The sequence below is a fragment of the Monodon monoceros genome, unplaced genomic scaffold (assembly GCF_005190385.1).
Source record: "Monodon monoceros isolate NGI ecotype Baffin Bay Population unplaced genomic scaffold, NGI_Narwhal_1 Super_Scaffold_10, whole genome shotgun sequence".
Classification (NCBI taxonomy): Eukaryota; Metazoa; Chordata; class Mammalia; order Artiodactyla; family Monodontidae; genus Monodon; species Monodon monoceros.
In genome coordinates, this window is record NW_021703766.1 from 57,789,605 (window position 1) to 57,857,008 (window position 67,404).

Genomic DNA, 67,404 nt, shown 5'->3' on the forward strand with positions numbered 1-67,404 from the left:
TTCAGGGGCCACTGAGCTTTTCTAGTGTGGCCTTCCCGGAGTGTTCATTTTGTGAGGTTCAGTTCTCCCAGATGCATAAGTAATCCTCATCCACCTTGGTCTGTCATGGAATGAATCACCCCTGACCTGGGGCTGGCTGACCTCTCACAAACGCCTTGATCTCCCTTAAGAATTACTGTCTCCACCCACCCCAGTGCGGTCACCCAACTTGAACATTGAAAGGGGACCTAGCTGGTGGACAGGGTGGCTCGAATCAGTTCATGACCAGAGAGACCCATGGAAGACCAGTCCTGGTGAGTGCAAGACAGGTGTGGAAGGGCCTGTGGCAGTGGGCTGATCTCTTACCTGGTACCTGACCTGTGTCTTCTGTTGCCCTGGCATCAATGTGAGTACCCATGCCTCTTTTCTATCTTTCTGACACCCCATCCTAATTTACCCTGACTTCCTGTCCCCTGGCTAAACCCTCTTGCTCCTTTGCCTCTCAGCCTCTCTCTTTCTCCCCTTTTATGGCCAGGTCCTCCATCATTGGCCTCCCCTTCACATATCCTTAAATAGTTCTTGAAAACCTGTTCTTCCATGAGTCTGACTTGTCCCTCTGAGGAAGGTGGGCACAGTGTCAGGGGTCCCAGGCCTGGACTCCCCTCACTGCACAGCACCTGTCTGTCACCAGACACTGAGGCCCTGCCAGCTCCACATTCTGCAGAATCCACAGAGAACTGACACTGAAAGAGACACCTGATCAATGCACAGCAAATGGAGAGGTGTTCAAGGAGAGGTGTTCCCTTTTCTACCACCAAAAAAAACTTAAGAATGGGGAAAAAAATCCCAAGTGCATTTTGAAGGCCTTCACCTTTGTCTCCATCCTGAGAAAGCAGGAGTACGTTCACACCTTTGAATGTTACATGAGAAAGCCTCCAGCCAGACCTCTATTTCCATTGAGCACCAAAATATTTGCCCCATAGAAAGCCCTTATGAGGGCAGGGAGTGTGGCCCAAAATTTTGAGCAAAATTTTGCACTTCCCCCTGTACCAAATCATTCACACTGATAATCAGGACTCACAAGTGTGGAGAACGGGCATCTCCATTCAGAGCTCCACTCTTGTTAGCACCAGAAAATTCACACCAGGCAACAGTTGTGCAAGTGCAGTAACTATGTGAAAACTTCCAGGAAAATATGAAACCTGTTTCATGCAGTCCCCATCAGAGAAAGGCATGAGTACAGCTAGTGTTGGAAAGCCTCCTCTCAGAGTTAATCCTGTTTTGCAGCAGCAAGTTACCACGTTGTGAGTGAGGTAAGTAGGAGGGCAAAAAGCTGCAGCTCCTGCCTGTTCCGCGTAGAACGCTTCACACTGGAGAAGGATCCTGTGTGTACAACTGACCTGGGAGAGGTGTCAGCCACACTTCCTTCTTCCCAATGCCAGAAACCTCACTCTGGAGAGAAGCCTTCTGAGGGCAGGGAATACAGTAAAGTCTTCAGCTCTCCACCCCCCTTTTTTAACGTTTTATTTAAAAAATCAGCCTCTTTTTTTTAACCTTATCAATATAAGAGAATTAACACTCAAGAAACAGCCTACATGAGTAGCCTTCAGGCAGAAGCTGGACCTTGTATAGAAGGACCACCACCAGAGGAGACACTCCAGGACTGCCCTGCGCATGGGGAAGCCTGAAGGGGCAGTGTTGTACTTTGTGACTTGTTGGGGGACTTTGGGAGAGTTGTCGCACCACTGGCTCTTAGGGAAGAAGCCGTGCTGTGTTTGATGGTCACCTCACAATTGCTCAGCATAAAGCAGCCTCTGTTCCCTGTTTGCAGTGTCCTGGAGGGTGATGGCCCTGCACCCATTGGCATGACATCATGCTGCTCTCCCATTACTGAGTAGGGCATGGACTTCACTCCTGCTCTGAGCAAGGGGCCTGATGGGATGGCTTCTGGGGCCTTCTGGGTAAGGTTCCCATTATTCATGGACATTGTGAAGTCTGCATTTGATATCAGTGATGCCTTCATAGAGCTGCTTCAAGTACTCGTAACATGATGGTTTTGTGCATTCCTGTCATTCAGCCCTGGTACTGACAGTGACTACATCATTAATTTACCTTTGATATTGGAGTCCTATTTGGTGGGTGGAGTGAATTGAGAACATTGAATTGAGAGGTGCTCCCAAATTAGCCATTGGGCTGGAAAAAGGCACAGCAGCAAGGCATGGAGCATGTGTCCAGCTGTGACTCAATTTGCATTTCTTCCCCATGTCCCTGTGAAATGAAAGGATGGAAGCCTCTGTTCTGAAACTTCTGACCTGGAGTTCTCCTGGGGAAGACAGTGTTTGGTCTGGAAGAAGCAAGATGATGGTCTCTGTTCCAGGGAATACCTCCCTCCAACAATACACCCAGTATAAGTATACAATTTAATGATTTTTAATTAATGTAAAGAGTTCTGCAGCCATTATCTTACCCCATTCCCATTGCCCCAAAAAGCTCCTTATATCATGTATCAGTATTTTATTCCATTTTATTGCTGAATGATATTCTCTTGTGCAGATATACCAAAATGTGTCCATCACCAATTGATGGACTTTTGAATTTTTTTCAGTTCTTGGCAATTATAAATAATGCTTCTAGGAATATTTGCTTACAAATCCTTGTGTAGACATATGTTTTTGTTTCTGTTGGGTAAATGCCTAGGAGTGGAATTGCTGAGTCATATGATACTTTTATGTTTAACTCTTTAGAAACTCCAAAGCCATTTTCCAAAGTGACTGTACCATTAACTGTACAGTACAGTGGCATTAAATAAATTCACACAGTTGTGCAACTGTCACTCCTACACATCTTCAGAAATTTTTCATTATCCTAAACTGAAACTCTCTACCCATTAAGCAGTCATCTTACTGGTGTTTTAATCTACATTTTTTTTTGTGAGTAATGATGTTGGGCATCTTTTCATGTACTTATTAACCATCTCTTTATCTTTTGTGATGATAATTGGGTTGTCTTCTTATCATTGAATTGTAAAGTTCTTAATAGATTTTATATTCAGAATCCGTATATATATACACAAGCACTTTCTCTCAGTCTGTGGCTCATCTTTTAATTTTCTTTTATTTTTATTTTTATTTATTTATTTACTTGGTTGCACCAGGTCTTAGTTGCAGAAGGTGGGCTCCTTAGTCGCGGCTCACGAGCTCCTCAGTTACAGCACGTGGGCTCCTTAGTTGCGGCATGCGAACTCATAGTTGTGGCATGCATGTGGGATCTAGTTCCCAGACCAGGGATCGAACCCGAGCCCCCTGCATTGGGAGCACAGAGTCTTTAACCACTGTGCCACCAGGGAAGTCCTTTAGTTTTCTGAATGGTGTCTTTTGAAGAGCAAAATTTTACATTTGAAGTATAATTTATTAGTTTTTCCTTTTATGTATTGTCATAATGTCATACCTAAAAAATTCTTTGCCTAACCAAAAGTCAAAACTTTTCTCTGTTTTCTTCTGTAAATTATATAGTTTTAGCTCATATATTTATGGTCTTTTTCGTGGTAATGTTTACATATGGTGTGAGATAAGGATCTAAATTCATCTTTTTGCATGTGAATATCTAATTTTCCTAGAACCACTTGCTGAAAAGGCATCTTTCCACATTGTACCTTTGTTGGAAATCAATTAAGGGCATTTTGGTACTCTCAAATCTATTCTGTTGATCTGTATGTTTGGCCTTATGCCAGTACCACATTGTCTTGATTACCTTAGCTTTATAGAAACTTTTTTTTTTTTAATTGGCCTTGCTTTGGCTTGTGAGATCTTAGTTCCCTGACCAGGGATCGAATCTGTGCCCCCTGCAGTGGAAGTGGGGAGTCCTAACCACTGAACCACCAGGGAATTCCCAGCTTTATAGAAACTTTTGAAATTAGGTAAGGTAAATCCAACTTTGATCCTTGTCAGAATTCTTTTGGCTGTTGTCTTTTGCGTATCTATGAGTTTAGGATGAGCATGTTAGTTTCTACCAAAAATGTCAGCTGTGGTTTTGATAAGGATTGCATGGGATCTATGCATCAATTTGGGAGTATTGTCATTTTAACACATTGAGTCTTTTTTTTGTTTTGTTTTTTGGCTGCGTTGGGTCTTATTTGCCCCATGTGGGCTTTTTTTCCCTCTAGTTGTGGTGAGTGGGGGCTATTCTTCGTTGTGGTGCACGGGCTTCTCATTGCAGTGGCTTCTCTTCTTGCGGATCATGGGCTTCAGTACTTGTGGTGTGTGGGCTGAGTAGTTGTGGCTCACAGGCTTAGTTGCTCTGCGGCATGTGAGATCTTCCTGGACCAGGGCTCAAACCTGTGTCCCCTGCATTGGCAGGCGGATTCTTAACCACTGTACCACCAGCGAAGTCCCACACATTGAGTCTTCTAATCCATGAACATGGAATGTCTCTCAGCAGTTTCTCTTAGCACTGTTTTATAGTTTTCAGAGTACAAGTATTGCACTTCTTTTGTTAAATTTATTACCATCTTAATCTTTTTTAAGGTACTGTGAATGGAGTTGTTTCATGAATTTCATTTTCAGATTGTTGCTAATATATTTTGGGTTTTATCCTGCCCCTTGCCAAACTTATTTACTATAGAGGTTTTCTTTTTTAAATGGATTCCTTGGGATTTTTTTACATACAGGATCACGTCATCTGCAAATAAAGACACTTTTACTTCTTCCTTTCCAGTGTGTATCCTACTTTGCATATCTGCTCTCCTGGGAAAGGCTGAAAGAGTCTATGTTCCAAATCTTTTGATTTGGCTGCTAAGAGCTCACCCAGGGAAGGGAGAGGGCGCTCTGAAAACATACCAGTGATCCAGGAGGCGAGGCTGCTGCTTTCTTGTTCTAGAGGATATTTCACATCGCACCCCCAGCCGCAATGACAGGAAGCTCTTCTCCTGGGCTAGAAGTCATGTCCTCCGGACACCAGACCCTGAAAGGCAGGGTCACCTTGTATTCCTGTAAGAGCCAGGTGGGTATATTAAGTGGTAAAGGAACACTGGGTATGAGGAAATAGAGAGTGGGGGAGACTGGCAGCCTGGAGTGACTCTGCCCTTTCTGTGAAGCAGTCATGAGTCTGTTTTTTTTTTTTTTTTTTTTTTTGCGGTACGCGGGCCTCTCACTGTTGTGGCCTCTCCAGTTGTGGAGCACAGGCTCCGGACGCGCAGGCTCAGCAGCCATGGCTTATGGGCCCAGCCGCTCTGCGGCATGTGGGATCTTCCTGGACCAGGGCACGAACCCACATCCCCCGCATCGGCAGGCGGACTCCCAACCACTGCGCCACCAGGGAAGCCCATGAGTCTGCTTTGATGACTGAGTCCATGTGGGGTGAGAGTATGCAGACTTTCTGAGGATCTGCAGACCTGCACCTCTGCCAAAGCCATCAGTTCAATATAGGGGAATCGGGACTTCCCGAGAAAGCCCGTGCACAGCAACAAAGACACAACACAGCCAATAAATAAATAAATAAATAATCTATTACATAGAGGGGGAACTGAGACTTTGTAATATGTCCAGTGGCACACAGCTAATTATCAGCTGTGACGTGTAGCTCCAGATTTTGTGTCCTTTACCGGCTCAGTATTTCTAGAACGCCTATGGGGGTGCCATGAGCTTTAAATAAGTAACACGTTTTACAGGGAAGCCATGTGCTTATTTGCCATCCAGATATCTTCTTTAGTGAAGTGAGTGTTCAAGTCACTTTTGCCCATTTTTAAAAATTAGGCTGTGGGAGGTCCCTGGTGGTCTAGTGGTTAGGGTTTGTCGCTTTCACTGCCGTGTCCTGGGTTCAGTCCTGGTTGGGGAACTGAGATCCCACAAGTCCTGTGGTGTGGCCAAAAAAACCAAAAGTTGTAAGAGTTCTTTATATAGTCGAGATTCAAGTCCTTTGTTAGTGTTTTTTTAACAGATAGTTTTCCCAGTATGGCTTACATTTTCATTTTCTTGAGAGTGACTGTTGAAATACAAAAGTTTAAAATTTTGATGAAGTCCAATTGATTTGTATTTTTCTTGTTATGCTTTTTATGATATATTTAAGAAATTCAGCAAATCCAAGGTCACTATGCTTCCTTCTAGAACTTTTATGGTTATAAGTTTTATAGGTATGTCTATGATCAAGTTTGAGTTAACTTTTGCACATGACTTGATGTATGGGTGGAAGTTTGTTGTTGTAATATATGGCTGTCCAGTTGTTGATTTGGTTGGTTGAAAAAATTACGTTTTCCTCTGTGAATTGCTTTGGTCAGTTTTGGTACATGGAACCCAAAAGTCCACTTGGCATCTGGCTTCAGGCACTAAGTGGATCTGGGGCTCAAGTAACGCTGCCTTCCTCCGTGGCTCATTCACAGATCAGCCTTCCTGTAGAGTCAAGACAGATGTCAGTAGCCCCAGTTCATAGATGCTCAGAGCCATAAGGGCTTTATTTTGGATGTTCTGGCACATGCACATGATCATGTACCCACAGACGCATGTGTGTGCACACACAAACACACCCCCCACACACACACACACACCCGCAGGCCGGCTGCCCTGCACAGAGCCCTGTTGGGGAGACCACAAGGCAGGTTCAGGTCAAGGACACTTCACCAAATCAAGGACTCTTCACCAAAAGTCTTCATTTTACAGGATCTACACATCGCAGACCATTTGGGGTACAAATGATTCAGCTCTGATGACAGGTGTCTGCCCTACCTTGCTTGGAGGCCTGAGTTCCACATGTCTCAGCTGGTCTTTAATTCTGATCCCAAGCCACTCTCCCATGTTGGTGGGAGGCAACTGATACACCCAGGAGAGTGGGCCTGAGCAGGCCAAGGGTCCCTGGATATCTTGTGATGCTAGGGATGAATTGGTACTCTGGGGAAATCAAATGCTTAGAACCAGCACACCTTTGTTCAGTATGTTGTGGCATCACCAGGGAAATATTAAGGTTCCAGTAAGTTGGCTGGTGTGATAGAGCTCTGGTGGGGAGAGTAGAAGGTAGGTGAAGGGCTTCATCCATGCACTGGGGGCAGTGTTATGAGGCCTGTCTAACTACAGCTGACAACACGGGTTCAAGGACTTGAGCCATTGATGATGTGTCCACCCTTTGCCAGGAAGCCTGAGGCCCCAAGGTTCAACTGAATGTAACTCTGATCCCAAGCCTCCCAAGTTGGTGGAAGACAATCATTACACCCAGAAGGGATGGTCTGAGTTCAGGGGATTCCCTGACACCTTGGGTTGCTGGGGAGAGCTCAGGCACATCTGCCACGTGCTCGGCTGACCACAAGTCTGCCAGGAATGCCATCCCTCATATGGTCAGTTTCAGGGAACTGGCAGAGGATTGGGGGGGGTAGGGTACAGAGAGTCATCCTGAGTGGAGTAGCAGCAGTGCCACTGTCCCTGCTACGTGCTGTGCAGTAAACACTGGGCCAAAAGCCTTCGTGTCTGGGGACCCCCAGGGACCCTTGGGCTCCCTGAAGCCTGGTTTGCTTATTTTCTAAGAGTCACAAGTGTTGGTCCAGGAACACATATGGAACCCATATACATAGTTTGCATTTGTACCTATAAACTTTGAAGTTTGGGGGAAATAGTTTTCAACCTTTATAAAATCTAAAGCCTCCACATAAAAACATGGATCTCTCACTCCTCTTGGAAAACCAGAAAATGGGGCAACCATATGTTGATTCCACTGTCTCTGACCCCTATACCTGGGGACAGCTGTGCCTCAGTGGCAGCAGAAAACAGGAGATGATAAGGCCAATGGCCACCACACTCGCCTGGAATACTGACTGGGCCACTAAAATCCTGGACTGCAGGACCTCCCTTCTCAGTCCCAGGGTTCCTGCCTTTGCAGTGTTGGCCTTGAAGTGAGCAGCTCTGGGAGGCTGTAGGAATCCAAACCACCTCAAGATTATTGTCTGGCAGTGAGCACCTCACCCCTGGTTACACCCCTCAAGTGGCATTGCACTTGTTCTGGAGGACAAGGCAAGAGCATGCAGGACTCCCCTGTACAGCTGAGTCTCTCTTGTGGCCAAGGTCACTGTCAGCAAGTTTGGCAAACACTACAAATCAGGTTTTCTCAGTTGTGTTTTTTCCCCGAGAGCTATTGTTTGCTAATTTCTGTGGTATAAATTCCACCGTGGCTATTTCAAGCTGCCCACTTGATGTTGAACACACTCAGCTCTTGTGAGTGGGTATGATGTGCGTGGCCCAGGCACAGCGTTGGCCACATCTCCGTTTGTCACAGTCTTCCTGAGCTCAAACCCAGTGTGTCCACACCCACTTATGCTTCTACCTGGCCCCTGTAGATCTTAAATCCAGAGATACCTACCTACAGATTCTGGACATCAGAGGCCTTACTGGACCCATGGGCAGGTCCCAGGAGACATCCTCCCCTCAACACTTTTGAGGGATGTGGGACATTCCCAGGAATGCTGTGCAGGAATTGCTGGAGATACCCACACCAGTACTTAAACCCCAAAGCTCTGGGCCCAACAAATAGTCCTGGCACCCAGGATATAAGATTTGGCCCAGAGACCTTCAGTCTGTCCCAGGAGGCCTTGGGCTACAAGGCAAATTAGATTAAACTAGACTGCACGCTATTCCTTGCCATCCTACTATCAAAGTCTGGGCCCCCACAAAAGCCCTTCCCTCTCTTGGCACCATTAGAGCCCAATTCTGTTCTCCATCTCTCCCCATACACAATGGACGGAGTCTCAGGATTAAAGATGGCTTCAGCAATAAGGTCTTTATTATCACACTCTGCAGGCAGGCAGTTCCAAGGCTAGGTGATATGGAGGCTGGACCAGTTCACTGCAGGCATCATCTGTAGACTCAACAATGCCCATGAAGAAGGAAACTTCCTCTGGACATCGTCAGACTCCAGATCCTCCTGGAGAGAACTACGTCAGGGCAACACCTGAGCCACTGGGGACAGGGGAGAGGTGGAAAATGAGGCCACCCCAATGGGCTCCCAAAGTTTATGGCTCCCTCCAGGGAATGAGAACACAAGCCTGCATTCCCTGAGTATGTTGAGATGACAGGCACATGGTGTGGGGATCTGCCAAATGGTAGAGGTGAGAGGGCACTTGGCAGTGACATAATCTGGCAAAGCACCTGGACAGGTTAGAAAGTGCTGCATAGCTCCTGCAAGCTTCCCACTTACCACTGGCACTACAGCCAATCTCCCAGTAGGGGTGTGGGATGCGCAAGCTTCAAATTTTGGCTGATGGCTTCCTCACAAAGGTTCCTTTCATAGGAGTTTCTCAGGAGTGAGTCCTTTTATGGAACAAGGAGAAGGTCCCCACTAGTGCTTATCCACTCTTGCCACATTCCTAAGGCCTTTCTTTGGTGTGACCGTTCTGGGCTGAGGGAGGCTGGAGCTCTGGCTGAAGGTGATCCTATGTCCACTGCACTCAGACGGCTCTTTTCCAGTGTGACCCTTCTGGTGCTTAGAGAGGTTTGAGCTGTAGCGGAAAGCTTTTCCGCATTTGTTACACGCATAAGGCTTTTCTCCAGTGTGAACTCTCTGGTGCTGACTGAGAATGGAGCTTTCGCTGAAGGCCTTCCCACACTGGCTGCACTTATAAGGCCGTTTTCCAGTGTGAACTTTCTGGTGCTTAACAAGGTTAGAGCTGTAGCTGAAGGCTTTCCCGCATTCAGTGCACTCATAAGGCCTTTCTCTGGTGTGAACTTTCTGATGCTGAATGAGGGCAGAGCTTTGACTGAAGGCTTTCCCACATTCGGAGCACTTGTAAGGCTTTTCTCCAGTGTGAATTCGCTGGTGTGGAACGAGGTTGGAGGGGCAACTGAAGGCTTTCCCACATTGGTTGCACTTATAAGGTCTTTCTCCAGTATGACTCCTTTGATGCAGAATAAGTTTGGAGGTTTGCTGGAAGGCTTTTCCACATTCACTGCACTCAAAAGGCCTTTCTGTGTTGTGAACTTTCTGATGCCGGACAAGATGGGAGGTGTTAACGAAGGCTTTTCCGCATTCGCTGCACTCATAAGGCCTTTCTCCGGTATGTATTTTCTGGTGCTCGACAAAGTTGGAGATACAGCTAAAGACTCGCCGACACTGTCTGCACTCATAAGGCCTCTCTGTGTTGTGAACTTTCTGGTGCCGAACAACGTGGAAGCTACGAGTGAAGGCTTTCCCACACTGGTCACACTCATAAGGCCTTTCTCCAGTGTGAACTCTCTGGTGCTGAGTGAGTGAGTGTTTGCGGGTGAAGACTTTACCACATTCACTGCAACTGAGATGCGCTTTTCCAGCATGAACTTTCTGATGTGTCCTCAGGTTAAACAGGTGGCTGAACACCTTCCCACATTCCTTACACACATGGGATGTTTCTCCAGTGTGAGTTTCTCGGTGATTAAACAGGGTTGAGCTCTCCTTGGGGGCATTTCCACCTGCTGGGCACCTGAAGGGTCTCTCTTTGGCGTGAGTGATCAGGTGGTTGAGGAGTGCAAAGGCCTTCAGGAAGGCTTGTCCACAGTCGCTGCACTTGAAGGGCTTCTGTGAGGCATGGCCTCCCTGCTGTTGCTGCCAAATGGAGCTGGGTGAGAAGGCCTCCTTACACTCGGTGCTTCTGTGTGATGTCCCCTCTCCGTAGGTGGCCTGGGGCTGGAGGCCATGGCTGTCCAGGACAGCCTTAGCACACTCCCTGCATGTGAAGGGTTTCTCTTCACTGTGCTCCTTCTGGTGCTTGTGAGAGTTTGCACTGAGCCAGAAACCTCTCCCACATGTCTCACAAGTGTACGGTTTCTGCCTGGGTTGTATTCCCTGGTGCTCAGCCAGGTGTAATATGTCTTTTAACACTGGGTCATGCACATCACAGGTGTTGGCCTTCTGGATGGATGGATCTGCCTTGGGGGTCCTGGACTGAAGCACTGCTACATAAACACTCTGCTCATAAGATGCCTCCTCAGCCTCTGCTCCACACCCATAATCTGAAAGCAGAGAAATGCCAGTGAAATGTATGTAGGCTTTGTTGGGAGAGGGCAGCCCCTTCACAGATGTGTGTCTGACACATTCAGGAATGAGTCTGTAGATCAAGTTGGGGTGAGGTAGAGCCAGTGGTGCAGGACTGGGCCCAGGAAGGCCACAGAAAGCGAGGGCCCATCACCTGTGAGAACATGGGTGAGGTTCAGGCTGGGAGGAGAAGCAGAGATTCCAACTCATTCCTCAGCTTTCATCAGGAGAGGCGAGAGCTCTGCCAGGAAAAGAGGACACAGAGCCATGTGCACGAGCTCAGGAAAACCCAGGGAACCTGGTGCTCTGAGTCTACATGAGATACACATACATGTCATGACACATGGACTGTAGGCTAACCTGGGACAGCCCTGCAAAAGGAGGAAAGGCGGGGAATGGGGGAGAAATGGAGATCAGAGCAGTGAGGCTGTCCGTCATCAGGGCCTAGGTACAAAAGACAAATGGCAAGTAGGTGGTCTGTCCTTAATGAAGAAGGAAGGTGGGGGTCGGGTGGGGCTACTGGCTCCAGCAACAAGCTCCAGTGGACACAGGGGAAGTACCCAGTATAATGTGAGCCCACCACAATGTCGCCTCTGCCCCCAGCTCCCATTCACCAGAGCCAGGCCCCTTCCCAGCCTCTCTTGCTGTGGCTGCAGACATGGGCACCCAGGGTCCTTTGCCCTGTTCCTGTGGTTGGGCAACCACACAGGACGTGGAATATGCAAGTCCTGGCAGAAAGAGCGGATGAGGGGGTGGCCTAGCTCAGGGCAACCTATCCGGTGACAGACCAAAGGGAGTTCGTGTCATCTTTGCAACTGGGAAGAAAACCCAGTGTTACAAAATCAGCTCCTGAGGAGCGGCTCCCAGGAACAGCCCAGTCGTCTCCACAAGCAGTGACCACGTCGGTGTCTGCAGTCCACAGCACAGCCAGGCACAGAGGTGCCACCGATCCGGACCAATTTAGGCAGCCGGATTGAGACTCCAAAGCCTGAGCCCTTCCCCAGAAGGCTTCGGAATCAGGTGTTGGGGCTCCTCAGAGAAAGGAGCAGGCAAACACGAGGCAGGTGGTCCAGGGGAGCAAGCAGCACCCATGCTCAGCTGCGGGAAGACAGAGCTGCTTCTGGGAGAAAAGGAAAGGCAGAGCCTAGGAGGCTGGGAGGGCCTTACCCAGTGAGGCCACAAGTGCCAAGTTCTCCAGCATCACATCACAGTACAGGTGCCTCTGAGCCTCGTCAAGGAGCCCCCACTCCTCCTGAGAGAAGTACACGGCAATGTCCTCAAAGGTCCCGCAGCCCTGCCATGATGAAGACAATTAAGTCAGCTAGACCAAAGGGTGGTAGAAAAACAAAAAACAGTGCACAGATGAGCCCATACATACCTAGGTCTTTCACCCTGCATCATACCACCTCTCTGGTGGGCAGTCTCTGACCCCTAAACCATCCTCCCCAAATACTCCAGGTCACCCACTTCCCCCAGATGCAATGTCATGGGTGCTGCTGTCTCCTCATGTCCCATCGGTCACTGTCCTTCAAAGAGCAGGCAGGTGGACAGATAGATGCTATCTAAACCCTTAGCCTGGCATGTAGGGCCCCACTTCCTCCTGCTAGGTAATTCCCCTGGGTCCCCAGATCCTGCCACCCAGAAACACCAAACTGGAGGCCCCCTTTCTCCCACAGGACCCCCAGTACCAGATTCCAGTCCACTGACTCATCTCCTCTGCATGCACACATCAGGCTTTGTACTGCACATCTCCAGACCCCACACCATTCCCTGGCCCACACAATGGGCATCTCCCAGCCATCCCACATGCCACCGTGCAAATGGTGTCCAGAGCCTGGCTACTTGGTGAGGTCAACCAGTACCCCTTCCTGACCCAGACTTCAAAGAATTCCAACTGCCAGGGGTGGCATCCAGAGTTTCCTTCATTGTTTCTGCAACTGGGCCTATTCCTACCTTTGACTCTCAGCCACCAAGGCCAGACATGGATCTCTGGCATGTCCTGGCCTCTGACTTTCTGCATGCTGTCACCTCCCCAGCCACTGTATTCTTCTCTCCTAATGTATACTCAAAGTCCAGGCCCACCACCTCCCACCCCAGGCCTGCGACACTCCCAGTTGCCTGCCTGCCACTGAGCTAACCTGCTATCCTAACTGAAACTCACAGGCCCCACAGAGTGGGCCAAGAAAGGCTGGTGAGCCATAGAGAGGTGAATGGCCACCAGCCCTGGTCCTGCTGTCACCTACCTCCACCTACAATATGCCTCAGCCTCCACCCCAGTGACCGGGGGCCCCTTCTGGACCCTCCTCTCCCACACACCCCTTCCTTTGTGGCTGCTCCTCCCTTCACCTGAATTTGTGACACCCACCATCCCTGTCCAGGTACCCGAAGAGCCACCCCGTCCTCAGCTGCCCCCATGGGGCATCCATCACCATGCCCTAAAGAAAATCAGGCTGGCTTAACTTAAAAGACAGATCCAAGCTCCAACCACTTCTCCCAACTCCAGTCACCGCTCTGGCCAAGCCACTGCTAAATTAAGGTAGCATCCTTGTGTGCCTCCTTTTCTCTTCCCTCACTCTCACTCTCCTGTTTTCCACTCTGCAGCCCGAGGAAGCCTGTGAACGCCTGAGTCAGATCACCTCCCTCTTCTGCTCCAAAACTTGCGTGGCTCCCGCCACCCTCAGGTGACAGGCCAAGCTCTTGTCCACCAGGCAGCAGGGAGACCTTCAGTTCCCTGAACACTCCCAACTGAGCTTCACCGCCAAGCATGTGCACATCCTGGTCACTGTGCCTGAAACTGCTTTGCACGCCTTGTCCCGCTGGATTCCAGAATGAGAACGTTTCCACAAAAAAACCTGGCCAGGACGCGGCACCTTGGGCTTTCAGTGACCCCAGGGTCCCAGTAGCGAAGATGGAGGGGCACAGTCCGGGAGCAACCCCTCCCCTCTGTCGGGAGTCCCGGGCCACATGGGTAGGGGTCCGAGTGAGTGGGGGCTGCGGGGACCCTCCACTCACCCGCAGCGGGTCCCTCAGCGCCACCGCCATCAGACCCAGGCGGGCTCTGCCGCTCCCTACACCCCCAGCCCCAGGCCGGGGGCCTCCCACCGCCCGTTGCACGCGGGGCCTCTGTCCCCACGGTGTAAACGCCGCCTCCAGGGACCGTGGGGACGCAGGACACCACGTTACAGGACACTGCGGCTCGTACGGAGCCTGGAGGCCGGTCCCATCCTCCTCACTGTCCACCTCGGCCGGGTCCCGAGGAGGAGCCTGGAAAACGGCCACGACCCAACACTCGGGTCCCCAAGGGCAGTGGAAAACGACCTGTCAAGAGCAGAAGGAATGCCAACAATGGCGACGCCGGAAGTTCCGCCCCCGCCGACCGAGCAGCAGGAAACAGCCCTTGTTCTGGGCTGTGATTGGTCCAGAACCCGCCACCCCCGATGCCTTGTGGTCAATGTAGTTTCAGTCCTGTATTTCCACCCCACCCCCCGGCGCGGCGCCCACACATTCTCCATTCTCCATAGCAACGCCAAGCTACCTCTAGAGGGGCGCTGGGAAATGGAGAGCTGAGAAAAAAGACTGGCAGGAGCGTGTCTTTGCTTCCTTTTAAAGGGGCCGCTCCCAGGTTTCCTCCCGCAGAGATTGTTGTCCAGCAAGTGATCCGTGTCCTGGGCCTCGGACAACAAGCCGTGAGGAGGCCCCTGGGGAACCACTTGTTGCCTTTGAGGGTGTCAAGTGAAAATACTATCTTCCTCATGGAGACTTTGTTTAGTAAACTTAAATGTCTCTCTAATTCAGTGGTTCCCAAACTGTGGTCCCTGAATCAGCATCACTGGGGAACTGGCTAGAAATGCAAATTCTTGTCCCCACCCCCCACAGGGATGAGCCTGACAAACCCTTCTGGAGATTCTGATGCTCTAAATTCAAAGAATCAGGTCTAATTCAAAGTCCTGTGACAAAATTTGGAAAATACCACAACTTTCCTCATGAGAGGTGACATGAAAAGTGCTTAGCTGGGCTTCCCTGGTGGCGCAGTGGTTGAGAGTCCGCCTGCCGATGCAGGGGACACGGGTTCGTGCCCCTGTCCGAGAAGATCCCACATGCCGCGGAGCGGCTGGGCCCGTGAGCCATGGCCGCTGAGCCTGCGCGTCTGGAGCCTGTGCTCCGCAACGGGAGAGGCCACAACAGTGAGAGGCCCACGTACCGTACCGCAAAAAAAAAAAAAAAAAAAAAGTGCTTAGCACAGGGCCAGGCACGTGGTGCTACATATATGAGAGAGCTAGTACTGTTATTGTCCTTATCGTCACCAGCAGCATCATCCCAAGGCTCTTACATACACTGCCAGGGAGAGCAAGTAAGAGATGCCTGTCTACAGAATGCTTGTTGACACTGTCGCTGGAAGTAATCAATAAACAATCTCTACTAGGGATAGAAGACAGTTTTATCTGAGCCAAACTGAGGACTATAGCCCAGAAGACAGCCTCTCAGATAACTCTGAGGAACTGCTCCACTGAATCATGGCACATTTTTATATCTTGTCAGAACAAAGAACATCAGACAGGTCAAGGATGCATTCCTTCAAGGTTTAAAAAAAAAACAAAAACAGGTCAGCATGCACACAGTCAATATGGCCTTGAGAAGAAGCTAGTCTTATCATTGAAGGAGTACCAGCATTGGCATCCCAGGAAGGGAGGCATTTAAACTTTATTTTATTTTATTTTATTTATTTATTTATTTATTTTTGCGGTACGCGGGCCTCTCACGGCTGTGGCCTCTCCCGTTGCGGAGCACAGGCTCCTGACGCGCAGGCTCAGCGGCCATGGCTCACGGGCCCAGCCGCTCCGCGGCATGTGGGATCTTCCCGGACCAGGGCACGAACCCGTGTCCCCTGCATCGGCAGGCGTACTCCCAACCACTGCGCCACCAGGGAAGCCCTAAACTTTATTTTTAACATGGACATTCTTTACCTCTGGTCAATGCACCCTTTTCTTTAATGATTACAGCAGATGTACCATGTGTTTTTGGTAGGCCACAAACAGGCTGTTTTAGCATAAAAAAGTCAAATCATGTATAAGCAAGAATGACTTCCCCATCCCTCAATATGTGAATATAAAATGCACTCATTCTTTTTTTTTGCCAGTTCTTATTATTTTTACTCATTCTCGACTTAACGAGTAGCCAGGTAGGCAATGTTTAATGTTTTTTGTTTTTTTTTTTTAAGTATGCTCATGGTAGGCAGACTAATGCCTTCCCCTCCCCTCAAGATGTCCAGGACCTAATCTCCGGAGTATGTAAATATGTTATGTTACAGGGCAAGGGGGAATTAAAATGATAGATGGAATTACGGTTGATAATCAGCTGACCTTGAAATGTGGAGATCATTCTGGATTATCTGAGGTTGGGAGGGTGAGATGAAACAATGTAATCACAAGGGTCCTTAAAAGTGGAAGAGGGAGGCGGTAGAGATGGAGAGAGATTGAGTCAGGGTGATGCAATGTGAGAAAGAAGTTGCCGTTGCTGGCTTTGAAGACAGAAAGACCCACAAACCAAGGAATGCTGGCAGACTGTGGAGTCTGGAAAGGCAAGGGAACCCATTCTTCCCCAGAGTCCCCAGAAGCGACACAGTCCTGCTGATGCCTTGATTTTTTTTTAATATTTAAATATTTATTTGGCTGCACCGGGTCTTAGTTACGGCACACAGTATTTTCGTTGCTACATGCGGGATCTTTAGTTGTGGCGTGTGAACTCTTAGTTGTGGCATGTGGGATTTAGTTCCCTGACCAGGGGTCGAACCCGGGCCCCCTGCATTGTGAGCGCAGGGTCTTAGCCACTGGACCACCAGGGAAGTCCCGATTCCTTGATTTTAGAGTAGCTGACACAAGTGTCAGACTTATGACATCCAGAAATTTTTAATAATTTGTGTTATGTTTCTTTTGCTTTCAAGGGCTCATGTGATTATACTGGACTCACCCAGACAATCCTGGATATTCTTCCCGTCTCAAGATCCTTAACTTAATCCATAAAGCGGGCCATGTCAGGTAACATAGTAACAGGTTCTGAGGATTAGGATGTGGGAATCTTTGGAGGACCATGATTCTGCCTACCACATTGAACTCACATGGCTATTAGATATTTTAAAACAGGTGCTGGGACTTGCCTGGGGGTCCAGTGGTTAAGACTCTGCGCTTCCACTGCAGGGCACACGGGTTTGATCTCTGGTCAGGGAAGTAAGATCCTGCATGCCATACAGCGCGGCCAAAACAATAAAATAAAACAGGTGCCAAAATTATAAAAGCAGAAGTTTCCACAAAGAAATCTGAAGCCCTAGCTCCTCCACACACAATTCAGGTTTCCTGAATGCCCACCTGCAAGCTTGCCTCCAAGCCTTTGCACATGCTGGTCCCTCTGAAACAGGAGGGAAGGGGGCAGGGCACAACCTTTAAAAAAATGACACACATAGGACATGACAAAAACTGCGTAGAACCAACTAGGTCCATGATGGCAGAAGATTCAACTTCCAGTGGACCTTGAGACTCATTTTATGCTCGCTGTAATACGTTAGCTAAATGACACACCCACTAGTGCCATGACAGTTCTGAGGCCAACCATAAAATGTCAAAAAGTGGGTGGCGGCCCAATTCCTAGAAATCTCCACCCCTTCCCCCGAAATACTTGGAATAATCCTCCCACTCATTAGTCTATGAAATTACCCGGCCCATAAAAACTAACCACCCCATATTTCGGGGCCTCTCACCTTCTGAGATGGCCCACACTCTGTGGAGTGTGTTTCTCCCAAGGCTGTTCTCGCCTTTTGAGACAGACCGCATTCTATCTATGGAATATGTATCTGTCTAAATAAATCCATTTCTTACCTATCACTTTGCATCTCACTGAATTCTTTCGCGATGAGACATAAAGAACCTGAGCTTCATTAAGTCCTGAGACCAGGTGTGTCATCTCAGTTAAAATACGGTGGGTTGGGGCTTCCCTGGTGGCGCAGTGGTTAAGAATCTGCCTGCCAATGCAGGAAACACGAGTTCGAGCCCTGGTCCGGAAAGATCCTACATGCCGCGGAGCAACTAAGCCCGTGCGCCACAACTACTGAGCCTCCGCTCTAGAGCCCGTGAGCCACAACTACTGAGCCCACGCGCGTAGAGCCCATGCTCCCCAACAAAAGAAGCCACCGCAATGAGAAGCCCACGCACCACAACGAAGAGTAGCCCCACTCACCGCAACTAGAGAAAGCCCGCGCCCAGCAACAAAGACCCAACACAGCCAAAAATAAATAAATACAAGAAATAAATTTAAAAAAATTATACTGGGGGTTGGGACTTCCCTGGCGGTCCACTGGTTAAGATTCCACGCTTTCACTACAGGGGGTGTGGCTTTGATCCCATGTTGGGGAACTAGGATCCCCATGCCGGGCGGCACAGCCGAAAAAAGAGACCGTGGGTTCAAGTCCCAATCTGGGTTTAGGCTGGCTTCTAGTCTCGGCACGTGGGTTCAAGGTGAACCTCACGTGGGATTTGAACTTTTTTTTTTTTTAATATTTTTAATTATTTAATTATTTGTCTGTGCCGGCCCTTAGTTATTGCTGCATGCAGGATCTTCGTTGTGGCATGCAGGATCTTTAGTTATGGCATGTGGGCTCTTAGCTGCAGCATGTGGGACCTAGTTCCCTGACCAGGGATGAACCCAGGCCCCCTGAATCGGGAGGATGGAGTCTTAACCACTAGACCACCAGGGAGGGACTCAAACATTCTTTGTTTACTGGAATGGCAAGAAACATTCCCTAACCACAAATACATTAGATTTTCTTCATTTATTTCAAAGTGAGCAAAATTTACACACAAATACTCCAAAATTGATGTTATCTCTTGCATTACAAGGATTTACAAAGAGTAGTGATACTGCAGACAGAGCTGATATAGATGTTATAACAATCACTTATAACTTACCTAGGGAGGTAAGCAGGGAGGGAGACAGAGTGAATGAACTCGACACAGATTGGTTCCATATTAACTTACAATAGCCCTATGCGGCGGGTACCATTACTGTCCCATTTTGTGTATGAGGGCTAAGAACCCTGAAAAAAAGACCCTCAGAGTGAAACAACAAAGAGAAAACCTTTTACTCTCTGCCAGCAGCAGTCAGTCTGCATTGAGACTACCCTTCCGTTTGATTTTATGTGTCGTACCCATGTAGGTTGCCCCCTCCCCCCCAAATAAAGGAACAGGGAATCAACACCATGACGTGCGGGGCAAGGCAAGACCTAGACGACCTAGGGATAAGTGAGTCGGGGAAAGTACTTTTTGCGCGGCCCAGTTGAGCCAAGAAAACAGATGGTGGAGGAAATCTCAGAATGATTTCAGACGCTAGAAAAACTTAGGTTAGGGCTTTGCGACTCGGCGTGGGGGCTGTTCCCAACCATAACAGGACGTTGACCCGGGGGGGTCACACCCAGCCCTGGTGCGAGGCCCCAGGAGGCGGGGATGGGATGGGACCCCGGTCGTGCTCCGTCCCCGGTGCTGCGCTGGGCGGGGGTGGGAGGTGGGGGAGGCCCTCCCGGGCCCTCAGCAATTCAGCGTTCAACCGCAGCGCTGACGACCCCGCCAGCACCCCACCCCACGCTCAGCCCGGAAGCCTGGAGCTGCTGCAGACTCCACTTCCCAGCGGCTCCGGCGGCGGCGCTTGGCCGTTGCCGTGGAGACCAGGCGCGCTCCGCCTACCGCGCCGGCAGCCAGAAGGCTCTGCGCGTGCGTCCGCAGCGCGCCACGGGCCAATGAGGGCTCGCGAGATTGGACTTCTGGCGTCCGGGACTGTCACTTGGCTGCCGGCGTCGGGCCACGCCGGTGACGGCCGGAGAGCGCCGGGTCGGGGCCGGTTTTGCGGAAGGGTCTGGAGACCCGAGGTGCGGGCAGCGAGGACGTGCAGGCGGAGATCCGAGGCACGGGCAGCCGAGCCCGGAGGCCCACGGCCAGTCCCCGGCCTCAGTTTCCCGGGGTGCGGCGTGTGCGCCCCCCAAGCCACGTGCTCCGGCCTCCACGCCGTCCCGACGCGGCGCCCTTGACGGATTGGGAGAGAGGCCCGGAGCCTGAGCGCCCGCACCTTTCTGCAGGTTCCGATGGCGGCGGCGCAGACAGACCCGGCGCAGGTGAGTAGCGGGAACCCCAGGCCCCCACCCACCCGGATGCCTCCTTCATGGACCCGAGCCCCGATCGAGGGAGGCACTTTACCTGGACGTCTTGTCTTCCCCTCGCGCTTCGTCCTAGGCCCTGCTGTCCCGGCCGGTTGGGAGTGCACGCGTGGGATCCCCACTTCTGGCAGCTAAGGGGGTGAGGTGTAGAAGGAAGTTCCAAGGGGAGGGTCCCCCGTCTGCAAAACCTGGGAGGGAAGCCTGTGTGTAGGCGCTTCCGGAACTGAGCTGCTCGGCGGGGAGAAGATATGTATGTCTGAAAGGGCAGGCCGAGGAGTTAAGACTATCCCGAGGGCACCGGGAGACTGGACATGCTTTAAGTTAACGATTTTTTAGGGTATTCCACCTATTGTTGAGTGGAGAACAGAAGCAGAGGGGCGCGGCGGTGTGCAGGGAGGAGGCTACTGTCACAGTCCGGGCAGTGCAGGTGCGAAAAGCCGTTGGATTCTGGATAGATCTGCTGGTGCATCAAGTGCGGGGTGTGCGGGAGTGTCCTGCGTGAAGAGCCAGTCTAAGGTTTTCCGCCGGAGCACCCAAAAGAATGGAGCTGCCTAGCACTTTCACAGGTCCTCCCCCAGGCAGTGGGGCCAGGATTTGGTAGCTGGTGCTGAAATTGAAAACCCTTGATTGTATCCTTGCCCTGGGGCTGTGCCAGTGGCAACTGTCACTCAATGGGACAGAGAAAAAAAGAACGGAGCTGCTGTAGACAAAATTAGGAATTTGAAGGGAAAGTAGATTTCAGGGGAAAATTGGGAAGAGTCTGTGCTGTCTCAGAGTGGAGGTGTCACATGGACCTGGAATTGTAGATGTCCAAGGACAGAGTCCTGATGTTCTGAGTGAGGTAGAGCCTAGGAATCAAACTTAGGAAGAGGACATCTCACAGACTCAGCCAGGGATAGGCATGGGCAGTTAGGGCTCTAGGGAGATGAGGAATGGCTGGCAGCCCCTGGGGCTCTCAGGGGAAGTCTGGCAGGTGGCTGAGGGAAGGGAAGGTGGCAGCTACCTGAGGAGGAAATAGAGGGGGCCTGGCTATGGAGGGAGGAGGGAAATGGCTTCTTGTGTGCCCACCAGATCCTTGGCGCCACCCCTGTGGCAACTGGAGGGGATCAGCCAGTCCTTCAGGTTCAAAGAGCAACCTTAAAATGTCAGGCAAGTTCAGCAGGAGAGGGCATCCCTACAGGGATGGGCATGTCCTGGGGGCTCTGCAGCTGGGACTTGTACAGTTACTTATGCAAGAGCAATGAGAGCACCTTTGGGGAGGCTCAGCTTGTGCAAAGGCTGGAGAATGAGTGGACGCCAGGGGCTGGCCTTGGTGTGGCAGAAGGCCAGGGGCTTCCTCTGGCTGCCTTGTGTAGAGTGGCCAGGTCGGGTTAAAGAGGCATCTACGGCCTAGATGGGGAAGGTGGAGGGGAGGGGTCCAGACAGGTGAGGGAAGTCCCATCTGCAGAGCCTTGCGGGAGGAGGGTGAGCATCTGAGGGACACGAGCGGAGGTAGCCTTTGGGGCACGGAGCTGGGTCTTGGTTCACACGGCTATAGCTTAGATCATGTCCATCTTCCAACTCTCTTAGGGCCTAATGGCCTTTGAAGACGTGGCTGTGTACTTCTCCCGGGAGGAATGGGGGCTCCTGGATGCAGCCCAGAGGGCTCTGTACCGCCGTGTGATGCTGGAGAACTTCACGCTCCTGGCCTCGCTGGGTAAGCCCTGGGTCCTCCATGGGGAGCTCATGTGTTGCCAGGCTAGGCTGCCAGCACTAACCTCTTACCACCCGGCAGCCTGTGAGCAGCCACATGTCCTCTGGCTGAGTGCCCCTGTTAGCTGTGGTGCCTCTGTGCTCAGTCCCCTTCTGGTGCTGCCAACACGGTTCTCCTCACAGGAACCATCGAGCTGCTCTGAGATCCCTGCCCTGTGATGTGACCTCGGGTATCCTTGGTTACACAGATGATGCCGTCCGTGGCCCACGAAGCCCTGACTCCCGCCATCTGCCGGGGGTGACCCTTCACTTGCTTGTCTTCTCTCACAGGACTCTCTGTCTCCCGACCCCACGTGGTCATCCAGCTTGAGTGTGGCAAGGAGCCCTGGGTTCTCAATGGGACAGATGTGACCCTGGCCAGGAATGCCCAGAGGAGGCCGAGCCCTGGTGAGTGGGGGCTCAGGGGTGTGAGCTTGGGGCCAACCTATGGCCAAGCTTCTGTCCACCTTCCCTCCTGGATGCTCTCCTCTCCAGCTTCCCACCCGACCGACTCCTTTCACCATCAGCCTCTTCTGGAGGCTCCAGCTTTGGCTGCCCTTGAAGGGGAGCTCCAAGGGCCACCCCCAGGCCGTGGTGAGACCTGCTCAGAATCCCACCCTCAGCCAGTCTGTGTGGCCTCAGACCCTGCCCGTCTTCCCTCACCACCTCATCTGTGGGGCCGTTTGTTCTCGTGTTCATCGTTGAGCACTTGCAGTGGCCAGTCCCGTTCGCGGCACTGGGGACACAGCCTTGCCCAGACCGCTCTTGGTCCTGCCTTTGTGGGGTTGACCCTGCTAGGGGAGAGGCAGCCAGCAAGCAGAGTTGGTGAGTAAAATCTGTTCCATCAGGTAGCCATCAGTGTAAGGGGCAAAGCCACCTGGGGAGTGCCCTGGGGACGGGCTCCGTGCAGGAAGGGAGTCTGGCCCCAGCTCCTCTCCCCAGCCTCCACGGCCGGTCCCGCGGGCCCCTTTGCTTACCCACGCGGCCTGTCTGGGTGACCCAGGCGTCCACCGTTTCTGGTCCTTCAGCTTCCCCTCATCTGGCAGAGGACAGAGACGTTTCTGGAGAAGCAGCATTGCCAGGGGCCTTCCAGGACGGCCCCCCTCTGGCACCGACTAGGGTTCTCCCCAGCGCTGGTGCCTCTGAGCGTGGGAAAAGCCTGGAGGGTCGGCGCGGCGTGTCCCCCTCTCGGGAGAGGAAACCCACAGGGGTGTCTGTGATCTACTGGGAAAGCGGCGAGGCCAGCGTCAGCCTGCGGCTGACCTCTTCTCTGCGGGCCCCACCCAGGGAGAAGGCCCTCGCAGACCACCCTGCACCAGGCAAGCAGCCGAGGGCATCGGAGCGGCAGAAGCTGTACGCATGTGAGGCCCCGGGGAGAGCCTTCCCGGGCGCCCCAGAGGCTCAGGGGGACCGAGGAATGGGTGAGGCTTGGCGCGAGCCTCAGAGACTGCTCGCTGTCTCAGAGCCCCCGACCTGGGCCGAACTGGGCGAGGCCCTGCACGCTGGCCCCGGCCTCCTCTCTGGGGAGAAGCCCTTCGAGTGCAGGGCATGCAGCAAGGTGTTCGTGAAGAGCTCGGACCTGCTGAAGCACCTGCGCACCCACACCGGGGAGCGGCCGTACGAGTGCGCACAGTGCGGCAAGGCCTTCAGCCAGACGTCGCACCTGACGCAGCACCAGCGCATCCACAGCGGAGAGACGCCCTACACGTGCCCGGCCTGCGGCCAGGCCTTCCGGCACAGCTCCTCGCTGGTGCGGCACCAGCGCATCCACACGGCCGAGAAGGCCTTCCGCTGTGCCGAGTGCGGCAAGGCCTTCAGCCACCGCTCCAACCTCAGCCAGCACCGCAAGATCCACGCCGGGGGCCGGCCCTACGCGTGCACGCGCTGTGGCCGCAGCTTCTGCCGCAACTCGCACCTGATCCAGCATGAGCGCACGCACACCGGCGAGAAGCCCTTCGCCTGCGCGCTCTGCGGGGCCACCTTCAGCCAGGGCTCGTCGCTCTTCAAGCACCGGCGCGTGCACACCGGCGAGAAGCCCTTCGCCTGCGCGCAGTGCGGCCGCGCCTTCAGCCACAGCTCCAACCTCAGGCAGCACCGGCTGCTGCACACGGGAGAGCGGCCTTTCCGTTGCTCGGACTGCGGCAAGGCCTTCGCCAAGGGCGCCGTGCTGCTCAGCCACCGACGCATCCACACGGGCGAGAAGCCCTTCGTGTGCGCACAGTGCGGCCGCGCCTTCCGCGAGCGCCCGGCCCTCTTCCACCACCAGAGGCTCCACACTGGTGAGAAGCCAGCGCGGCGGCCCCGGGCCAGCCCGCTCCCCCAGGCCAGGCCTCCTTCGGGGGCATCGTGTGAAGGCACACTGGGGAGGGAAGCCGGGCCCACTGCTGCCTCGGGCCCAGCCACGGTTCCGAAGACGGCTGAGCCTTGAGGTCGCAGCCCCGACCTTCCCCGGCCTGTTGTGAGTCCCTTCCATGGGTACAGGGCCCTGCCCTCTGCAGAGCCACGCTGTGGAGAAGCTCTGCGCGTGCACTGCCATTCCCCCTGCACGTGGTGACAAGATTTGCCTCTTGTCAGCCACAGCTCACTCCTCCAGCCCCAAGCGGTCACGCTGAACAAAGGCCAGGGGGAGGCCAGCATGGTGCTGCCAGTTCGCCCATATTTTGACTGTGCGCGCGAACGGGAAGCGCTGGGGCGGGGTGGAGGTGGTCCTGAGAACTTTCTGAGGTTTACACCCAACCTGCAGGGTCTGTGTGGAACCTCTCCACCCCTACCCCCAGCGTATTCCCCCAGCCCTCAGTTCATCCAGGGCTTCCTGGGAACAGGCCCAGAAGACAGGAAGTCATGGGGGAGGCAGGTACTGGCTTCGGACAAGTGGCTGGGCTCTGAGCCTCAGCTCCCTCCTCTAGGGAAGAGAAAAGATTCAGCCCTGCAGAGGGTATTTGCAGCACCCTGACAGGCAGCATCTTGATAAGGGCCAATATGTGCCAACCGCCAGCCCCCGTTCTGAGCGCTGCGCAGTTTCTCCTGACAGCTCTGTGAGGTGGCTGCTGTTAGTATCCCCACTTCTCAGATGAGGAGACTGAGGCACAGAGAGGGGACGTGAGTTGCACAACAGCAGGGCCACCGGCCCAGCATCCAGAGAGCTCACCACTTTACCCCACACTTAGCCTGCCAGCTCTGAGGGCTGGGTGAAGCCTGTGTGGCTTGCGGCTCATGGCGGACCCTCAGGAGGTGGAGGAGGGTGGGGGCGGGAAGTCCCCGGGTGAAGGACGGAGACTGAGAGTGATGGTTCCCCAGCTGTGCTGGTGCATTCAGAGTGTGGTCCAAGCCTCAGCTTCGGCCGTGTCCTGTTGTTACCGAAGTCAGCGATACAGGAGCCTTTCCATCCCCACTGCCTTGACTGGAGGTGACCGTAACAACAGGTGCAGAGGAGACAAGATGGGGCTGCTTGATTCTCTGGGGTCCAATGGCCACGTGCCTGCCATTACCTAAGGCTGTGTGTGGCGCCCTCCCAAGATCTCCTCCCCAGTGTGACATAACCCACAGGGTGGGGACACCGAGGCAGACAAGTTAGGTGGGGGCCTGGTTGGCTTCTTGTGGCCTTCAACAGACAAGCCCCATCTCCACCTTGGGCCTCACCCGCAGGGAAGTTAATGGTGTTTTTACTGGGGGTAAAAAAAGACTAGAACTTACAGCTTGGAATGGATGGACACTGTAAATTCTTGCACGGCACTGTGTAGGTCCACAGCCTCAGCCTCCAGGTCATGGTTCAGAAGGTTTTAACAATACAGAGTCCAGAGAGGCTCTCTAATAAAGGTTTCTTTTTAAAAACGTGAGTGGTAGCAGCCTGAAACCGGTTTCATCCCAGCACGATGCAAACGTGTCATCACACAGCTGCAGGGACTTGGCTTCAACCCTGGTCCCTTTGAGAGGCCTCAGGGTAGAGGTGCAGCCTGTCTGCGGCCCACCGAAGGTCTGTGTCCCCTTGGCAGCCAAGAGACATGGACAGGGTGGGGCTGCCCCAAGCAGCAGCTCTGTTGGGACATGGGCCTTTGTGGATCCAGGCCTTGGAATCTGAGGCAGGGGGCACACATGGAGACCCGAAAGGTTGACCCCAACCCAGTGGGTGCTCCCGTTCAATCACCTCAAAGACCTCACAGGTATCTGCCATTGCCAAAGAACAGAGACGTGACACCCCCAACTCTCCACCTGCCAGCAGGGTTCCGCCCCTGAAACCTCCCAAGTTCCTGCAAGGAAAGGAGACAAGGGGTAGGGAGAAGAGTCACACAGGGCCAGCTCCCCAAAACTCCTCAAGGGCAGGTCCTCTGAGCCATTGTCCACCCCTCTTGGGGCCCATCCTCTCTCTGAGCTGGTCCATGCCCTGGCCTCGCCCTATTTCATCTTCCCCCAGGCTGGCCCCCATGAGGGATTCTTGAGCAGCTCACTTCAGGGTCAGTGTGGGTGGCTGTGAGATGCAGACAAACGCCACAGAGCTTACAGAAGGCTATTGTAGGGAGCCCGTGGGGTTCAGGAGCAAAGGAGTGTTGAACATCAAGTGGACGCCCAGAGAGCCACTTGCAACCTTTTTCGCGCCTTGGACAGAAGCTGGGCCTGGTGCTCTATCCTGTCTCCCCACCAGCCTCCTCCCTGCTTCACTGAGCCTTTCCTGCCTGTGTGCTTGGCCCCTACTATCCCTCCTTTCCTCCACCCTCCTCGAGTCCACCCTCCCAGCACCAGGGGTGGTCAGAGGCTCCAGCCCTGTTCTTGTGGGAATAGCAACCATGAGCACCCACCTTCCCCCATGTCTTGGCCCCTAAGTTGTCCTCCCCCAAACCTTTTTGATCATCTTGGGCCATGTCCTGCCAGGCTGACCCTTCCACTCAACCGTGAATGGGTCATGACTATAAAAGGTATCCGTGGGCTTTCTGGGTCAAGACGATGGACTGAACACATGCATCTCACTTGGTCCAGAAGCCCACTGAAACCACAGAGAGCCCTTAAAGCAAACCCTTGAGAATTCCCTGGCGGTCCAGTGGTTAGGACTCTGCGCTTCCACTGCAGGGGGCTCGGGTTCGATCCCTGGTTGGGGAGCTAGGATTCCGCAAGCGGCACGGCCAATAAATTAACTATAACACAAACCCACGAATATGAGGATGGTAAAAGAGGAGGCAGCGGCATTCTGAAGCTAGAAGAAGTTGGGGGTGGGAGAGCTGTCACTGATTTGGGGAAAGCCAAATGCTGAGTTGGCGCTGGCGGAAGTGGAAGGAGATTCCATCAGGCTTACGCTGCAGAATTCCAGAAGGCTTGAAAACCAGCAGCCCCCTGGAAGGGGAGACCCAAAACAAAGATGACTGAGTGGGAGCTCCTGGAGAAGCTGTTAGAGCTCCAGCTCTTCCCACAGGGTAGATGGTGGAAGAGTCCTTTCTGGGGAATCCGAACAGTCCCAGAGAAAAAATCAAATCCCTGGTAGCCAGGGATTCCTAGGTATTAGAAGAAACTCAAACAGGCAGGCAGATGCACCTTAGGATCGAATAAATAAGTCATTGTTCAGCCATTTGATGTGTGGAAGCAAAACACCCTGACCCACAGTCAGATTTTAAAAACACTAACATCGTCTACTGATATATACTAGTTCTGGTCCCCAAAGTAAATAAAAGGCTGAACACGTCCCATAATTCTGGACAAAAACCTCCAGCCCTCACTTTGCAGTACTGATCTAGCTGAAGGCATGTCTGAGACTCTGAGGGTATAAATCATGGAACAGTTTCTTCATCAGGAGATGGGTGCCTGCTGTCCCCGCATATCTTCAGGGCGCTCAGCAGTGGTCGAATGAAGGACCCCAGCACCATCCTCGCTGGAGAAATTCCTGGGGATGGCGGAGAAAGCCCGTGGGTTAGGCCAGCCTTCCCGGTAGGTCCCTGCTTCCTCCTAGGACCTCGGGCCGTTGTCTTGGAAACAGCTGGAGCAGGTTGGTTATGCTCCAGGGGTTACCAAGGCGTCCGCCGGGCGACCAGAAGGAAGCCTCAGGTAGGGCTCTGGGGGAGGAGCCTAGGCGTAGCGCCAACCCTGATTGACCGAAAGGTCACGCTCCTCCCCATCCGTCACCTCCTGCCAATAGGCGCCGGGCCTGTTGTGCACATGCGCAGGATTCGAAGGTCCCGTACGTCTCCGCCGTTGGTGAGTCTTAGGGTGCGATACAAAGGAAGAGCGGCTGCCGGGGAGGGGAGGGAGTCCCCCAAACCCTGCGACTCTGCAGATTCCTCTCGGAGGGATGGGGCGCCTCTCAGTCGTGAGAGGCCTCCGAAAATGATCATCTACTGGCGGAGGCCGCGCCTGTCCCTGTTTGCTGAGGTTCATGGGAAATGTAGTCCGAAGGGAGGGGGTGGTGCTGCCTTCGGAGCAGACGTGTGATTGGCCAGAGCGGCGTCGCCAGGGCAACGCGCGAGGGGCTGACCGCTGGGTCCGGGGAGAGGCGCGCGGGACCGCGTGGGCCCACTTACCCGAAGCGGCCTCGGGTGGCCGAGGTGAGCACCGGCCGGCTGGGTGGGCGTGGCCTTTCCACTACCTCCCGACGTGCCCCACCTCCGAGCCTTCTCCCGGGCCCCTCCTCCCTTCCGCAGCCCCGTTCCTCTCCTTCGGGAAGACCTGCCCCCCTTTCCTCTGTGGAAGGCGGACTCCAGGAGTCAGACCTAGTCCAACCTATCGGACAGGCCCCCCCACCCCCAAAGTGGGCGTGTTTCACTCCAGACCCTCTGCAGGGCCGGGACACGGTTGCCCGTCCACCGCTCCACACAACTCGTGATTCCGTTTTGCTTTGCTTCTGCGTTTCACACGCACGGTCCATACCGTGTGAATCATGCACAGCTCTCCGCGGTCAGCGAGCACGGTGTCTCGGGGTCCACATCAGCCCTTGCCTCGAGCCATGGCGCAAGCCAGCCCCTCAGGGTGCCCCACTTGGGTCAGCGTGTCCCGGAGATGGTGGGGACAGGCAGCCTGGCCCCAGTTCTCACCCTGGATCACGGCCCCACCGCCTCCCTGGCTAACCCCTTTCCCCGCCGCGGGGGCACCTGCCGGGGCTCCTCAGCCTGACCCTGGAAGCCTGTGCTAACTCCTCTTGCCTGCGCTCCAGAATCATCTCCCGACAGACAGTTCCCTGCAGTTTCCTGGAAGCTCCACTGGCAACTTGCCTCCAAGTGTCGGTTCCTTCTGTTCTCAGTTCCAGCTCCTGCGACCCCTCCCTCCATGAAGCTTTCCCCAATTCAGCCGCAAGCATCCCCACACCACGGTCCTCTCTGTCACAGCCTCAGCCCCCTGGGCTGGGCCTCTCTGCACAGTGCCTTACCCTGGCTGTGGCCTTGTGGCTGGCAGCCTGACCCCTCCTTTCCTGCAGGTCCCCCTTGGTGGCTCCAAGAAGACTCCCTGCACAACAATGCCATCCCCACTGGGCCCCCCGAGTCTGCCCTCTGTGGACCCCGAGGCCACCCTGGAGGATCCTGAGGCAGCACGCCAGCGCTTCCGGGGCTTCTGCTACCAGGAGGTGGCCGGTCCCCGCGAGGCCTTGGCCCAGCTCCGGGAGCTCTGCCGCCAGTGGCTGCGGCCCGAGGTGCACTCCAAGGAGCAGATGCTGGAGCTGCTGGTGCTGGAGCAGTTCCTGGGCGCGCTGCCCCCTGAGATCCAGGCCTGGGTGCGGGGACAGCAGCCAGGCAGCCCTGAGGAGGCCACTGTCCTGGTCGAGGGCCTGCAGCATGACCCTGGGCAGCTGCTGGGCTGGGTGAGTGTGGTGGTGTTGGCTTCTTGGAGGGACAGAGTGAGACTAGCGCCCCGATGACTTGCCTCTCCCCCTCAGATTACAGCACGTGTCCTGAAGCAAGCGGTGCTCCCAGCCACACAGAACACAGAGGAGTCTGTGGGGAGCTCCCACCCTTCAGGGACAGTGGAGCCCCTAAAGGCAGCCTCTTGGGAGGGGTCCAAGGATGCCCAGTTGGAGGGGAACGCCCAGCTCAGCTGCAGCGTGAAGGAGGAGCCTGATGGCTACGGGCAGGAGACAGGTGAGAGCGGGGGTGCGCGAGGGCTGGGGCCTCCTTGAGAGAGTGCAAACGTCCCCAGCTAGGGCGGGGAACCCAGGTGAGATTGTGCTGGAGCTGGGGGCTCCTGGAGGGAGTGCGGGTGTGCCCCCCCTGGGAGCGGGACCCGCAGGGACTGCAGACTGCAGAGCGGGGTGCCCGGGAGGCCGGAGGGAAGGGCTGGCTGCCTGCCTGCTTGCTATGTGCCTGGTACACACAGAGGACTCCTCCCTGCTGCCGAGGAGGGCCCAGGCTGCGATGCCAGCGCCAGCTCCTCGCCTGCTCTGGCTCACGTGGGAGCCCCTGACCCCTGTCTGCCTTGCTTCCTAGCACCGTCCAGCCCCCCACATCCAGCCCGGTCCCATGAGGGGCCCGCTGAACAACAGGAACTGACCTCCGTGCCCTTTCAGCCACCCAGGATTCAGGTGAGCAGCCCCTGGTGACAGGTGCAGGCCCACAGTGGGAGGAGAGTGTCCTGCCAGTTGTCCAGGCTCCTTGGCCAGCACTTCTTGTGCTCTTTGCTCCCCCAAAGTGGAGTTGGTATCAGGGTACCCCCTGCAGGTCCTGGGGGGCAGGGGGACAGACCAGTGCTTGGAAAGGATTTTGGCCTCAGGTAACTGGGATTCTGGTTTAGAGTGATTGGAACTGGCAGGGGTTGGCGTCCCACTTACAGAGAAGCCAGTTAGGGTGTTGACAGCTCCCAGCAGTTCTGAGCTGGCACCTGGGGAGGGGACAGGATGACCAGGAAAGCCTGAGTGCCACCCAGCAGTCTGGCCTCTCCTGCACACCTGAGATCAGAGTGGAGACAATCTTCCCAGGAAATGCCCGCAGCTCCCCCTCTGCCCGGGCTTTTCTCCAAGGCCAACCAGCCCTCAGCTGCGACCAGCTGGGCATGGAAGCCCCTGCCACCCAGAGGGCTTGGTTCCTGAGTGTGGGCAGCAGGGGTCTTGTCCTCTCCCAGCGACACTTCCTAATCCACTCCACACTGAGAAGTCGCCCAGGAGCCAGCCGCAGCCTGAAGGCCATGGTTGCTTCCACCCCCGGCACCCAGGAGCCAGCCCAGCCATGTCCTGAGTGGGAGGCTGTGCCTGGCCCTCTGCGGCACCTGCCTCCCTGCAGCCCGGTCCCCACAGCCAGGGATGCTGAGGCCCGTGGCATTTCCCCAAGGAGGATCTCCATTACTCTTGAAACCAGAGGCCTGGGAGAGGTGCTTGGGGTCCCTGCATTCCCCTGGCCTTTTGCTTTCGGTGCAGCACACACTGTTCAAGGCCCATCCTTGATGGGTCCTCAGCTTCCATCTGTGCGTCCAGAACATGGGGTGGGGCAGCTGAGGGGGACTGGTGCATCCCCCAGGTGAGCCAGAAGGCAGCTCCCTTCCCGGCCCTGCATCCCCAGCACTGACAGGTTCCCATCTCAGCTTCCTCTTTAGCCCCACCCCCAGGCAGGTGAGGGTGCTTTACCTGCCGCTCCCCAGGTGATTAACAAGGCTGGGCCCATGGGATGGGCCGGGTGGGGTGCGGGGTAGACGGGCCTTCTGTGGGTGATGGGCCGCGTCACTGCAGGAGGAGTGGGGGCTCCTGGACCGGTCACAGAAGGAGGTGTACTGGGACGCGATGCTGCAGAAGTACGGCACGGTGGTCTCCCTGGGTGAGGACCCCTCTCCTCCGGGTCCTTGCGCGCACCTTGCCTCCCGGCGCTTCCCAATCCGCACCCTGGCCACCCGCCGGGGCCCCCACCCCTGTCCCTCATTTGTGCGAACCTCTCACGCCCCCGTGCCAGGGCTGGCGCCTGATGGGCCCCCGACCCCAGCAGGGTTGCCGTGCCCCCTGCCGGAGGCGCGCACTGAGCCGGAGCCGGAGGCGCTGAGCACCGGATCCGAGGGAGCGAGAAGCCTCCTCCCGGGTGAGTGGCCTCCCGCTCCCCGGTGGCGACGGGGGCGGGGGGGCGGGGAGCCCAGGCCGCCCCGCGCCTGGGGGGCTGCGGGCGGAGTCACCAGGCGACCTGGCTCTGCCACCTCTGCCCCCCCCCCAGGAGGAGAGAGCGAGAGCTCCCGAGAGGGCCGGCCCGGCTGCCCGGAGGCCCCGCCGCCCGCGCGGAGCAAGCCCTACACGTGCGCGCAGTGCGGCCGCACCTTCGACTGGAAGTCGGTGTTCGTCATCCACCGCCGCGCGCACGCGGGCGGCCCGGGCGCCGAGAAGCAGCCGGTGGGGCCGCCCCGGCGCGCGCTCCCGGGCCCGCGCAGCTACGCCTGCGAGGAGTGCGGCCGCAGCTTCAGCTGGAAGTCGCAGCTGGTCATCCACCGCAAGGGCCACGCCGGCCAGCGGCGCCACTTCTGCGGCGACTGCGGCCACAGCTTCGACTGGAAGTCCCAGCTGGTCATCCACCGCAAGAGCCACCGGCCCGAGGCCCCGTGAGCGCAGGAGGGGCGCCTCGCCGGGGCCCCGGGCCCAGCCCGCCCCTGCTACTCCACTCCGCCGCAGCCTGGAGAGCTGGAGGCCGCCCAGGCCAGAAGTCAGAGTCCCAGGAGGGTCCCCCACCCCCGCTCAGTCTCCCCCCAATGCCGCGGCTCCCTCCTCTCCTGTCTCGCCCATCCCACCTTTCAGAGAGAGGGGCCTGGGCTCCAGTGCACCGACCCAGCGGACCCGCGGCGGCCAGGTGACTTCCAAACCCCTTCCTGTGACATGGTGCAGGCCGGTGCAGAAAGCCCAGGAGAGCACAGCCTGCTTCTGTTTGCAGGCAGGTGGAAGGCTAAAGTCTGTCCACTGTGCGTTTTAGATTTTTAACAAATTCCGGTTTTATCCTGGAGAAGCTTCTGCATAAGAATCCTGATCTCTGGTCTCTGCTGGTCGGATCAGCAGCCCCTGCCCTTCCTGCCCAGCAGTTGGAGCTTCAGAGCTGCCTGCCCACGAGCAGGGTCGGTGTCTGGCTTACCTGTTCCTCGGCCACACACATCACTCCCTGGCCTTGTCCTTCCAGCTGTCGAGTCCCAGCCTGAACGGACATTAAGGGAACTTCTTTCCAAGTATGGATGGACAAGCATGGCGTCTGAGAACAGATGTGACTTAGGCCATGCATGCTGGCAGGTGAGTGAGTCACAGAGCAGGAGGGCGGAGGATCAGCTGCCTGCTGCCCATGGCAGTCCGTCTGTGGGCATTCAGGACTTTGGCCAGTGTACTGTACTACTTTCCTACTGTTGCTCCAACGAGCTCGGTGGCTTGAAACAACACAAAACGTACTCTCTTAGGACTCTGAATTGGGTCTCACCGGGCCCAATCAAGGTGTCAGCACGGCTGGTTCCTCCTGAAGGCTCTAAGGGGGGAATCCACTTTAAGGCTTTTTCTAGCTTGTAGAGGCTGCCACGTTCCTCGGTGGTGGCCCCTTCCTCCATCTTCAAAGCCAGCAGTGGATGGTTAAGTCTCATGCTGCCTCCCCCTTGTAAGAACCCTCAGGGTTACATCTACGGCTGCCCTGGTAACCCGTGATGGTCTCCCCATCTCGGGGTCACATCTCATCCATGCCCCACCTACACACCTGATCTCATCTGCAAAATCCCTTCTGCATGTGAGACAACATGCACAGGTTCCAGGGATTAGGACATGGGTGTCTTTGGGGACTGTTATTCCACACCCTTCTCTGTCACCTTTCTGCACTGAAAACAAGGGACATTTTTGTGGGATGTGGTTTCAGGGAAACAGGTGCACCCACAGAAGGAGCCCTCTGCAGCCTCAGGCTCATGCAGGGGTGGCAGGTGGGTGCTGAGTGTGGCTGTGACCATGGTTACTAGCAGAGGTGGGGTGGACACCTGGGCTGCGTGGGGAGGACCTTGCTGCAGCCTGAAACTGGGAGGGAGAGGCCTCCATCTGGAGGACCTGTCTCCTCCATGCCCAGTCTTCTGAGGACCTTTGACCTGTCGACCACACTCAGGCCTGGGGAAGCAGAGCCAGGCTGGAGATGGAACCGGGCACTGGTGATCTTGTTACTGAGTCCCAGCTTGTACTGCTGGCCACACCACAGGCCAATAAATTGAAAGCCGAGTTGTTGAGGCGAGGAATAGTGACTATTCAGAAAGCCAGCGGACTCGGGACTTCCCTGGCGGCGCAGTAGTAAGAACCCACCTGCCAACCTAGGGGACACGGGTTCGATCCCTGGTCTGGGAAGATCCCACAGGCCGCAGAGCAACTAAGCCCGTGCGCCACAACTACTGAGCCTGCGCTCTAGAGCCCGAGAGCCACAACTACTGAGCCCGCATACCTAGAGCCTGTGCTCCACAACAAGAGAAGCCACCGCAATGAGAAGCCTGCCGCAACTGGAGAGAAAGCCCGCGTGCAGCAACGAAGACCCAACGCAGCCAAAAATTAATTGAAAAAGAAAGTGCTGGGCTTCCCTGGTGGCGCAGTGATTGAGAGTCTGCCTGCCGATGCAGGGGACACGGGTTCGTGCCCCGGTCCGGGAAGATCCCACATGCCGCAGAGCGGCTGGGCCCGTGAGCCATGGCCGCTGAGCCTGCGCGTCCGGAGCTTGTGCTCCGCAACGGGAGAGGCCACAACAGTGAGAGGCCCGCGTACCACAAAAAAAAAAAAAAAAGTGCTTTTAAAAAAAATAGAAAGCCAGCAGACCAAGAAAGTGGTGCACTCGTGCCCCAAAGAACCATCTTGCGTGAGTTAAAATTCAGGTTTCTTTCATACTGAAAGGGGAGGGAGTAAAGTGAAACATTTCCTGGCTCAGATCAGCTCCGGGAGGGGATGTGTTCATTTCTTCTCCCTGCAGTCATTCACAGGGGGGCCTGGTCAGGAGGTTTCCTGGGAACTGAACAAAGGTATTTTAGCTTAACGCCCATTATACCTGGGAGGCAGGGCTCCCAGAAATGGGCCATTTTGTATATTGAAGGTTATAGGCAACATCCCTCCGGTTACTAACTTGTAACAGAATACAAAGGTGCTTCCCTGTTACAATCTGGTTGGCAAGCAGGAAGCTTCATCCATGCCGGGGACACGGCGGAAGAGGACAGAGCAGGGCCCGAGCACTCAGGCCAGGCCGAGGGCCCAACGTCAGAACCGCCAGGTGCTGAGGGAGAGCGGTGGGCTACCTTCTAATGCAATTTTCCATATTTAAAAGTAGTTTATGTTCACTTAGAGAAATCTGAAATATACAAGAGGGCAAAGGAGATCACAAAAACGATTCCTAATGCTGCTGTCTTATTCTCAGTGTTCATCCGCGGGGGTTTGTGTCACACAGCTTGTGAAACTACTGTACGTTGTGAATCGTGCTCTTACCACGCAGCTCCCTGTGTTATTAAAAATGCCGGGGTGGAAATCCCGTTTTCTGGCCGGCAGTGTTGTTCCCACCAAGCCCAGATAGTTCCTTGTTTCACGGCCCCCTTAGCACCCAGTGCTGTGGTGGCCGCACCTGAGCAGACACCCCAGATGCAACCTAGCTGTTTCCTCAAAACAGACACCCCCCAAAGTGGGAGCGGTGAGTTTGTGGGAGCGTGGGATTTCTGTTCTTGTTTTTTCCTTTTTCTTTTTGTCTTAAAACAAAACATTATTTTATAGTTCTGGAGGTCAGGGGTCAGGCACAGTCTCACCAAGCTAAGCTCCAGGTGCGGCAGGGTTGAGTGCCTTCTGTGAACTCTGGGAGAACCCATCCCGTGTGCTCGACTTTTCCACCCTAGAGATGGCCTGCGAGGTGGGCTCGCGGCCCTTCCCCACCTTCTGAGCCAGCGGTGGCCAGTCGGCTCTCTCCCACAGGGCGTCACCCTGCCACTGTCCTCTGCCTCCCCTTCCACCTCTGAGGGTCCTCGTGGTGACGTTGGGCCCACCCGGATCATCCAGAACATTTTTTTTTTTTTTTGGCTGCCTTGGGTCTTCGTTGCTGCGCGCGGGCTTCCTCTAGTTGCGGTGAGCGGGGCCTGCTCTTCGTTGCGGTGCACGGACTTCTCACTGCGGTGGCTTCTCTTGTTGTAGAGCACGGGCTCTAGGCACACGGGCTTCAGTAGTTGCGGCACACGGGCTCAGTAGTTGTGGTGCGCGGGCTTAGTTGCTCTGCGGCATGTGAGATCTTCCCAGACCAGGGATCGAACCCGTGTCCCCTGCATTGGCAGGCGGATTCTCAACCACTGCGCCACCAGGGAAGCCCTGGGCCATGGGATTTTTAAATTCTCATGGATACGTCAGTGTCTTCCGGAAACGTGGGGCCCGCCTGTCTGCCTTCCCTCCAGAAGGGCTCCCTGGCAGCTAGAACGCCCTGGTCTCCCGTTCTCTACCGTCTTCTCCATCCTGCAGGCAGAACCCAAGTGCACTGTTTCTCCATGGATGCCAGGCAGGCTGCACCCTCCTCCCCACAGCCGCTCACGTGGGTTTCCTCTCCCATGAATGCACGGTGTGGGCCACACCGTTGGTCACATCTTCAGGCATCTGATCTGACTTTTGAGTTTTCACGTAGTCAGATCCATCACGGTCCTCATCTTCTGTGGCTTTTTTGTTGTCGTTGTTAAATATTTCTTTCTTTGGCTGTGCCGGGTCTTTTTTATTTATTTATTTGGTTGCCCCAGGTCTTAGTTGCGTCAGGTGGGCTCCTTAGTTGCGGCATGCGAACTCTTAGTTGCAGCATGCATGTGGGATCTAGTTCTCTGACCAGGGATCGAACCCGGGCCCCCTGCACTGGGAGCACAGTCTTAACCACTGTGCCACCAGGGAAGTCCCTTCCCTCGCTTTTCTTAGACTGCTTGCCCCAGCCAGCTCAGCAGCATGGTCAGCCTGCAGGGCAGCTTCCAGAATCTACCTCTTCGCGTTAGAAACCGGGCCAGGCCACCCCTCCCGTGGCACCCCCTCACCCCTGCCATCCCCTGGGCTGTCTCTGGGCTGAGGCTGCAGGAGGTGTCTTCCTGCCCAGTTCCAGCTGCTCGCCCCCCACCCCCAGTCTCCTCTGATCCTCACGACCACCCCAAGCGCCTCTCCTCCTCGCCTGGGTCTCCCTCCAGCCCCTTCTCCTTCCTCGGCCGCTGCTCCTGAGGTCAGCCTACTTGAGGTGACCCAGTGATTGGCAGAGCCAAAATCTGACGCGGGTCCGTCTGACTGTGGAAGCATCTGTGGACGTGGGGAAAGGCTAAAAGCAAAGCCCGATTCTAGGTGCCTCCCTAACTCCTGAAACCAGGAGAGCCCCAAGGGCAGGTAGCAAGTCCCCCCTCCCTCCCTCCGCTACTCCTGCAGTAACAGCCCCAAGTCACACAGCCCTCCTCATCAAATGGCTTATCCTGCCAAGCCTGCAGAATTATTCCAGAAAGCCAGTCACACATCCTGCAGCAGGGGCCAGGGGCCACCCAAGAGCACGTGACCCTGTGTGGTGCTCTCCTCCACAGGCTGTGAGCTCATCTACACGTGTTGTGCGTGCAGCCACTTCCCATAGCCCTAGGGCTGGTTGAACAGAAAATGATTGAAACAGTGGCCCCCCACGCACTTATGGTCAATAACCTATGACAGAGGCGGCAAGGATATACAATGGAGAAAAGACAGCCTCTTCGGTAAGTGGTGCTGGGAAAACTGGACATAAATCACAACAAGATCTTTTTTGATCCACCTCCTAGAGAAATGGAAATAAAAAAAAATTTAAAAATGGGACCTAATGAAACTTAAAAGCTTTTGCACAGCAAAGGAAACTATGCACAAGACAAAAAACCCTCAGAATGGGAGAAAATGTTTGCAAATGAAGCAACTGACAAAGGATTAATCTCCAAGATTTACAAGCAGCTCATGCAGCTCAATAACAAAAAAACAAACAACCCAATCCAAAAATGGGCAGAAGGCTTAAATAGACATTTCTCCAAGGAAGACATACAGATGGCCAAGAAGCACATGAAAAGCTGCCCAACATCACTAATTATTAGAGAAATGCAGATCAAAACTACAATGAGGTATCACCTCACACCTGTTAGAATGGGCATCATCAGAAAATCTAGAAACAACAAATGCTGGAGAGGGTGTGGAGAAAAGGAACCCTCTTGCACTGTTGGTGGGAATGTAAATTGATACAGCCACTATGGAGAACAGTATGGAGCTTCCTTAAAAAACTAAAAATAGAACTATCATATGAGCCAGCAATCCCACTACTGGACATATACCCAGGGGAAACCATAATTCAAAAAGACACATGCACCCCAATGTTCATTGCAGCACTATTTACAATAGCCAGGTCATGGAAGCAACCTAAATGCCCATCAACAGATGAATGGATAAAGAAGATGTGGTACATATATACAATGGAATATTACTCAGCCATAAAAAGGAACAAAATTGGATCATTTGCAGAGACGTGGATGGATCTAGAGACTGTCATACAGAGTGAAGTAAGAAAGAGAAAAACATATCATATATTAACGCATATATGTGGTACCTAGAAAAATGGTACAGATGAACTGGTTTTCAGGGCAGAAATAGAGACACAGATGTAGAAAAAAAAAAGTATGGACACCAAGGGGGGGAAGTGGTGGTGGGGGGTGGTTGTGGGATGAACTGGGCGATTGGGATTGACATGTATACACTAATATGTATAAAATAGATAACTAATAAGAACCTGCTGTCTAAAAAAAATAATAAAATTCAAAAAAAAATTTTTTAAAGGAAAAAAAAAAAGTGGGCCCCCTCGGGTGCCCACTGCCCACTGTGGGAGCCATGGTACTAGATGAAGATGCTCCAGAGTTGGGTGGGGCACCACACCCCAAAGCTGCTGAGCAAGGCTGAAGCAGGGCGAGGAGAGCAGGCCTTTGAAGGGAGGCCACAGGCTCACCATCAAGACAGGTAATAGCTTCATATTCTACAAAATAAAAATGAATGCAAACATCATAAAATGTTACATTTCAGTGTAGAGATTTTTCACAGCTTTATGGAGATATTCACATACCATGCAATTCACCCCTTGAAGGTATACAATTCAGTGGTTTTTAGTCTATCCACAGAGCTGTGCCTCCATCATCACACATTTAAACATTTTCTCACATTATCCAAAAAATGCACACCTGTGAGCAGTCATCCCTAACTCCTCCTCCCCGGCCCCTGACGATCACCAATCTCCTTTCTGTCTCTGCGGATCTATCAGGGCTTCTTTTTTTGCTGCCGAATAATATTCCATTGTATGCATATAGCACATTGTGTTTATCCATTCCTAAGTTGTTTGGACAGTTTGGGTTGTTTGCATGTTTTGGTACTGTGAATAATGCTGCTATGAACATTCATGTGCGAGGGTTTGTGTGGACATATGTTTTTATCTGTCTTGGGTATAAGATTATGTTAGGGGACTTCCCTGGTGGTGCAGTGGTTAAGAATCTGCCTGCCAACGCAGGGGACACAGGTTCGAGCCCTGGTCCGGGAATATCCCACATGCCACAGAGCAACTAAGCCCGTGCGCCACAAGTACTGAGCCTGCGCTCTAGAGCCCGCGAGCCACAACTACTGAGCCCGCGCGCCTAGAGCCCGTGCTACGCAACTAGAGACGCCACCGCAGTGAGAAGCCCGTGCACCGCAACGAAGAGTAGCCCCCGCTCGCCGCAGCTAGAGAAAGCCCGCGCAGCAACGAAGACCCATCGCAGCCAAAAATAAATTTATAGGGAAAAAAAAAGATTATGTTAGAACTGGAATTACTGATCATACAGTAACTCTACATTTAACCTTGAGATGACTGTTTTCTGAAGCAGCTGCACTGTTCTGCATTCTCACTAGCAGTGTACAAGGGTTCCAGTTTCTCCACACCTTCCCCAACACTTGTTATTGTCTTTTTTTTTTTTTTTTTTTTTTTTTTGCAGTATGTGGGCCTCTCACTGTTGTGGCCTCTCCCGTTGCGGAGCACAGGCTCCGGACGCGCAGGCTCAGCGGCCATGGCTCACGGGCCCAGCTGCTCCACGGCACGCGGAATCTTCCCGGACCGGGGCACGAACCCGTGTCCCCTGCATCGGCAGGCGGACTCTCAACCACTGCGCCACCAGGGAAGCCCGTTATTGTCTTTTTTTAGAACCACGCTAAAGGGTGTGAAGTGTGATAAAGCGGTGTTATAGGATCTACCTTTTTAATCGTAATCAAACACATTTAGAAATAAGACCAAAAAAGCAAACTATTGACAATTCTCCCGAAAAGACCTCTGGATCAGAGAAGGAATCGCTGTTTCATAGTAAATTGACTCTTGTCCACTGAATTTGCCAGGCCAAGAAGGGACTCCCAAATCAGACTGTGTCTTGCTGTACGATCTATTTGCTGACATCCAAAAGGGAAAGAGTCTTTCGCGGGGGCTATCGAACTTGCTTTTCTTCTGTTGCAAAATGTATATTAGGGCCCTGAGGCCCAAGTCAGCGTGAGGGAGACATGGTTTGGGGTAAAGGCCTGAAGTCACAAAACAACGGCAGAGTGAAGCTAGATGTGGCTCACAGACTCTGCTCACAGGGTAGGCTTACAGGGATCTTGTTTTCAGGGCTGAAGCGAGGACAGCCTGGCCCAGCGGAGAGGACTGCTTGTGCCGGCTCTCCCGGCCGTGCCCGCTCGTCACCCCAGAAGTTTACACAGGCAGGGACAGTACACAAACTTAAAAGACCAATCCAGAAGAGTAGAGCAAATAAATCCAAAGTAGAGCTCTCTGCACAGAACAATAAATAAAATAGATGACACCACTGAACCTGAGCAAAGAAATGAGAGAGGCCACTAAAGCATGTAAATCTAGTCATGAAAAAAGAGTGAAATGTACCCACCAAATAGACTTGTATCAGAGATATAAGGAAATATAAATTTATGTATATTATGAGCAACCCCATGGCAACACATTTAAAAATCCATTAGTAATGGATTTTCTACAACAGAAGCCCAGGGATACAGAAATCTATCCAGTTATTTTACTGAACTGGCTTAATCTTATGTGACTACATAAAAGTCTAATTTCTGTACAGCAAAGAGATACAGAAACAAGATTAAGAGAGTCTGCACCGAATCTGTGCCACCCAGTACAGATAAAAGGCTAATATCCGGAAAAGACAAATTTAAAGAACTCCTTTAAATTGTTAAGAACAAGGCAAACCTCCAAAGGAAAGTCAGCAAAACACACAAATGGAGAAGTCGCAGGGAGGAACAGCCAATGTCCCTGTCGCTTGAAGACACGGGATTTAAAGTAGCTACAAGCTGTGACTCTACCTGACAAGGCAGCAGAAAACAACAACAGACGCAAACCTCCTTGCTGGCGTTAACATGAAGCAGCCTTTGGGAGAGAAAGCTGGGGCCACCAGCCACATTTTTTTTTTTTTTTTTAATTTTAACCTGCATTGGGTCTTGGTTGCTGCACGCGGGCTTTCTCTAGTTGCGGCGAGCGGGGGCTACTCTTCGTTGTGGTGCGTGGGCTTCTCATTACGGTGGCTTCTCTTGTTGCAGAGCGTGGGCTCTAGGCGCATGGGCTTCAGTAGTTGTGGCTCGCGGGCTTCAGTAGTTGTGGTTTGCGGGCTCTAGAGCACAGGCTCAGTAGTTGTGGCTCATGGGCTTAGTTGCTCCACGGCATGTGGGATCTTCCCGGACCTGGACTCGAACCCGTGTCGCCTGCATTGGCAGGAGGATTCTTAACCACTGAGCCACCAGGGAAGCCCCAACAATTATGTTTTAATCCTTGCAAAGGTAATAGCAAAAACTGTGAATGTCCGAAGCTGACTGGGGCTTGCAGGGGCAGGAATTTGTTTAAAGTGCTGGTGAACCTGTAAGCCTTCAGATCCATAGTGAGATCTTTTTATAACATCCATGCGATGACGGAAGGACTTGACGCCTGCCCACATCCATGCGATGACGGAAGGACTTGACGCCTGCCCTGATGGTGCTGGCTAAATAACTCATGGCTGAAGCACCCCCTCAGCCGGGGCTTCCTTGACGGTAAAGTGGGAATAACGCTACACCCACCCTGTGAGATGGGATGAGGGTGACACAGACTGTTGACTGAGACGTACCCGCATTAGCCCAGCTACAAGGGCAATCTTGAGGGTTCTTAGGTACAGTTTAATCCTGTTGTTGCTGACAATGATCCCTCCCAGTGACGCTGCTGATGAAGAAACAGGCGCGCAGTGAGAGCCGAGCCAGGATGCCAATGTCAGGGCCGACAGGTAGCCCTTGTGGGGAACTTTCCCTGCACTTCTATCTTGTTTAATCCCCATAAACATCTGTTGAGGTGGACACGATCACCAGTCCCATTTTACAATGAAGAAAGACAGTGCTCGGGAGGTAAGGGGTTCTAGGCATTGACCCAGGCCATCCAGGCTGTAAGCGGCCAGCTCTCAATCCACACTGAAACCTCCGGGATCCACAGACCCAGGTTCGCGCCAGCACATGTCCCGCCGCGCCACTCTCCAGGCATCCCAGCACATGTTCTTCTGTTGACTGGGTGGGTCTCTTTGGCTCACATCCCAGATGCTAGCCTCTTCTGTCAAGAGGAAATGCAGTGACACGGCCTCACCAGTCAGGGCCCCTTGACCTGGGTGCAGGAATGCAGTGTTCCTCATCGGGGGGGATGGCCACAACTTCACCCCACTCGCAGCATGGTACATGCAAGAGAAGTGGACGTATCGGCTCATGCTGGCACAGGCGATGGGCAGCTTTTTCTTCTCCAGGGAAGCCTGGAGAACCTGTAGAGCAGTGCCCAGCAGGTCTTAAGGGACAGTGACCAGTCATGGCAGGAGCACTTGGTTGCAGTGGGGTGGCCAGTGGCAGCCTCTACTGCTTCATCCATACACTCCAAGCTCTCTTCCAAGCTGGTTTCTGGTCCCGGAGGGTACAAGGGCCTTAAGGGCAGGACAGTGGGCCTCAACGTGGACCAGCCCAGTCTCTGCTGCTACGTGCCAGCTGTCAAACGATACTGGACCTACTGTGTGCTCCAGGAGGAAGTAGCCCTGGGCCAAAGCAGGGATGGCCAGCCTGGGCCTCTGCTGCTATGTTCACACAGCCCCAGCTCCCTTCCTAGCCAGGGTCTCTCATGGAGGGAACAGGCGTGTGAACAAACCTGATGACCTCGTGTGTGCAGGGAGGCGGGCTGGACCACGGTAAGCCCAGATTGAGTCCAGCTGTGTGCACCAGTGCCAAGAAGGGGCTGTGGTTCTGTGGGGGACAGACGGGGCTCCCTTGGCCCCAGGGGCAGAGAAACAGTCAATGACAACAGGAATTGCCACATCCCGGAAGATAACCATAGGGATGGCCCGCAGTGCCTGGTCTGCTTGCTCAGGCCGCACACAGCGCCCGGCCGCCGCCACTGACCAGAAGATCCTCATAGCAAACCCACCTTAAAGTGCCCAGGGGCCCGTTGGACCATGATACTGCCTCGGGGACGTCACCCAGCAACAACTGCTCCTGCTAACATCCCCCTGCCCACTGCTCCCACAATGGACCCTAAGACACTGTGTACGCTGTTCTCCAGAAGCCTCTGCCTCTGCTTCCCCCAGAGGGACTTGCCACAGGGCCTTTGCACATGCACTCTGCCAGACACACTCCTCCCCCAGTCACACCCTTCTTGCCTCAGTCCAACGCCCTCTGGCCTTTGTCAGACTGCCCATCATGGCACTTCTCCCCACATCCTCCAGACCACGTCCACATCCACTGGCCTAGCCAAGCCTCAGCTGCATCAGAGGCCACAAATGACCCACAGATAGAATTGTCTCTCCACCTGGGGTGGCTGTGGAGCTGTGGGCTCCTCCCACACCCCTGGCCTTGACCAGACAAGGCCACTCCTCAAGTGGGAGGGGGGGACCCTGAAGTAAGTGAGGGCACTGGCCCCTGCACTGCTTGCTTGTTTCCCCATCCACACAGACATCTGTGTACACATCCAAGTTTATTCTCGCTCTGCTGCGGGGCCAGGGTCATCCCACCGTGTGCAGCTGGGGATAAGGAGAGGCTGGGATTCCTGACGACGCCGTGCAGGTCTGGGGTGTGGGTGACAATACAAGAGGGGGTGGTGATCAGCGTTGGGCCTAGTGCCTTCGGATGTCCTGTGGGCTGACCCGATGGTTAGAGTCTCCAGGCTCCCTCACATACTGCCCGGTATATGTCTGGCGTCAGGGGCCGGAAGGCTCGGGCCTGGTTATCCAGCAGGTACAGGGGGTCAGCAACAATGCCCACGTTGAAGCCCTCACGCACCAACCGCGACTTCACCAGTTTGAACGTGCTTGTGATCTCCAAGGTGTCCTGCAAGGGCAGGGACTGTGACGCCGACTGTGACTGTCCCGCCGAGACCTCCCACCCACCTACTCCAGCCATGGTGAGCTCACCTGAATACGAATGAAATGAGGGGTAGCGTAGGCGGGGAGCCAAGTGCGCACGTGCTGGTACAGCCTCTGCCCGTCAAACGCCTGGCCACGGGCCAGCTGCACGGCAGCCATGCCCACCTTGCCCTCACATCCTGTGGAGCACATGCATCCTCGGCGGACCCACCTCACAGTGCCCGCGGCTGGCAGCCCCCCACCTGTAACAAAGCTCCGGCACCACCCACAAAGCAGTTGGGGGGTTAGAATGAGGTGAACCCTCCGCACCTGGCACAGGCACACCGTAGACGTTCACCTCCTGCAGGAAGTCCACGAGTGACAGCACGCCCTCCACCTCCCGCGTGGACACGTTCTCACCCTTCCACCTGCGGGGTTGGAGGGGGTGCTGGGACCAGGGCCCAGGAAAGGAGGCCCCGCCCCTGACCAAGCCCCGCCTCCTGGCGACTAGGCCCCATCCCCTCTGGAATTCAGAAGTCCCGCCCCTGAAAAGGAGAGGCTCCGCCTCCTGTCCACGAAGCCCCGCCCCCTCGAGAATCCAGAAGCCCCGCCCTGAGAAACCCCGCGGGACCGGAAGGTGTCCCCGAGGCGGTCGCGGAAGTAGAGGAAGCCTTCGTCGTCCAGGGCCAGCACGTCCCCGGTGTTGTAGTAAAGGTCGTTCGGGCGCCGCACGTTCTTCACCAACTTCCTTTCTGTGTGCTCCCGGGGCCCACGGTAGCCCAGGAAAGGTTGGTGACGCAGCACCTGGGTCAGCAGGAGCCCTGCCTCCCCTGGGGGGTAGGAGTGGGAGTCCAGCATTAGCCGTGGACGAGGACATCAGGAGCCCACCAGGCCGCGGCCGGGACTCTGCCAAAGAAGAGGCAGAGAGAGACCCAGAAACAGATCCAGAGACAGAAAATGAGAGGCAGAAGGAGAGGGAAGGTGGCGTCAGGGAGTCCATTAGAAACAGGGGGACCACCGCCGCGGAAAGGAGCCCGGAGGAGTCTCTGCAGGGAGTGTCGGGAAGGGAGGAGCTAGGGGGACGGGTGAGTCTTCAGATGCTGCGAAGTCGAGCTTGCGGGAGGACAGTTAAGGCTCGTACCGTGTGGCCCCACAGGGGTAGAAATAGAATCAGAGGGTGGAAACTGCAGGGAGGCAGCTGGGGTCAATATAAAGAAGATCCTTCCAATCACCAGTTATCTCTCAGTGTAATGGGCTGTTCCAGGGGGTAGTCAGCAACTTTGCGGGTGTGCACATAGGGGCTGGGTTCATGCACTCAACAAACTGACCGCTGGCCGTGGGCCAGACAATATGCTGGGGGTAGATATTAAATAATTGTATGTATAGCACAATACCTGCCACATAGTAAATGTTATCTAAGTGTTTAAAAAAAAAAGAAAAGAAAAGAAATAGGGAAAGGCTAACAAGGATGGACGAGGGAGAGAGGCAAATGGTGGTGGGAAGAGAGAGATTCCGCCAGGACCTTGCAACGCCCCCGGAGAGAAGACCCTAGGAGAAGGTTCAGGACAAGAGACTGATGCCTGGGAGGATGTGACTTCCACAGAAAGCTCAAGAGAACAACTCAAATGGACAAGAGGCTGAGGCAGAGGAGCTGGGCAGAGCTGACAAGCTGAGAGGGAGAGGGCCCCGGACCGCTGTCAGACAGGCCTGGGACTCGGGGTCCAGGTGAGGACCGCAGACACCGCCACTGGACGTCAACCTCAAGGCTTTGGGTGGCTTGTTCCAGCCACGGAGGAGACCTAGGGTTTCCACCCTCCCCACACCCAGGGAAGGTCCCCCAGCCCCCATACCTGGCCTCGCAGGGATGCAGAGGCCCCAGTTGTCCCTCACAGGCTCCTCTGTCTCCATGCTGTACTGTACAAGCTCGAAGGGGGACAGCATCTGAGTGGAGGGTGGGGAGGTGTCAGCAGAGGTCCTGTGGGCTCAGCCTCAATCAGGGCCACTGTCACGCCCACACACTCACTCGAAGGAAGCAGCTTGTCTTGCCCTGGGCCCCACAGCGCCCTGGGTAGTTGACAAAGCCACCGTTGCCTTCCGTGGAGCCGTAGACTTCCCAGATCCGAATGGGGCCAAAGCGCTGCTGGAAGGTCTCCCACACTTCTGCCCGGAGTCCACTGCCAATCGCCAGGCGGACTTTATGTGTTCGGTCCTCTGGCCGCTGCAGGGACGCCCCAAGAAGGGTGAGGAGGTGCCCTCGGGTGTGCCCAGGAACCCTTACCTGGGAGGGCTATCTTGGGTCCTGACCTGAGCAGCTACCTGGGAGGTGATGGGGGGTCTTTACCTAGGTGATCTACCTGAGTTCTTACTTGAGCAGTTACCTGGAGTCTGTACCTGGAGAGTTACTTGCAGGGGTTACCTGCAGAGGTTACCTGGGAACCTTACCTGGAGCGATATCTAGGGGCGATGGGAGGCCTCATCTGGGGTCTTACCTAGGGGAAACATCTGGGGTCTTATATAGGGGTAGTTACCTGAAGCTTTTACCTGGGGGGGCGGGGTTAACTGGAGGCCTTACCAGGAGGGGTTACTTGGGGGCCTTTACCTGAAGGTAACCTGGGGAGTGACTTGAAGCTTTATCTTGGGGAGTTATCTGGGAGCCTTACTTGGGGGTAGTTACCAGGAACCTTTCCCTGAGGGGTTACCTAGAGACTATATTTGGAAGGATACCTGGAGATCTTGCTTAGAGACAGTTACCCAGGGTCCATACATCATTGATACATAGCATGAGGCCAGCTCGCATCTACTGAGTTTATCCTGAGCCACACCCTGTTCTAGGCACTTTACGTGTTTAATTCTCACAATACCCCCTTGAGGTATTATTCCTGATTTCCCAAAGAGGACACTGAGGCTGAGAGACGTGAAGTCACCTGCCCAAGATAGCACCGCTGATCATCAAAGCAGCCATGATTGGAAACCTTGTGTGGGACTCACTGTCCGTGCCTCTTGTCTGGGGTGTTTTATTGATACCTGAGGGACCTTGCTTGAGTCCTGGACTGAATCTACCTGAGATCTTTACCTGGGATGATTCCTGGGGTGTTCACCTTGGAGCCCTAATCTTAGCACCTCACCTGGGGAGTGTTGCACAGGTACCGCAGGACCTCGCCCACATACTGGATCACAGTCACGCCGTGCTGCCGACAGTCGTCCCAGAAGCAGGAGGCAGAGAACTTGGGGGCCAGGACACAGGTCACTCCTTGGAGGGAGGAGAGGAAAGGGTTTCAGGTCATGCTTCCAAGCCACTGTGAGAAGCTGCTTTGATCACCTGGCTGTGGCCCCTGAAACCCAAGATGACATCAGGCTCATCTCTGTGTTGCTGGCCCAGCCAGAACTATTCCCATGAGAAGAGCACAGCCAAGCCTGAGTTTGAATCCCGTCTCCAGTATGTGTGGAAAGCTCGGTGCCTGGTACAAAGTGAGCACTGCCGAATAAGGGCTGTGAGTAGGAATCACTCTTGATTGTGATAACTGTCTTAGGAATGTCTAGCTCGGCAAATGGATAGATGGGTGAATGGGTAGGTGGATGGAAAGGTGGGTGGAAGGGTGGATGGGTGATGGATGGGTGGGTTGGTGGATGGATATATGGATGTTCTGAAGGATGGACACATGGATTAATACATCTTAGGGGCCACTACATCCACTCCAGGAAATTGCTCCCTCCTTTTCTGATCCCCTCCTCTGCAGCTGGCTCCATGGATGGCACTCTCCTTACCTCAACCCTAATCCTCAACAAAACCCGAAAGTTAAATGTCATCCCTGCACCCAAAGGGACGATGGCTTGTGTGCTTGGTGAGGCGGCAAGTGTGTCTTCTTCGAGCCTGTATCTTGACAGAGGTGAAATATAATGCCCTCTCTGTGAAAATGGATGCTGGGTCCTTGAAACCGATAGCTTTGTTAGCAGCCCCTCGTGAGATGCCTGGATGCTGGAAAGGTCTTCAAGAGCTGCTAAAGCCAAGGGGGAGGTTGATAAGGATTTTTCCAATGAAAGCTTCCCAATTCTTCTTAGCCTAAGGTAGGATCCCAGTTTTGAGCAGCCTCCAACGTGACAAATCAGGAGGCACTTTGCAGCCACCAAGGTTCTTGTCAAGAATAATTGGACTGAATCTGAAAACATCTCTAGAGTGAACATCTAGTCTACCAGGAAGTATGGGAGGGAGAGGAGCAGAGACCAAGCAAGCAAGTACAATGAGAACAGTTTAACTGCAAAAAGACAGTAAAACAATTGGGGAAATTTTTAACATGAAGTGCACATCAGATAATATCAAAGAGTTACTGTTAATTTCTTCAGGTGTGATGATCACTCTGGTTACAGTTTTTTAAGGCCTTGCCTGTTAGAGATACATACTGCAATATTTACCAACAAAAAGATAGTGTCTAGGATTTGCTCCAAAATAATCCAGAAAGAAGGAAGGGAGTACATATGAAATAAAATTGGCAACATGTTAACAATTGTTGAGGCTGGGTGAGGATATGGGAAGCATCATCAAGCTGACTGCTCTGCTTTAGTGTATGTTTGAAATTGTCCATGACTTAAATTTTTTAAATAAAGTATGAGTAAAAAGACAAGTGGGAATAAGGGGGAGGCGATAAACAAAACACAGAAGAGCAGAATGCTGATGGTGGCTGAAGCTGGGTGGTGAGTACTTGAGGATACATGTAGAGAATTTTAGAAATTTTTATATTTCAAAATTTTCCATGTTAAAATTTCAGGGAAAAAAAAACAAAAAACAACAACAACAACAAAAAAAACAGACCAGCGCAGTCTGTTGACAGAATTCATGGTCAGGTGTCTAGGGAGACGACAACCAGATGGAATGTTTGGTGAGTGTTCCCTCACTGGCTCCGCCTGTGACGATGACGGATATGAGTGACCGACACTCACATCAGCTCTTTCACCTCCCGACCACAGCACAGCCATTAAGGACTGTCTGGGTGTCCAGCCCTCTGTCCAGGTAGCCCTGGGGCTCACTGTCCCTTGTCAAAGGTAAGAACCTGGGGTGCTGGGTAACCTATGGGGCCTTGACATCAAGTCTGGCAGTCCTGTGGATTGGGGGGTGGTCCTCAGCGAAGGGCTTACCAAGCTCCAGGCAGCTAAGGACCCCAAGGACCAGCCCCATCGTGTGGTACAGAGGCAGGACCGTGTAGACCACGTCATCAGCTGTGACCCCACACAGGCTCAGCATCCCGCTTATCTGTAGCACCCGCTCGTACGTGAGGATGGCTGGCTTCGGGAGCCCTGGGGGAAGAAGCAATGGGAAGAGTGGGGTGGGGCGCGGACAGCGCTAGAGGGACCCGCACGCGGGAGTGGGTCTCCAGGATCAGGTCTGCACAGCCAGGGGTTTGAGGCTCTCGAAAGGTGGTCAAGTATGGGACCTGTGGGTGGGTTTAGGGAGGACACGTTGGACTGGAGTTCAGAGGCTGAATTCCAAAGTTCAGGGTTTCAGTGGCTGTTTACTGGGCAGAGGCAGGATTCTGGCACTGACCATTCAAATAACACTGGGGGTCAGCGTTCGGCCAGGTGTCAAAATCAAAGGGCAGGGTGGGTTTCAGAGGTCAAGTTTGAGGCACAGGTCAGGCTTGGAGTCATGTCAGCAGAAGGGTTCAGAGGTTGGGCGCCCTCACCGGTGGTCCCCGAGGTGTAGATGAACAGGGCTGGGCTTCTCAGCTTGATCTCAGCTCGAAGGTCAGCGGGCACGGGGTCTGAGGGTGCAGCATCAAGGGCAGCCCCCAGAGCCCTCACCCCCGGCGTGGGGGAGGAATGGCTGAGGTAGAAGCAGCGGATGTTCTCTGCCTGCAGCTTGGGAAGGACCTCCTCCAGGTTCTCGCAGAGGTCTGTGGGAATGGGCCAGAGGAGGAATTTAGAGGCGGCCCACCTTTGAGGTGGTGGGGGGGACCCAAGATGTGGGAGAGGAGCCCACTGCCGGCCATGGAGGAAGCAGCCAGCAGAGAAGAGCATCTGCCTTATCTGTAAAGAACCCCGTAATTAGTATTGGGGGGCAAAAAAGTTGAAATAGCCATGTTGAAGAAAACACAAAGCAAAGCCCTGGTGCCCTCAGAATTACTTCCCAGCAACTAAGTTTTGGCCCTAATTGCCTGGGGGTGGGTGAGGGACGCGGAGCTCTTGCCCAGCCCCCACCAGGACCCTCTGAACAGCAATCCTCCACGTCTGTCTCCTGCCCCTGTCCCCACCACATCCGACCTCCGCTGGTCTCTGAGGTCCTCACCTGGGTCCACCACCAGCACCCGAGCCCCAGAGCTCAGCACCGAGTGCACCAGGGGCGCCCCCCGGCCGTGTGGATTAATCCAGGCCACCGGACAGCCCAGCTTGGCCAGCCCGAGCCACAGGCCCAGGGCAGGAATGGTCTGCGAGGGCAGCACGAGGAGGGCGGTGGGCTCCTGAGCGTGGGGTCCCGTGGCGCCGCCCAGCTCGGCCTTCATGACCCACGCCGCCCGGCAGGCCCTGGCGTCCAGCTCCCCGAAGGTGACCGAGCGGCTCCCCGGCCCCGTCCACACCAAGATCGCTCTCCCTGGCTGCGCTCGCACCCGCCGCTCGAAGGAATCTACGAAGGTGTCAGGTGGCTGGCGGCTCAAGCGCGCCCGGATGTTCAGGCCCAGGCGGAGAACCTTGAAGATGTAGGCCAGGTCTGCAGGCAGCCAGCGCAACCCTGGGGGCGGCTGCGTGGGCAGCAGAGCCAGTGTGAGGGCCGCGGCCGCCAGGCTCAGCCAGTGGGGCATCCAGGGCCCGAGCCAGGGCCACGCCAGCACAGCCGGGCCCAGCAGCGCACAGCAGGCAGAGTCTCCCAGGAGCCAGCGCAGAGCCAGGGCCACTGCTGCAGGCCATGAGGACTGCCCCAGGCCTTGCAGCAGCAACAGCAAGAAGGCCAGTCGTCCCCAGATGCCCATCGTACCTGCTCCTGCCTCAGGGACACGTCCAGGAATGCCCACCTCTTGCCCGGGCTGATAACCCGTCAGCCCCACCCCCTGGCGGTGACCCAGAGGCTGCTGGCCATGGTGGTGGCTCCAGGACTCTGCCTCCAGCCCTTTTTAACCCCAACTGTTTGTTTCACTCTGCCTGGTCTTCCGCGTGGCTCCAGCCCCCCTGCCTCTGTCCCCCACGCTGTGGCCCAGGCACTTGGGAAATAGGCAGAAATCCCTCTCTCAGGAAACTGAACTTCCAGCCATGCCAAATGCAAATTCAGCAGGATAGCAGGGCAGCTCTGGTTGTAAGCACTGCCTTCCCATCTGCAAACCTCACCAGGAAGTTCTCCTGTGGCAACTACTTAATCTGAATCCTCCGGGAGATGGGGCCTGGCTGGGATGAGCCCCCAGCCTCCTGCCAGGTACACAGCAGGTGCTCAGTAAGCCCTTGAACACCTGCAGTGCCCGAATTCAAACCCAGCTCTGACCCCCAACCCATGTGGTCCACTCTGACTCTCTGCCTTACCCTTGGCATCAATGGGGACCATGCTTAGGGTTCAGGAGGCTGAACTCTGCCTGGAATGTGGGTCTGGCAGTCTATGCACGGTTGGACCAGGAAAGCCTTAGCCCCCCTCCTCTGGGAGGCAGTCACAGGGGGTAGCGCAGAGAAACGTTGCCATTGGCCTAGGATCACAGCAAGCTGGGCTACTGGAGTGCCCTACAGGCCACACCCCCCTCACCGGCTCCAGATACTTTGGACCAGGGTGCCCAGGCCACGTGCCGACAGTGTGATGGGGGCACGCGGAGAGTAGCCTCGAACTGACACTGGTTGGCCATCCTCCGCAGCCCAATGGGCGGCCCAAGGGTCCCGGCTGCCGCTTTCTGCCCTGCCCCCACCCCAGCCCTGCCTGGCACTCCCGACCTTGCCGGCCAGGACAGCTATCCTGGGGCTCGGACCCCCTAGTAGCAGCCTGGCCCCAAAGACCCCCTGGACCCCCAAAAGTGAGGTGCTCAACCATCATGCCCATCAGGACAGGGGAGGAGAAGTCTGAAGGCTAGAGATTCTGTCTGGAAGATATGGGGGGAGGGGCCTCGAAATCTTTATCTTGGGTGGCAGCAGCTGGGATTGTGGCTGCGAATTTCCCACACGTGGCCTCCCTCTCCGAGACCCGCCTGTACCCCTCCCCACAGGACCGAGGGCTCTGGGAGAGTCAAGCGCCAGTCATACGTGCACCCCACTCCCACCCAGAGAACAGAGACGCGAGATGGCAAAGCGGATCATCCGCTCGCAGCCCAAAGGAGCCCAGGGAGCAGCAGGGATGCTGCCAGGGACAGGGGCACTGAGGCCCAACACCCACAGACGGTCTGTGAGGAAGAGGAACACACGGGTCCGGGAGCACACGCTTCCAGCTTTCGGCCCCACGGCCCACAGTCCTTTATTACAGAGCAGGGGTCCCAAGACCAGGCCTCAGTCCATGATGGGCCCACCTGAGACGCCCCAGGCGCCAGATGAGGGAGGATTAGCTCGGGTCGGAGAGCTGGGGACATTTCCCGGCCTGACACAGGGGCAGGGGAGCAGACCCCACCCCACTCATGGGAAGGGAGGGGCGTGAACCAGAGTCGGAGCCATGAATCCTGGGCCCCGCACCATGGTTGAGCCCTAGTTCAGGTTGGAGATGATCCAGTTCTCAGAGGTGGTTGGGTCCCTGACCATCCCCAGCCAGCCCCCACCCGGAGGGCTGAGTACGTAGGAGGAGAGGAAAAAGGCGGGCTGGGCTGGAGAGAAGGGTGGAAGCAGGAGAAGGGCCTGATCTCAGGAGAAAGCGTGGGCTGGTGGCGGGAACGTGGTCAAGTGGCCGCGGCAGGCGTGACAGCGGGTGGGGCTTGACCGATCCCTCGGTGGGCGTGGCCAGGCCCCATGCCCGGATCAGGGCGCAGGGTGCGCGGCCAGGTGGCGCTCCAGCAGCGCGCGGTGCGAGAAGACCTTGCCGCAGGCGGGGCACGGCGCGCGCTCCGGCCGGTGGGTGCGCATGTGCACGTTGAGCGAGCTCTTCTGCGTGAAGCGCTTGGCGCAGACGGCGCACTGGAAGGCGCGCACGCCCGTGTGCGTGACCATGTGCTTGAGCAGGTAGTCGCGCAGCGAGAAGGATCGCCAGCACACGGCGCACTGGTGGGGCTTCTCCCCTGCGGGCGACAGGGCGGGCAGCAAACTCAGGTCAGCTGGGGAAGGGCCCCGGGGCGCCTTTGCCAGGCAGGGACTCCCCTCCCCAACCGGACCAGCCATCCATCCGGAATCCCCCCGCCCGGCAGCGACGCCCCTCTCCCCGAACCTTAGGGTCATACCGGGATGTCACTGCCTGTCTGTGACCCACAACTCCAACAGGTAGCCTCCCAGCGGGGAACCCCGCAGGTCTGGGACATCGTTGCCCACCGAGGCTGACCACTCAGGTCTACCCCCACCTCCAAGGACCTTCCCGCCCCCAAACCGTACCGTGCCTGGCACAGGGCCGCGGGCTACCCCTCCCCCATCCCTGCCGCGCTCACAGAGCGTTCTGGACTGTCTGGTCCCTGGCCACCATTCTGGGGACAGTCTAGCAAGGCCCAGCACCCTTACACTGGGAAAGACCCCGGCATACCTACCCCCTCCCTTCTGGCTGCTATCATGTTCCAGGGGTGACAGAGTAGGCTGCCCCCCTCCCTCTGAATCAGACAGGGGGAGACAGGCCGTGTTTGACCCCTAGGGTCATCAAGTATTAACAAAAAGCCTATCTCCAATGATCGAGGGGCTCAGAGACCCAGCCCGGCTCACCCGAGTGGATGAACATGTGCTTGGTGTAGTTCTTCCGGGAGCTGAACGTCTTGTGGCAGTGACTGCACTCATAGGCGGGCGGCTCGGCACCCGGGGCGCGCGCAGGGGTGGTCGACGGGGCTGCGCTGGGAGCGGCCGGTGGGGCCGGGGCCTCCCCTAGAGGCGCGCTGGGAGCTGCGTCCGGCTGGATCGCTGGGTAGAAGGCGGGTGGGGGCGCAGGGGCCGGCCCCGAGGGCGCGGGAGGGGGTTGCGCTGGCGGCCCGGGAGCGCCCAGATGAAAGGGGAAAAGCGCGACGGGCGGCCCGGGGGTCTTCACGCCAGGTGGGCGGGGTCCGGATAGGACACAGTCGGGCGGGGCAGGGGTCTCGGCGGGACAGCCTTCAGGGGCGGTTTGATCTCCGTCTTGCCAAGCGGAGACGTAGCTGTCGGGGAACACGTCCTCGGCAGCCGAAGTTCCCCGGAGGAAGTCCCGCCCGGCGCCACCGTAATCGGAGAGGCCGGCGGGCGCAGGCGGCTCTTCGCGCGCGCCGTCCGCGGCCGCGGGTAGGAAGCCGGCGGCGCAGTCGGGGAAAGAAGGGGGCGCCTGGCCCTCACCCGGGCCGCCGCCTTCGCCATCCTCGCCGTCGGTCTCCTCATCGGTCTCGTCGTCGTCGTCGTCCGCGCCGTCGTCTGGCGCAGCGGTCAGGGCGGGGTCGGCATCCGATCCCTCCGCCTTGGCAGGCGCGGGGGGCGCGGGCAGCTGCAGGCGCGCGGGCTGGCGCTGCTTGCGTGTGTGCGCGGCACCGGGGTGGCCCGGGGGGCGCGCGGCCAGCAAGTGGCGCAGGCGGTGGCGCAGCTGCGCGGGCGCGAGCGGCGGGGGCACGGGCGTGGGCAGGGGCGCGGGCGCGGGGGGGCCCGGGGCAGGGGCGCGGGCGCGGGCTATGATTTGCGTGCATTCGTCTATGACCGTCTGGATGCGCAGCACCGACGCGGCCGTGAGCACCTGCAGCGCTTCACCCTGCGCCACCACGAGCGAGCCGCTGTAGAGGAACTCGACGAGCTGGCGCACCGTCTGCGCGGGCACCACAGGCGGCACGCGGATCTCAGAGTGGCCGAGCAGCAATTTGTCCTGGAAGAAGGGCGAGCCGGCGGCCAACACGCAGCGGTGTGCACGCAGTGAAGCCTCGCGGATGCGCACAGTCACGTCACAGAAGTGCCCACCCAGCCGCTGCCCGTTGAGGGTCTCAAGCAGGGATCGGGAGAAGTTCTGCAGGTGAATGTGGTGCACCGCCTCCGCTGCCGCCATCTGCACCGGACCAGCGGGTGTGGGCAAGAGGAAGTCAGCCAGGGATCCCCCCCTGCCCCAGCGTTCCCATCCCTTCAGCGGGACAGGGCCCAAGGGTGAACCACACCCCCAGGCTTCAGGAACCCCAACCTTCTCCAATGCCCCTGGCCCCTCGAAGTCCTGGTTCCCAACACAGCAGGACTCCCTGCCCCCGCCCCAGGACTTCTGCAGCCCCCTCTACCTCTGAAGTCCACAGCACACCGCTGTGAGAGGGCTGGGGATACCAAAGGTTTGCTGCCCTCCGGTCTTGCTTACTGCCAGCGTGGGGAGTTCCAGGGCTCGCTTCCCCTATTTTGCCCCACCCACCCTTCCCGGAACTCTGGTATCCATAGCCTTCCCCACATCCTCCTCTGACACGACACCCTGTGGAGGAGAGGGCGGGGACCCCTATCTAGAACAGGCTTCCACGTCTCACCCACTCCCCACCCTGCTGGCTGCGACTCCCACCACGAGTGGCTTCTTTTTGATCTCCCCTTGATACAGCCCCCAACCTTGGAACATCCAAGGCCCTGTGCAGACCGAGGTCTGCTGCCTCGGAACCTGGCTACATTAACTAGTGTATATGGAAGTCTTCGCAGGGGTGTGGCTGGCATGAACCGCCTCTGGGGCTAAGCGATTCGGGGTGTGCATAGTCACACAGAGTTGAGACTAGATTGGGCATTAGCCTAGCAGGTGCCCTGCGGGAGGAAAATACATGATCTCTGGCCTGCTCCAGCACAGCTAGCGGGAGACGCCTCCTGCAGCCTGATGCTTCCTGGAATCTTGATTGGGCCTGTGGGGCGCAGGGTGTGGGTGAGGCATAGAGAGGGGGCTTGTGGACTGTGCAGGGGTGTGTGATTGGTTGGGTGCAGGTCGAGCGGCAGAGGCCTCAAGATCAGCATGGCTGAGCAATATGGACACTTCTTGTTAAACTGTGGCCTCGAAATCCCAGCCCTGCCCAGCCTCAGGCACTGGAAAGGGAAAGGGGTACCACCCCCCTGGGAACAATGGGAATCTGAGAAGCTCAGCTACTTCAACAAACAGGCAACATGCTTGCTTGGCCTCAGTTTCCCCTCTATCTTAGATACCTGGCTCACCCCACACCCAGGCCACACACACCTCCAGTCTAGGGGAGAAGCATCAGTCAGGACAAAAGACACACCCTGAGACTCACCCACTCTGCACCAGCCTGGCTCAGGTGAGGCCTCTCTTAACTCCTCGGGGTCTACTTCGGTCTCAGACTCACCCCCTCGGGCGCCTTAAGCCCAAACATCCTTTCCTTTGCTGGGGCCATTCATCATCCATATCTGACCCCTCAGACCACTTTGCACACCTCCACTGCCCCAGTAACCTCCTCGCGTCCCCCCACCTCCCGGTCTATTCCCGACGCGACAGCCAGAGGGAGCCTGTTCAGACCTAACAGTTCGGGACCCTCCTTAGCTCAGAGCTCTCCAGGCAATTCCTTAAACAGGCCAACTCCGCACGTACCGTTACCTCTGCCACAAGCACCCTTCACCGTCTTTTTTCACCCAGCACCTAAAGGACTTCAAATCCGTGCCCGGGCAACGGGGGCAGAAACCTGCGCCTCAATCCGTAGGGACTGAACCCTTCCTTTTCCGATCCACCCCCGCCGTGCTCCCCAGCAGGCTCCAACTATAGTGCTGGTGCAGCAGAGCCTCTGGGCGCCTCGGAACAAAGGCCCACCTTGAGACGCTGCACCCAGGCGTCCTCGCCACCACGCTTTTGCCCACGCCATGCACTTTGCTCCGAGCACCCTCTCCCGTTCTCTGCGCCATTGCCCGCGCCTCACCCTGAGTCCAGCACCCCCTTCTCTGACCTGCCCCGGCTGCGCCCGCCCCAGCCCCAGCCGACTAGGTTTCCCGCCTCCGCGCTCTTGCCCGCGAAGTGCCCCCGTCCTGCAGCGCCCCCTCACGTCTGCGGCGCGCGCTCCAAGCCTAGCGCGGGCGCCCCTCCCCTGGCACGCCCCGGCCTCCCCGCCGGCCCTGCGGCAGGGGGATGCCCGCCTGACCCCACCTCCGGCTCCTCCTCAGGCACCAGGCCGGGCGGTGGCCGCCTCCAGCTCACCACTTTCAAGGCCGCACTTCCGGGCCGCAACGCCGGCGGAACCAAAGTCCGCCGCTGTAGCGGCGCGGCGAACTACTAGGTCAGAGCAAGTTTCCGGTGTATCCATGGAGACTAGTCGCCGCTGCCAGGTCGCACTTCCGAGCAAAGTCCCAGGGGCTGGGACAACCAGGCAGTGTCGCCCTAGAGACGGGGCGGGGGCGGAACCTGTGCCGTCAATCTGTGGGCCGCACCCACTCGCCTGTGCTACGGGGCGGAAGAAGGTGAGAGGGAAAGAGGGTGGGAGGGCGGTCGGCTCCGAAGACCCCGGCGGGTCCCGGCAGGTTTAAACCCCACTGCACCCCAGCCTTCCACCCATATGGATGGAGCAGCAGTAGGGCTCGCCCCTGCTGTGGGACTCCAGCCCGAGTGGGGCCTGGGGGCTGCAAGTGGGATGTGGGAGCGGACGCCAACTCGGGCCGGCCCTGAGCCTGGATCCCAGGTAGAAGATGGAGGCAGCCAGACTCGATGCCCCTACACCAGGCCCACCTGCCCCAGGGCGAGTAGTGTTCACTTAGTTCCCTCTGCATGCCACACTCTGGGCCGAAGCTGAGAAAAGAAGGGGAGTGGGGGTGTGTGTATGTGTGTGAGCTGGGTCCTACGTCTGCCCGGAGGGTGGTGAACAGCCAGACTCCAAAGACCAGAAGACACTTAAGGGGACAGAATCTGTGGGAAGAGCTGTCTGGGCAGAGGAACAGCCGTGATCCGCAAGGGCCTTGAGGTGGGGCTGGTTGTCCAGGACATCCGTGAACCAGGCCCACTAGATGGTGAGGCTGCAGTGGTGGGCTGGCTGGGCCTTGTGCCCTACTCATGGGGGCTGAAGGAAGGAGGGGAGTCGGGGGGAGCGGTGCCTAGACCTCAGTGGACCCCATGCCTTGTGCAGCAGGTGTGGAGTCCAGAGTGGAGGGGCTGACTTCTCTGCTGCCAGTATGAGGACAAGGTCAGCATGCCAGCCTCAGGCAGCTGCCGAGCAAGCGGCTGTGTTGTAGACGTGTTCCAGGCAGGGAAGGGAGGGGATGTGCCAGGTGGGAAGCATTCCATGGCCCATGCCCCGAGGAACCTCATTAAAATCCCAGTCCCGTGGCCTCATTGTCCTCATTGTCGTTGTTCAGAATCTAAGTCCTCCACGATGGCCTGCCCGGCTCACTGGGTCTTCTTCCATCCAACCTCCTCTACCCAGTTCCTATCACTGTTCATTCCTCTCTGGCTTCACAGGCCCCTTGCTGTGCCCACCTCGACCTGTGAGACTAGGGGTTCATCTGTGTCCTTCACCTTGACAGACAACTATTGCCACTGCGACCCAAATGGGAGGACAGTGGACCTAGTGGGGCAGCACACATAAGAGGTCCCGAAGGCAGCAGTGGCGGCTCAGACCTCAGCAGGGGAGGCCAGGTGCGGGCAGAGTCAGGGTAGGAAGGAGAGGACACGCGCGGCTTCAGAAACGTTCTCAGCAGATGAGGGTGCGATGGAGGACCTGGTCCTGAAGGAGTGTGAGAGACAAGAGGAAACACCCAAGCCCCGACCCCTCTCAGGCTGCAAAGGAGATGGGAGCAGTGGCCTCCAGCGATACAAGCCTTCAGAAAATGTCTTTTTTTTTTTTTCTGCGGTACGCGGGCCTCTCACTGTCGCAGCCTCTCCCGTCGCGGAGCACAGGCTCCGGACGTGCAGGCTCAGCGGCCACGGCTCACGGGCCCAGCCGCTCCGTGGCACGCGGGACCCTCCCAGACCGGGGCACGAAACCACACCCCCTGCATCGGCAGGCGGACTCCCAACCACTGCACCACCAGGGAGGCCCAGAAAATGTCTATTTTACTTTTCTCTCCAAAGACCTTGGCCTGTGATTGTGGGAGCATCTCGAAGAATAAATAGTGTGGCTGAGGACGCAGGTTTAAGATGCCAGGGGTGGGCCCGTGTGGCCTGCCAATATGGCAAGCTCCCGACCAGGTCTGAGAGTCTTGGAGGCGGTGGGGATGAGAAGGCCACACTGAAGGGAAGAGGCCGAGAGCTCAGGGCAATCACAGACACATGAAAGGAGCAGAGGAAATTGAGCTCCCACATGACTGGGCCTCCTGAGCGGGGAGGCAGGCCACCACCCCCAGCCACCCAACACACACACAGAGTTTTCGTTTTATTTATTTGCTTATTTTTTGGCCGCACTGCACGGCTTGAGGGATCCCAGTTCCCCGACCTGGGATCAAACACGTGCCCCACCCCCCGCAACTGAGAGCGTGGAATCCTCACCACAGGACGGCCAGGGAAGCCCCTACAGTTTATGTCAGCAGTCAGGAGGCTCAGCCCCTCCTCCCAGCTCAACCAGGGTCCCCAGCCTCTTTCCAACCTCCTGCCGTGCCAGCCACTGTCCACGGGGGAAGCCCAGTGTTCAGGTCTCCAAGCCCAGCCCTATCCTAGTGGTTCTGGACTGTGCCAGGTGTGGGATGCAGGGCCCAAGACTCAGGCACACACCTCAGTCTGCCAGGAGCTTCCCTCGGCCAGCCCGGGGTTAGACACCAAGGATGTCCCCAGGAAACAGGGTGGAGACCGAGGGAGGTCCCTGGCAAGGCAGGTACCAGCAGTGGAGAGTTTAGCCCTCCAGACATGCTGAGAGGAAATGGAGAGCCCTTTGGGCTGGGGGAGGGGCAGTGGCAGGATCCCTAATACACCAGAAAGGCCCTAGAAGGAAAGAAACATCCAGATAGACATCAAGGACTGTCACTGAGGGGGTAGAGGTGGGGGGGGGGGAATAATTGCTACTTCAATTTGCTTTTATATATGAAAGACAACGAACCTCCTACTAGCCCTGTGGCCTGAGGAAACTGTGGGGAGGAGGAGACCTAAACTGAAATAACAATCTTAACTGCACAGCTACCGATGTCACTTCTCCAGGGTCCCTGCACCTAGGTCACGTACCGGGCCCTTGGATTAATTTTCAAAAGTTAAAAAACCCAAATATGTGGAACCTAGAAAAGTGGTACAGATGAACCGGTTTGCAGGGCAGAAATAGAGACACAGATGTAGAGAACAAACGTATGGACACCAAGGGGGGAAAGTGGCGGGGGGGTGGTGGGATGAACTGGGAGATTGGGATTGACATATATACACTAATATGTATAAAATAGATAACTAATAAGAACCTGCTGTATAAAAAATAAATAAAATAAAATTCAGAAATTCAAAAACAAAACCAAACCAAAAAAAACCCCCAAGAAACAGAAAACAGTAGAGCACACACCGGACCACTCACACTCTCAAATTAGCAAATATTCTTGTTTTGTCCTTTTTTTTTCTCCTGTTTTTAGTACACTAAAAATATTTTTTTCAAGTAAAAACCTTTTTTTTTTTTTTTCTTAAGTAAAGCTTGTAGGTGAAGGGGAAAGCCCTGGGAGGTGGCACACCTAGGCAATTCTGTCCTTATGGCCTCTTGTTCCATCCCGGTTTAATGCATCCCTGAGGCCAGATTAAAATGTTTGTTTTAATCAATGTTCTAATCCCTTCCCCTCCCATCCATCATTGCTCCTCGGTGCCCTGGGGCTGGGAGTTCCTGGCACCCTGGCACAGGGGCCCAGTACAGCCTTTCCTACTTCCTTTTTTTTTTTTTCTTAAACTACTTTTTAAAAAAATTTACTTATTTTTGGCTGTGTTGGGTCTTCGTTGCTGTGCGCGGGCTTTTCTCTAGTTGCCTTGAGAAGGAGCTGCTCTTCGTTGCAGTCTGCGGGCTTCTCATTGCGGTGGCTTCTCTTTGTTGAGCACAGGCTCTAGGTGCGCGGGTTTCAGTAGCTGTGGCACACAGGCTCAGTAGTTGTGGTGCATGGGCTTAGTTGCTCCGTGGCATGTGGGATCTTCCCGGAGCAGGGCTCAAACCCATGTCCCCTGCATTGGCAGGCGGATTCTTACCCACTGCGCCACCAGGGAAGTCCACCTTTCCTACTTCTGAACACCAAACTCTCTGATAGGATTCTCCCATCTCAAGTGCACATATGATCCAGTCATTTTTAGTAAATTTACCATTTTCTGTAACACTTAGCATCCTCCTGTTTTAGAACATTTCTGTCATTCCCAATGAAATCTTCTGCCCATCTACTGCGAGTCTCTGTTCCCACCCTGTCTCAGGCAGCTGCAAATCTAATGTCTCTATAGATTTGCCTGTGCTGGACATTTCATAGCAATGAAACGGCACAATATGGGGTCTCCATCACTTTGCCTCAGGCTGGTGTGCCAGCCACCCAGATGTGAATTTCGTCTGGTTGGATTGTTCCTTGTTTTCCATTCAGGAGCTGTACCCTTGGCTTCAGGTCTGAAAATCACTTCCCTGCCGAGGTGGGTGACTAATGCAGAAACCTCCCAGGCCTGCTTTTCCAGGCTGTGTTCCTGCTGGGTCCATGGTGGCTGACGCCCACCCAGACCTGGTTCCCTCCACTCTGCCCTCTTTGTGTTTAAGACACTGATTAACTCTTCTGTTTTTTCTTTTTTCTTTTAATTTATATATTTTGGCTGCACCAGGTCTTAGTTGCAGCATGCAGACTTCTTAGTTGTGGCATGCGTGCAGGATCTAGTGCCTCGACCAGGGATCAAACCCCAGCCCCCTGCAGTGGGAGCGTGGAGTCCTACCCACTGGATGACCTGAGAAGTCCTAACTCTTTTTATTTTATTTTATTTTTCTTGAAGTATAGTTGATTTACAATGTTGTGTTAATTTCTGCTGTTCAGCACAGTGATTCAGTTATACATATATATATATACAATTGTTTTTCATATTCTTTTCCATTACCGTTTATCACAGGACATTGAATATAGTTCCCTGTGCTATACAGTAGGACCTTGTTTCTTATCCATCCAATATATACTAGTGTGCATCTGCTAATCCCAAACTCCCAATCCATTCCTCCCCCACCCCCCTCCCCTTGGCAACTGCAAGTCTGTTCTCTATGTCTGTGAGTCTGTTTCTGTTCCGTAGATAGGTTCATTTGTGTCATATTTTAGATTCCACATATAGGTGAAATCATACAGTACTTGTCTTTCTCTGTCTGGCTTAGTTCAATTAGTATGATAATCTCTAGGTCCATACATGTTGCTGCAAATGACATTATTTCATTATTTTTTAGGACTGAGTATTATTCCATTGTATATATGTACCACATCTTTTTAATTTTATTTTTACTTTATTTTATTTATTTATTTTGACTGTGCTGGGTCTTAGTTGCGTCATGTGAACTTCTTAGTTGTGGCATGCATGTGGGACCTAGTTCCCTGACCAGGGATTGAACCTGGGACCGCTGCATTGGGAGAGCAGAGTCTTGCCCACCGGACCGCCAGGGAAGTCCCTGTACCACATCTTCTTTATCCATTCATCTGTTGATGGACATTTAGGTTGTTTCCATGTCTTGGCTATTGTAAATAGTGCTGCTGTGAACATTGGGATGCATGTATCTTTTTTTTTCTTTTTCTTTTTTTTTTTTTTTTGGCCGTGCTGTGAGGCATGTGGGATCTTAGTTCCCCGACCAGGGACTGAACCTGTGTCCCCTGCATTGGAAAGCAGAGTCTTAACCACTGGACTGCCAGGGAAGTCCCTGCATGTATCTTTTTGAATTATAGGTTTTTTTTGTTTTTTGGCTGCGTTGGGTCTTCGTTGCTGTGCACGGGCTTTCTCTAGTTGTGGCTGGGGCTACTCTTCATTACAGTGCGCAGGCTTCTCATTGCAGCGGCTTCTCTTGTTGCAGAGCATGGGCTCTAGGCACGCGGGCTCAGTAGTTGTGACGCATGGGCTTAGTTGCTCCGTGGCATGTGGGATCTTCCCGGACCAGGGATCGAACCCGTGTCCCCGGCATTGGCAGGCGGATTCTTATCCACTGCGCCACCAGGGAAGCCCTGAATTATAGTTTTATCCAGATATATGCCCAGGAGTGAGATTGCTGGATCATATGGCAACTCTATTTTTAGTTTTTTAAGGAACCCCCATACTGTTTTCCATAGTGACTGTATCAATTTACATTCTCACCAACAGTGTAGGAGCATTCACTGTTCTCCACACCCTGTCCAGCATTTATTATTTGTAGCCTTTTTAATGATGGCCACTCTGACGAGTGTGAGGTGGTACCTCACTGTAGTTTTCATTTGCAGTTCTCTAATCATTAGCGATGTTGAGCATCTTTTCATGTGGCTGTTGGCCATCCTTATGTCTTCTTTGGTTAATTCTTTTAACCTCCGGATTCATCTTTTAAAAACAAGGAGGTTGCCTAGTTGCCTGTCTTTGGAAGCTTCCTTGACTCCTTAGCATGTCTAATCCACATCCCCACGTCACCAGCTGTCCACAAACAGGCCCTGATGGCTGGTTTGTCCCTGCCCAGGACCCATTCAGGATGGCTCAAGTCTTTTGCTCCCTATTGATCTGGAAGCCTCACCTCTCCTTTTAAAATTAAGGTGATTCACATAACACAAAAATTAACCATTTTAAAGTGAACACTTCAATGGATTTTATTTCTTGTTTGTTTGTATTTTTTTTTTTTTTTGGCTGTGCCACGTGGCCTGCAAACTTCCCCAACCAGGGGTCAATCCTGTGCCCCCTGCATTGGAAGCATGGAGTCCTAACCGCTGGACCGCCAGGGAAGTCCTCTGTGGATTTTAGTATAGTTGCAAGTGGTGTAACCACCACCTCCATTTAGTTCCAAAACATTTTCCTCACTCCAGTAGCTCCTCATTTTCCCCTCCCTCCAGCCCCTGGCAATGAATAATCTCTATGTCTCTATGAATTTGCATATTCTGGATATTTCATAAAAACAGAATCATACAATATGTGGTCCTTTGTGTCTGAGTTTTTCACTTAGCATAACGTTTTCAAGGTTCATGTATGTTGTAGCACATACCAGTACTTTGTTCTTTTTTATGGCTAAGACTCCATTGTATGGAAATACCACATTTATTTTTCCATTCATCAATTGGTGGACATTCGGGTTGTTTCCGCCTTTGGCTATCGTGAATAGTGCTGCTGTGAACAGTCCTGTACCAGGATTTGTTTGAACACCTTTTTCAATTCCTTTGGATACATACCTAGGAATTAATTGCTAGATCAAAAAGTTAAATCTATGTTTAGCCATTTGAGGAACTGCCAAACTTTTTTCCAGGATGGCTGCACTATTTTACGTTCCCACCAGCAATGTAGGAGGGTTCCAATTTCTCCACACCCCTGCCAGCGCTTGTTTTTTTCATTTTTTTTTGAAGCCATCCTACGTGGGTGTGAATCAGTACCTCACTGTGGTTTGGTTCGCATTTCCCTAATGACTAATGATGCGGAATGTCTTTTCATGTGCTCATTGTCCGGGCCATTTGTATACCTTCTTTGGACCTGCCCTCCTTTTTCAACAGTTGTACTGAAGTGGAATTTATATGCCATAACGTACACCCACAGCAGGTACCCTTCAAAGACTTGTAGTAGATTAATATTCATATCGTGCAGCCATCGCCACTATTCAGTTTTAGAGCATTTCCCTCTACCTTAAAACTTCCTTTGTGTGGTCTGTGTCCATTTCTGCTCCAGCCCCAGCAGCAACTGCTCCAACGTCTGGCTAGAGACACAGCCCCTCAGTGAGGACTGGGCGGGCACAGTGGACCCTGGCTTCTAGCAGGACACGCCCCATCCAGATGGCCTCTCTCCCTCCCCCCAACATCCCCTTTAGCGCCCACGGATGGAAAATTAGATCTAAAGACTCGCTGGGCTTTGGGCCAAATATTGTTGGCTAGAACCCCTCACAGGAGGTGTTAGATGGGCACCATTGCATCCCATGCAGGACCTCGGTGCTGCTGACCCTAACAAGAGGGCAGTGACAGCCTGGCTCTGCTCACTCGTGTGTCCCCACCCCCAGATGTCCACATTGACACCCCACCCTCCATTCACCTCATAGCATGTACACCAGATAATCCTAGCCTGCTCAGGAATCTCATTACCACTTGGGAAGTGATGTTTTCCAAACTCTAGCATTTAATTATCTCATCAAGGACTGGGGCCATGTGTTCCCTGAAATACAGGTTCCATTGGGGAGGCAGAATCGGTGCTGAATTCTCAGAGTGAGGAGCTGCCTTAAAAGCAGCACCATGGGGACTTCCCTGGTGGTACAGTGGTTAAGAATCTGCCTGCCAAGGCAGGGGACATTGGGTTCAAGCCCTGGTCCGGGAGGATCCCACATGCTGCGGAGCAACCAAGCCCGTGCGCCACAACTACTAAGCCCGCGTGCCACCACTACTGAAGTCCGCACGCCTAGAGCCCGCGCTCTGCAACAAGAGAAGCCACCGCAATGAGAAGCCTGCACACCGCAACAAAGAGCAGCCCCCGCCCGCGGCAACTAGAGAAAGCCCATGTGCAGCAGCAAAGACCCAACGCAGCCAAAAATAAATAAATATACTAAAAAAGAGAAAAAAAAAGCAGCACCATGTGGTGACAGATGGGCTTATTTTTCAACTCTTCCTTTTGAGAACCCTTAACTCATGGATAGGGTGGATTCATTGTGTGTCAGTCAATGACAGTCATTGTTTTTCTGATGCTTGAGTCGTATCATCATGTATGGCTTCTGTGTCCTTTTAACAGGTTTCTTTCGTGCTCCTGGGGCTCACCTGGGGCTTTCCCTGGAATGCTGTCTCCCAGGAGCCCTGGTTCCTAACTGCAGGGAAAGGGCTGAAACTCTGGGCTCTGGTTGTGTCCTGTCCTTTCCCTCCCTGCCCTCCCTGGGGGCCAGAGATTCCCCAGAGCTGGGTTGAACTCATGCAGGCTGTGCGGCCCTGGATGACACCTTCTACTCTCTGGAGACCAGTTTTCCCATCCGTGGAATGTGGGCTGCAATAGGCAGAAAGGTGGCTCCAAAGATATACACATCCTAATCCTCAGAACCCGGAAGTGTTACCTTATCAGGAAAGGGAATCTTGGCAATTGTGATTAAGGATCTGGAAGCGGGGAAATCATTCTGTGTTATTTGGGTGGGCTCTAAACGTAAATTCACATGCATCCTTACAAGAGCGGCAGAGGGAAATTTGTCAACTGTCTTAGTTGGGCTTGGCTGCCATAACAAAATACTATAGACTAGGTGACTCAAAGGACAGAAATTTACTTCTCACAATTCTGGAGGCTGGGAAGTCCAAGATCAAAGTGCCGGCAAGGTATGTTTCATTCTGAAGCCCCTTCTCTTGGCTTGGAGAAGCCTGCTGTATTGCTGTACGCTCACGTGACCTCTTCTTTGTGACCACAGCAAACTCTCTGGTGTCTCCCCCTCTTTTTAAAAAAATTTATTTATTTTTGGCTGCACCATGCGGCTTGCAGGATCTCAGTCCCTCCGACCAGGAGTTGAACCCTGGCCACGGCAGTGGAAGCCCGGAATCCTAACCGCTAGGACACCAGGGAACTCCCTGGTGCCTCTTCTTAATAGGACACTAATCCCATTATCAGAGCTCCTCTCTCATGACATCATCTAACCCTAATTACTTCCCAAAGGCCCCATGACCAAATACTATCACATTATATTTTGGGGTGGACACACTTCTGTCCATAGAAGGACAAACAGAGGAAAAGTCAGTATGAAGTTGGAACAGAGAGTGATTTGAAGATGTGGACCTTGAAGACTGATGTGATGCAGCCGCAAGCCTAGGTACCCCTGGAGCCACCAGAAACTGGAAGAGGTGAGGAAGGATTCACCCCTAGAGGCTTCAGAGGAAGTGTGGCCCTAACATTTAGATTTCATAATTTTGGCCTCCAGAACTGTGAATTAAATTTTTTTAAATATAAATTTATTTATTTATTTATTTATTTATTTTTGGCTACATTGGGTCTTTGTTGCTGCGCACGGGCTTTCTCTAGTTGCAGCAAGCAGGGGCTGCTCTTTGTCGTGGTGTGAGGGCATCTCATTGTGGTGGCTTCTCTTTGTTGAGGAGCACAGGCTCTAGGTGCGCGGGCTTTAGTAGTTGCGACCCGCGGGCTCAGTAGTTGTGGCTCATGCGCTTAGTTGCTCCATGGCATGTGGGATCTTCCTGGACCTGGGTTCGAACCCGTGTCCCCTGTGTTGGCACACGGATTCTCAACCACTGCGCCACCA

At 54.6% G+C, this 67,404-nt stretch overlaps 5 protein-coding genes and 1 non-coding gene across 10 annotated transcripts; 3 read left to right on the forward strand and 3 right to left on the reverse strand.

Annotated features, from left to right (window-relative positions):
• Positions 1-8,716: 8,716 nt before the first annotated feature.
• On the reverse strand, positions 8,717-14,397 carry LOC114906094 (zinc finger protein 132-like). The gene is made up of 3 exons (XM_029240654.1): positions 13,969-14,397; positions 12,124-12,250; positions 8,717-10,934 (listed from the first exon to the last, which is right to left on the reverse strand). The coding sequence occupies exons 1-3, from the start codon at positions 13,996-13,998 to the stop codon at positions 9,289-9,291; spliced, it is 1,803 nt and encodes a 600-aa protein (XP_029096487.1). The 5' UTR covers positions 13,999-14,397; the 3' UTR covers positions 8,717-9,288.
• A 5,429-nt stretch (positions 14,398-19,826) lies between these two features.
• Positions 19,827-25,710, forward strand: LOC114906126 (zinc finger protein 324A-like). 2 transcript variants are annotated; one of them, XM_029240731.1, is made up of 5 exons: positions 19,827-20,107; positions 20,486-20,576; positions 21,719-21,845; positions 22,172-22,288; positions 22,909-25,710. In XM_029240731.1, exons 3-5 carry the CDS (start codon positions 21,725-21,727, stop codon positions 24,306-24,308), a joined length of 1,638 nt encoding a protein of 545 aa, XP_029096564.1. In that variant the 5' UTR covers positions 19,827-20,107; positions 20,486-20,576; positions 21,719-21,724; the 3' UTR covers positions 24,309-25,710. The 2 variants fall into 2 exon arrangements, with proteins under 2 accessions (XP_029096564.1, XP_029096555.1); XM_029240722.1 differs by lacking the exon at positions 20,486-20,576.
• Positions 20,701-20,831, forward strand: LOC114890061. The gene has a single exon (XR_003792201.1). It is a non-coding gene; the product is annotated as a small nucleolar RNA SNORA30/SNORA37 family (small nucleolar RNA).
• A 1,999-nt stretch (positions 25,711-27,709) lies between the features above and the next one.
• Positions 27,710-34,125, forward strand: ZNF446 (zinc finger protein 446). Of its 3 annotated transcripts, XM_029240696.1 has the most exons (7): positions 28,053-28,404; positions 29,271-29,651; positions 29,727-29,928; positions 30,274-30,368; positions 31,506-31,590; positions 31,753-31,845; positions 31,975-34,125. In XM_029240696.1, exons 2-7 carry the CDS (start codon positions 29,310-29,312, stop codon positions 32,355-32,357), a joined length of 1,200 nt encoding a protein of 399 aa, XP_029096529.1. In that variant the 5' UTR covers positions 28,053-28,404; positions 29,271-29,309; the 3' UTR covers positions 32,358-34,125. The 3 variants fall into 3 exon arrangements, with proteins under 3 accessions (XP_029096512.1, XP_029096520.1, XP_029096529.1); XM_029240679.1 differs by having other exon boundaries at positions 27,710-28,057; positions 31,753-34,125; XM_029240687.1 differs by having other exon boundaries at positions 28,019-28,057; positions 31,506-31,845.
• A 9,626-nt stretch (positions 34,126-43,751) lies between these two features.
• SLC27A5 (solute carrier family 27 member 5) lies at positions 43,752-51,108 on the reverse strand. The gene is made up of 10 exons (XM_029240760.1): positions 50,412-51,108; positions 49,810-50,019; positions 49,265-49,423; positions 47,260-47,384; positions 46,158-46,352; positions 45,985-46,075; positions 44,766-44,964; positions 44,465-44,562; positions 44,204-44,334; positions 43,752-44,120 (listed from the first exon to the last, which is right to left on the reverse strand). The coding sequence occupies exons 1-10, from the start codon at positions 51,088-51,090 to the stop codon at positions 43,944-43,946; spliced, it is 2,064 nt and encodes a 687-aa protein (XP_029096593.1). The 5' UTR covers positions 51,091-51,108; the 3' UTR covers positions 43,752-43,943.
• A 1,066-nt stretch (positions 51,109-52,174) lies between these two features.
• ZBTB45 (zinc finger and BTB domain containing 45) lies at positions 52,175-60,022 on the reverse strand. Of its 2 annotated transcripts, none has more exons than XM_029240773.1 (3): positions 57,252-60,022; positions 53,915-55,199; positions 52,175-53,289 (listed from the first exon to the last, which is right to left on the reverse strand). In XM_029240773.1, exons 2-3 carry the CDS (start codon positions 55,197-55,199, stop codon positions 53,033-53,035), a joined length of 1,542 nt encoding a protein of 513 aa, XP_029096606.1. In that variant the 5' UTR covers positions 57,252-60,022; the 3' UTR covers positions 52,175-53,032. The 2 variants fall into 2 exon arrangements, with proteins under 2 accessions (XP_029096606.1, XP_029096613.1); XM_029240780.1 differs by having other exon boundaries at positions 56,392-60,022.
• Between the last annotated feature and the right edge of the window lie 7,382 nt (positions 60,023-67,404).

Coding starts and splice junctions, on each gene's coding strand:
- LOC114906094 (XM_029240654.1), bottom strand. CDS start 13,998: ATGGCGGTGGCGCTGAGGGACCCGCTGCGG. Junction 12,251..13,968: donor CGCTGAGGGACCCGCTGCGG/GTGAGTGGAGGG, acceptor TCATCATGGCAG/GGCTGCGGGACCTTTGAGGA. Junction 10,935..12,123: donor GGCACTTGTGGCCTCACTGG/GTAAGGCCCTCC, acceptor CTCTGCTTTCAG/ATTATGGGTGTGGAGCAGAG.
- LOC114906126 (XM_029240722.1), top strand. CDS start 20,078: ATGGCGGCGGCGCAGACAGACCCGGCGCAG. Junction 21,846..22,171: donor CACGCTCCTGGCCTCGCTGG/GTAAGCCCTGGG, acceptor CTTCTCTCACAG/GACTCTCTGTCTCCCGACCC. Junction 22,289..22,908: donor CCAGAGGAGGCCGAGCCCTG/GTGAGTGGGGGC, acceptor CTGGTCCTTCAG/CTTCCCCTCATCTGGCAGAG.
- SLC27A5 (XM_029240760.1), bottom strand. CDS start 51,090: ATGGGCATCTGGGGACGACTGGCCTTCTTGCTGTTGCTGCTGCAAGGC. Junction 50,020..50,411: donor GGTGCTGGTGGTGGACCCAG/GTGAGGACCTCA, acceptor CCATTCCCACAG/ACCTCTGCGAGAACCTGGAG. Junction 44,121..44,203: donor CTCATTTCATTCGTATTCAG/GTGAGCTCACCA, acceptor CTGCCCTTGCAG/GACACCTTGGAGATCACAAG.
- ZNF446 (XM_029240679.1), top strand. CDS start 27,710: ATGAAGGACCCCAGCACCATCCTCGCTGGAGAAATTCCTGGGGATGGC. Junction 28,058..29,270: donor CCCGTACGTCTCCGCCGTTG/GTGAGTCTTAGG, acceptor CCTTTCCTGCAG/GTCCCCCTTGGTGGCTCCAA. Junction 29,929..30,273: donor TGGCTACGGGCAGGAGACAG/GTGAGAGCGGGG, acceptor CTTGCTTCCTAG/CACCGTCCAGCCCCCCACAT.
- ZBTB45 (XM_029240773.1), bottom strand. CDS start 55,199: ATGGCGGCAGCGGAGGCGGTGCACCACATTCACCTGCAGAACTTCTCC. Junction 53,290..53,914: donor GCACATGTTCATCCACTCGG/GTGAGCCGGGCT, acceptor TGTCGCCCGCAG/GGGAGAAGCCCCACCAGTGC.